Source organism: Pelodiscus sinensis, chromosome 13 (genome assembly GCF_049634645.1).
Source record: "Pelodiscus sinensis isolate JC-2024 chromosome 13, ASM4963464v1, whole genome shotgun sequence".
Lineage (NCBI taxonomy): Eukaryota > Metazoa > Chordata > Testudines > Trionychidae > Pelodiscus > Pelodiscus sinensis.
The window spans coordinates 23410480-23482568 of NC_134723.1; the positions used below are offsets into that span (position 1 = coordinate 23410480).

The window sequence follows — 72089 nt, forward strand, 5'->3', positions numbered from 1 at the left end:
GATGAAGTTACTCAAGATTTATAGGGACATAACTGAGATCAGAATCTTTACTTTTCTCTGTGAGATGTGATAAATAATGCAATAAGGAGAAGCCAGACATAACCAGAAGCATTTTTATGGGAGGAACATAAGAATTAATGAATCAGACTAGTGGTCCATCTAGTTCTGGCCCTGATATTGCCACTTTCAGAAGTTTCAGATGAAGGTGAATTAAACCAATTAGTGGAAAATTAAAGACTAACCTGTTCAGACAATAAGTTTCCTTCTAATCCTGTCAAGTGGTGCCTGGATTATGGCCTGAAGTACAAGGATTGAGATTTATATTTTTTTAAATTATCCTCTTGTATTAACATATTATATTTAACTATGGCTGCTCTCATTCCCCTATGAATGCTGGATCCTTGGTGATAGCAATGAGTTTCACAGGTTTACAGTGTGCTACCAAAAAAAAAAGTATTTCCTTGTTGGAAGTGCTGTGGTGTCAGCAAGGACAACCAGAGCACGTGGTGTGAGTTTGCTGTCCTTCGAGGGGGTAGGCAGTGGAGAAGAAAAGTGTGAGATGCAACTGTAGAGGGGAGCCACTCTAAGCACGCGTCTCAGCTAGCCTCAGGAAGCAGCTACAGGAAGTGACTGCTGTCCTCCCCGGAGTGCTTCCATGCTATTTTAAATACAATTCAGGCTCCAATCAGTGTAGATGCACTATTTCAATATAAATCTGCACTATTTTGATGGTGCCTTTTAGTGTGGATGAGCTATTTTGAAATAGTTATTTCAGGAGTTATTATTTTGAAATAATTTATTTCAAAATAAGCTCATAGTGTAGACATAGCCTAAGTGAGCCATTTTTGTATTATGTTCTATTCCAGGAGTAAAGTGTAATAAAAGTTATCTCATAAAATTTTAAAATCATCCCTTCTCCCTGATGGTGAAAAGAAAGTGCAATGAATATAAGCCCTTGAAACTTTTTACATAACTTGGTTTTATTTCATTATGTTTTGTAACATATCATGGATCTTTTGAAGCAGATGAAGAGGAGATCACCAGATGAAGAGGAGATCTGTTTTTATGACAAATTTAGCTATTAATTATTCTTGTTTTAATGTACACCTGTTCAGTTTTGGATCCTATTAGCAGAAATCATAAGGAAAGCTACATTTCTTTTCCATGCAGCAAGGTGAAACAGTAATCATTACACCTAAAGGGTTTTCTGCTGAAATTTTTACATAATGAGATATCACCCTGACAACAATATAAATGTGAAGACAAGATATGGCAAAATATTACCTCAAAAGCAATTCCTATATGTCTTTTATCTACGCCATAAAGCCAGCTAGAACTAATTAGTTAATGTTTATAAAGCACTTTAGATCTTTAGATAATGTGCAGTCTAGAGGTGTGAAGTATTATTCATTAATTACATAATTTTTAAGACACAACAAGCAGTTGAAATCTCAATAATTTTATTCAGATGCCAAATATTTCTACAGTATCAACTAAGGAATATTTCACTGCTGATTAGGAAAGAATCTCCCAATCCATTTTTCAGTGCCTGAAGATCTAGTCGAGCTGTTTGTTTTCATGTCTCCATCTGTGAGAACAAAATACAGCCCTACCTTTGACTTCAGTGGGCTTTTGATCAGGCCCATGATCATTTTGTCTTTTCGTGGGCACAACTGTGATTTAAATTTATTGCACCTTTGGATTTCCTAAAACCATCTTTCAGAAGGAGACAGAATGATGCCACAACAAATACATTTTCAATATTCTTTTCAGTTGGTCAATTGTCTTTTTACTGAGTGATATTCTTCAGATTGGCTGAGTATGGTCACATAATCAGATATAGGCCTTCAAATAAAGAAAGCATGAAAATAAATAGGAATATTTCCAAACACTAGTGCAGATACAAGGATTTCCTCCCTTTATCCTATAGGGGAGAAGATAGGGGAGAAAGGCTTTCAAAAAAGGAGACTCCCAGTGTATGGGAACTGGTGCAACGGAGGAGGTGAGGATCCTATAAAAAATAAGAGAAAAAATTTACTTGCATTAATCCAACGTAGAAGAAGCCTCAATTTTTAAGGCTTTGTAACTGATCCCACTGTCACACAGCTCTTTCAATTGAAACAAAGATATTTCAATAAAAGGTGTGTGTATAATAAACATTTGAAAGGGGGATTGGTCATTGATTCTGTCTTTAGAAGCCAAATCTGGTTTATTTTCTTCTAGTTTGGAAAAGAGAAGGCTACTCTGTAGACAGTCACACTTGGTTGGTTAGTCATTTTTTGATGTTTGGAGCACATACCCCTCTTCCAAATAATTTTAATTTTAACAGAATAAATGCGTGTCTTTTTGGCTTTACAGTACCTCCATTCCCTTTCTGCTTTTCTTTTGTCAGTATTTTGTTTGGGACAGGGAATTTATTTAAGCACATTAAAAATGTAGTCTAATTTTTTAGGGATGCGATGCACTTTTCTTTCCCATCGAGTTTACAATCTAAAGTAAAATGCAGACAAAAGGGAAGGTGTCATGGGGAGAGATGAAAAATAAAAACATACCTGGAAGAAAGAGCCACAGTTACTCAGCTTCTTATATCAGGCCACTTACAGAAAGTGTGTGCCTAAAGATGTGATTAGGAGCCAAGCTTTAGGCATTCAAGTTTGAGCATTCTGGCCATTAAGTTTAATTTAGCTGATTCCAATTTATCTTAAGACCCTCTTAAGATTGTGGGAGGATTTGAATGTGTATTTGGTGGTGGAAGAGACAAGGAAATTACATATCTGGTCTTGCAATAACTAATCCTTCAGATCAGATGACTAGCTCTTTTCCTAACTAACCTCCAATGGATGTCAACAGGGAGAGGAAGATGGTGGCCATTGTTCTATACAAGATCCTGCAGAAACTTGATGAACACCACTCTTCTGGATAGTGTGACCGTGGTGATCGGGCCTCTCTCTTTTGTTTAATCAACAGATGTAAACTGAGAATTGGACTCACGGAGACCATTGTAAAATATTATTCCCTGTAAAGATGGAGGATAGAGAAGGTGAATAATTTTGAGTCCTTGCTAAAAACAGAACTAAAACAATGACCCAACGTAGAACAAAACAAACAAAACCTGTAATAATCTTAGACTAACAGACAGTAAAACAAATAAAGCACCCAACGCACTTGGCTTGGGAAAACAATTCCATTCTAATTTATTTTTGACTCAATGAGTAAAATCCACCTGTTAAAAAGAGCAATCGATTAGCCTGATGAATGGAAGAGTCAAGAGAGGAAAACAGTGATGCTTTTAATTCTTGTGAGTATCTCCTGGCTTTGGCTCAGCCTGCTTTATATGCCTAGTTTATGCTAACACTATTAATCTTTGTGTCTATGACTAACTCCTGGCTTTTTATGTTAGTGACCTGATTTTGCACTAGCATGCTCCTCCCAGCTCGGTGAAGCTCCTCCTGTGACCCATTCCTCCTCCTAAATAAAGTTGAACATTTTGGCTGGGATCCGGGAGTGCTGCTGTGGAGGCTGGGGCGTGCGGCTATTTCAGCCTGGCAGGGGCTGCAGCGCGACCAGCCCACCCCGCTCGCCGCGGGAAAGTCCCTGCCGAGGAGAATGGCTAGCGAGCACCGTAGCAGACTTCACGCATAATCTGCCTGCAGCGGGGGGCTCTGTTTTGCCAGCCCCTGGCCACGCTCCCTCTCCAAAGTAGCTGCCGGGGCTGAGAAAGATGCGGCCGGGCAAGGTAAGCGAGGCGCGGTTGCGGTGGATCCCGGGGTACCCTTCGTGCGGAGCGGCGGGGTCCACAGTGACTGGTTCTGGTGGCTTCGGGACAAATTCGAACCCCTTAATTTTGCTGTTGGGCAACCGGGGCACGTGTGGCCTCCCCCGCGGAAACCCGGCTCACGAGCTGGGTTTGTGAGCAGCGGGGGAGCCCTGCACCATGCATGCTCCAGACGTGCCTTCAGTCCGAGGGGCAGGCGGCTGCATCGCCAAGGAAGTTGCAGTGTTGCGTTTTGCTTTAGTCAGCTACCGCAAGCCGTCGCCTACTTGCATCGAACCGGTTGGAGAGAAATTCAGCACCCGGACAGCTCCAGACCGGCACGGCACAGTCCTGAGACAAAGCACTGCCCATGATGGCAGAGCTACAGAGCAACCTTGTGTTCCTTGCACTTTGAGCGGTTTATTTGGACTCCCTTCGTGTGACCTAACTCTATAAAAACATGCATGATGCAGTCACACGCATACAACAGGCAGTCCCTCCCCCCCCACACACACAGCTCCTGGCCCCCTGACAGATAAACACCTCTTCCCCCTTCCACCTACACCTGCCATGCACATCCCCTTCTTTACATACACAGAAAAGCCACCCTTCCCCTCCCACACAGCACTCCTCTGGAGCCCCCTTCCATACATGTAACATGCACCCTTCAGCCACACAGATAGACACGGGTAACACATAGCCCACCCTTACACACAAACCATCCTGCGCATACCTATAGCATATAACCCTCCCTTCACACACCTACGCCCACATCTGTAACATGTAACACATGTCATGTCCATTGACCTGTAATGCATTTCAGAGAACTTCTCACTTCTCTGACTGTGCTCTTTTAAGTTAAAGACAAAGTCAACCCCACTAGAAAATCCAGAATGTTAAAAGGAAAGTCTGCCATCCTCTCCTTCACTGCATTGCTCTTCCGCCTTATCTCAGAGCTGTTATCTCAGAGTCCAGCTCCACGGCAACTCATTTCTTCCATCCCCAAAAGGAGATGACTTGTGTTTTAAAGTGCAGGTGGGGAAAACAAGACACTTAATGCTGTTCCTGCTTTATCACCTTTTATTGTTAGGGATCCAGACAACACCCAGCTCATTGATGAAAATGGGGGAAAGAGAAATTTGTTCTCCTTACAGACATCCATAGATACTCTGCATATCCATCCAAAATACCATGCATCACGCCCCCCACTCTGCACTTCTTAAATCCAACTTGCTATTTTTCCTGTACATCTTGGAAGGTACAATTCCCATAGTGCTGAATACATTACAATGTTATGCTGGATCTATTCATCTAGAACAGTCATACTGGCTGGAATGTGAAAGAGTCTGTCTTTTCTAAATGACTTAGATGAGCAATCAAATGTTCATAACATTACCTTCTGCTCTTTGGCAACTTGAAAAAAACATGAAACCAGTGTTTCAGTCTTGCCATTTCTCATCTTGTCATCTAAATTCTGTGGAAACATCCCATTCACAATTATATTTATCATAAGCAATGGTAAAGGAAAAAAAGGAAAGGAGGGGAGAGGAGAACGACTCATTCATTTATTTCCCTTTTACAATCAATGCATTAGCTCAAAACCAGACTCATCCTGCATCTGCAAAGAAAATCAGAAGTTAATGGAAAGGACAATGAAGGTTTCAAGATTTTAATTTATTTTGTGGGGATTCTACTTCCTGCTTTTAAAAACGCAGCTCCAAGCAGCTTTCGGGTTTTTAAACCATTCTGTGATTTATGGGTTGACTAAAACAATTCACTTGGATCTGGACTGATGAGCATTTGCTCTGACTCAGAGAGAGGTAAGATGGGGAATTGGGACAAGCTGATCTTTTAAAAAAGTGTACCACACATTTTAAGTATTTTAAGATAGATTTTAAGTATTGAATTTGCAGGCTCTGAGAGACATTAGGATCTGTTTGGAATTCAGAATTGTCTCCATAAAATTTAGACCATTTATAGATCTTCTAGGCTGCTCAGCAATTCCCCTTGATTTTGAAAGGTGAGAGAACTGGGGATCAGTATAGGGGAAACAGGCACAGAAGGAAAAGAATGTAGAACTAAAAGAAAAAAAAAGTTGTCCAAGAAAGGAAGAGCCTGCTTCTAGGAGGGAATTTTGGATCTGATTATGTCAGATTGTTTTGCTGACAGAAAAAAAACCAAATTGTGGCTTATCTACATGATCCTTCCATTGAGAGGAGATATATTGTATGTAGTTCTGAGACCCAATCAACACAATTTTAACAATGCAATGAAATCTACTTCCAAGTGCATACGTTAAAGGAACAGAATTGTTCAAATGCTCAGAGAATAATAATTAAAATACATGTTAGTTCTCCATATATTGGTTTCCTACCTTGTGTTTTAAAGAAATTAAATGCAGACACATAAAAGGAACACCACCCTGTAACAGTGGCTAAACCACTATGTTACAGCCCAGAAGGGCTGCAATAGGTAAGGGTTATTCAACACAACCACATCATTTAATCCTACAGGTTTACAACTGTACTGTAAAATATTGGCAAACAAGTTTCTCGGTGCTCAAGACTATCAGCCAGCCTTTCACTCCAACATACTCAAGTTAAAATGAGTATTGAACATGAATAACTAGAACAACACTGATTTGGGGGACATTAATCAATAAAAATATGCTGTGCCTGAAAGACAGTAATGCCTAAGAAGACATGAATATGTATTAAGTCATAACTGGGCACAGTCAACATGTTAGAGCACAACAGCTGAGAAGAATCCAGTAAGGTCAATGAGATATATATGAATTTCAAGGATAGGTGAACACAAAACAAAATAGGTCTGATGCTTCATCTTTCCTGTACTTTGAAATTTCCCAGTTTAAAACATCTTTTTAAATCTGAAAGGAATTCTTGTGAGTTTTGTATAAACAAAAAAAACCCACCCTCAGGGAATTTAGTCATCCTTAACATGCTATATTTTAACTAAGCTGAGCAGCAAATAAGGTGTATAAAAACATATATTAGAGACTTCTGCAATATACAGCCGGTCCCCGAATTACGACCACCTCCACTTACGACCATCCGAACTTACGACCAAAGCGGTCGTAAATGCAGATCCGAGTTACGAATGGTGATCCATGCTTATGAACAATGTGGCACCATGTAACTCTATGGGATCTGAGTTATGAACACTTCGAGTTATGGACCAAGCGTTGATCCGTAACTTGTTCGTAACTCGGGGAGCGGCTGTATAGGCAAAAGAGGCCACCTGCTGAATATTGCTGCACTAAATTTAAATAATTGGGAATTATGTGTGCCCAGCCTCTCAGAATTCAGCTCACTGAGCTATTAAGATCATTAGAATTGGAATTCCAAATGGATGTTAGAACTGGAAAGGTACAGGGAAGGGCAACAAAAATGATTACAAGTAAGGAACAGTTTCCATAGCAGGAGAGATTGAAAAGACTAGGGCTATTCAGCTTAGAAAAGAGACAAGTAAGTGGAAATAAGAGAGAGGTCATAAATAGTGTGGAAAAAAGTGACTAAGGAAGTGTTATTTAGCTTCATCTGGTAACACAAAAGCGTGGTCCTCCATTGAAATCAATAGATAGCAGATTTTAAATAAAAAGAAGCACTACTTCACACGATGCATAATTAGCCTGTGAAATTCATTGCTAAGGAATGTTATGAAGGCCAAAAGAATAACTAGGTTTAAGAAAGGGTTACATAAGTTTATGGAGGATAGGTCCATTTATGGCCATTATTCAAGATGGTCAGAGACGCAAACCCATGCTCCCAGTGTTCTTTAACATCCAACTGCCAGAAGCTGAGACTGGGCAACACAGGATGATTCCATCTAAGGATATGTCTAGACTACATGGCTCCGTCGACGGAACCATGTAAACTAGCTTACCTGGCATAGTCAAAGAAGCGAGGATTTAAATAATCCCTGCTTCATTCAAATAAACATGGCCACCGCGCTGTGCCGACAATCAGCTGATCCGGCACAGCGTGGCAGACTAGAAGCGGATCTGTCGCCTGGGGAAGCCTTTGCCAACCGATCCCTTATGCCTCATGAAACGAGGTTTACAGGATCAGTCGGCAAAGTCTTCCCCAGCCGACAGATCCGCGTCTAGACTGCCGTGCTGTGCCAGATCAGCTGATCGTCCGCACAGCGCGGCAGCCATGTTTATTTTAATGAAGCAGGGATTATTTAAATCCCCGCTTCTTTGACTATGCCGGGTAAACTAGTTTACATGGCTCCATTGACGGAGCCATGTAGTCTAGACATACCCTAAATTTCCCTGTTCTGTTTATCCAGAAGTGGCCATTGTCAAATACAGGTGGCCATTGTCAAATACTGTCAACTGGCAGGTGGAAAGCAGGGAGCTATGTTCTTAAGGGCAGTGTCAGTTTCAGCTCTGAAGCTGTTTCTGCTCTGAAGTGACTTACTTTTGTCAATTTAAGTCTGCTCCTCAAAGTTACCTGAACCTACTACAGTTTTCTCTCAGAAAAATAAGGGTCTCATTAGAGTTGGTGTCTAAGAACAGGACTGGGTCTTATGCTGAACTCATGAATCACACACAAATGCTGAAAAGAATATAAGTAACACTAAAGTCTGCAGCCTTGTTTTGCTGCAGAGAAGGCAACACCACAGAAAAAGAGAAAGGAAATTAACATTATCACTCCACAAACACAACTATTAAAATAGCTAGAAAAGCAAAGTCATATTTCAGAATATAGTTTAATGAAGCCAAAAAGGAGTCACCAGGCAGAAAACTTAAAAGTGGAGTTCTCTCTCTCATTAAGATAAATATAGGGTAAAGTATGCTGAGAGATTAGGCCTGGAATTTTATAGATTTAATTAAAGAATTTATTGACTTCCTTAAATCTTTATCTAAGCAACCTGTTATATCACAGGACATAATAGCAAAGGGTGATTTATGCAAAACGTTCCTTTTTTGAGGGAGGGTCGTGTGCATATATGTAAGAGTCTGGTGTAACACAGGTTGGGGCTTTATTTTGGGACACAAGATCAGGGAGGTTAAAATAAAAGTGGGTTGTATTTCTGGACTTCTCAGCTAAACTGATCAGGTGTTCATTCGTACAGCTAATAACGTCAAACATACCTTGATGAGGCTGCATCTCTGTGATATCCCCAAATTTACTTTTAAGTCCTGATCTTAAAAACCATGTAGCACCTCCTGTGATAAATGAACTACTGTTAGCTCCCTATGATGTTAGTGAGAGTTCAAGTTGCTCATAAGAAAATAAGAATGGCCATACTGGGTCAGACCAATGGTCCATCTAACCTAGTATCCTGTCTACTGATAGTGGCCAATACCAGATGCCCCAGAGGGAGGGAACACAATAGGTAATCCTCATCTGATCCATCTCCTGTCACCCATATCCAGACAAATAGAGGCTAGGGACACCATTCCTACTTCTCCTGACTAATAGCCATTGATGGACCTAATCTCCATGAATCTATGTTAGTCTTTAAAGTGCTACATAGTCCTGTATTTTGTTTCAGCTACACCAGACTAATATGTCTACATTTCTATCACTATTCTATGTGCCCATGTGCATTTTAGGATGCCTAACTACCTTTAAAAATCTGACCCTTGGTTCTATGCTGGAGATTATAAAAATTCCCTTGCAAAACCCAAATTCAGCTGCCAGTCAAAAACCTCAAACTCTTTACTTCTTGTAAGTCTTGATGTGCTCCTTATTTGCTCTCACTCTGGTTTTCATCTGCTGTTTTGCCTGGACATGTATTACTCACTGCCTTTCCAAATACATTCTGAAGAGAGGCAATATTTACATATCTGATTTATATCGGGATGGATATATTTCTATATTAAACAGATGAAAATACAGGAACACTATTCCACAATACAATAAAAACACAATATACCATTCAAAAGGCATCAGAGAAATTTACAAGACATCTGAAGAAAGAATGACACCCCATAATTAGATATACAAAAATCCCTAAATACATATTTAAGATGCTACAGCTGCTACAGGTAACACTATATTCTTTAAAAATGGAGTGTATGTTTCAACCTGGGACCAGATATCTTGCTTCTACTGAAACCAAATTGAATTTTGCATCTTATTTCATTGGAGTATTATTATAGCCCACTTCAATAGCCTTAGAAGTTGATGACACCACTTCTCACTTTTATTGGTGATTGTAAGACCCTCTAATTCCCTTTTATTCAACTGACACAATCTTAAATTCAGACAAGCAATATCTGGATCAATTACAAAAAATGCACAGTATATATAATAGACTCATTAACGTTTTTCAGACCTAACCTGAAAATTTTGGGTCCAATTGTTCCAATGCAGGTAAACTCAGAGGATTCATCCCTTCCTAATTTAACTGCAACAAAGACTGGCAAAAGGAAATACAAAAAAAATTAGGGAAGTCCTGTCTCCCATCCAGTTTTTAAAGGATTCTGTAAATAAATCAAATGCAAGTTGTTATTGTATTATAAAAAGCACAGTGATAAATAGAGTTGCCCATATTCTGTTCTTACATACAGGGCAGGCAATTCCTTCTGTGAAGTCACAAAGCTATTGATTGATTCACTGATTCATTTAACAAAGATATCTTGTTTCCACTTGTAAGTCATTTGATCATATTCAGAGAATCTGGATTAAATTTTGTCTGAGGCACTCTTTTATTTGGTGGGGGGAAGTAAAGAAGAGGAGGCCCAAGAATGCTTTTCCTACAAACTGTAATCAAACATTCCATCCTTCCTCCAACACTGGAAGAAAATTCAAAATCTATCTGCTGATTCCCTACTGGAGGATTCCATTTAGAAGTACAGGGATGTATATTTGTTTGATCAACTACAATGATTAGAGGACAACACACAAGAAAAGACAATCCCTGCAATAAGGATCTTACAATCCTATTCAGCTTCCCCAACTAAAATTGAGTAGTACCGTAGCTCAGAATAATAAGATGCTATTCAGTGTGAGCAAGTGTGGCAGGAAGGATCTGACTTTAAACTGTGATATATATCAATAGCATACTCTTATGTTTGTGATCAACAACCTAAGGCACTTTATATATCCTTCGTAGTAGACATTCTGTCACCTTAAAATTAACAGGTTTTATTTATCCCATTGTAATATGCACAATAGATTTATTAAATGTTAATGGAATTTAGGTGTACACATTACAGGGGTATTAGATTTCTAAGAAAGTATGTGCCAACAATGCTTAGGCAAGAGACACCAAAGACATTTCACTGCTACATGAAAACAACCAAACATCATAAGAAATAATTTGTTCCCCAGTATTCACAATGAACCAAACACATTTGCATTGTTATTGCGGAGCATCAACTTCAGGGAAGGACATTCTTGTTTCATGTGAGCTATTACTAAGAAATACTTTAGCTTCTAACATTAAAGATTCTTTTGTCATTCAGAAGATTCACTGATAACTCGTAAAAAACCCTCCGAAAACCATTTCACTTAGAAACAAATCTGCCTTGTTTTCCCAGCCCCCCATTTAAACAGTAAATAATTGCCAATCCTCACTTGAAAACTTTCACTGATTTCAATGCAGTCATCATTTTATCCTGAGTCTTTCCATCCTAAAAAGTTCAGGTGGTGAAAAAACAGCAAGGGCAGGCAAACTCTCCACACAGAAGTGTTTTTTCCCTTTCCTCTGGCACAAGTTTAGCAGTGTATATGATAAATACAGGAGAACTCTTCTAGATATTAAAGGTCCATGAGTGTTTCTGGTCCTACCATGGCTATGTGAATGAAACCAGGTATTAAAATAGGGCACAGATTCTACTGAATGGTTTTTAAATGGCAATTTTCCCCCAAGAGAGTCTAGTGACTCTTACATTTCAGTAGGTGGAATTGTTGACCTTACACTCACAATTTGATATATGTACTTTTATGTGTGTGGCTAATATGATTTAAAGGCAACCCTAAGGTCCTGATTAAATTTAAACATAGTACAAAGGGTCCCATCACCAGAAGTAGATGCTTGGATTTCTTTCTTCTCTTATAGACTAACAAAATACATTCACCATACAAGAAATGTATTAATCTTCCAAGGTTCTCCAACAGTTTTTGCAAAATACTGCAGGTGGTTGGAAATTTTAATGACTACCCTTCTGCTCAAAAGAACAAATCATAGGAACATAGATTAATTGCTATGTGGTGACTGGGATCTTTGAAGGTCACTACTTTTAAAGCACTCCATTTCACTTAAAAGACTAATAGGAATTACAGATTAACAACAGAGAATAGTTGCACTTTTTAAACATAGACTGAATAAGAAAAGGGATGAAACTGTGGAAATTGGAGAATGTTTTCAGGTTTTTATTTTAAAAAGAACTAAATGTGTTTAATACTAATAAGTGCAATATCATAAGCTAAAATAAAAGTTACCAGGGCTACTAATTCTCATGTTTTGTACATAAACAGATTGAACATCCTGGGGCAGTTCTGATTTTTCACATATTGTCCCAGTGTCTGCAGGGATCCCTAGAATATCTTGTGCTTTAATTTAATAAATCAAAAAACAACATAAGGTCTGGCAGCACGTTATAGACTAACAAAACATGTAGATGGTATCGTGAGCTTTTTGTGGGCACAGATAACATCTGAAGAAGTGGGCTGTACCCACGAAAGCTCATGATACCATCTACATGTTCTGTTAGTCTATAACATGCTACCAGACCTTTTGTTGTTTTTTAAGTTTATCCTATACAGACTAACTCGGCTACCCTCTGAAGCGTCAGTTAATAAATCAAAACATTCACAGGAACATAGGAATTACCAGAATGGATCAGACATGTGTGGTCCATCTGGTCTGGTATCTGACAATGTCCAATACCACATGTTTGAGAAGATAAAAGAAATCTTCCTATAGGTCAATGGTCATCAACCTGTTGATCGCGATCGATAGTCTCAAGAGTCGATCACCATGGCCAGGTGGTTACCCCTCTTTGTTCCAGCCCAGCTGGAGTGCAGGACAGCCTTGGCGGGCTGAATACCATGGCCAACTGGCCGCGTGGCTGCCCCTTGTTAACTTGCTGGCTGGGAGGGTTGGAAGAGGCACGTGCGTGTGTCCCTGGCTCTTGCCTCCTGCTCCGGGAGAGGACGGGGTTGGGTGGCTGGCACACGGGGCTGGGTGGTCTGGACTGCATCGCACTACTCCCCGCAGGCTGTGTATGGGGGCAGAGAGCCTTGTCCCCGGTGCCCCGCTGTGGCTAGCCAGGCTGGCGCCAGCCCTGCACAGCCCCGGGGTCTGCCTGCCCCGGTTCCAGAGCTGAAGGCTGGGCAAGGAAGAGACTCTGCCCCCCCCCCCCCCCGTGCCTCTCTGTGCCTCAGTACTGTTTCCAGGGGGCTGGGAATCCTAGTACTGCTGTCCTGCCAATGAGCATGCTGGAGGCACAGGAATGTGAGGGCAGGAGAGAGGATGAAGGAGGATGTGGGGACAGGGATTGCACTGAGGGGTATGGGGCGATGCAGGGGATCAGGCTGGGGGGGGATCATGGGGCTGAGCCGAGTGAGGCTGGATCACAAGGAAGATGTGAGCTTTACATTGCAGAAGATGCACTTTCCTTTACTCCCCACTTCTTTGCCTCCCTTCCCAACTAGCTATTTGGCTGCATTATCACCCTCTCACCTTCACTGCTTTACTCCTTCAACCCCCTGCTACCTCCAAGCTCCTTCTCATACCCTCACCCCACACCCTCTCTTGCCACCAAACTCCCTTCCAGACCCTGCCCTCCTCACCGCATCCTGCACTGCACCTTCCACCCAGATCCTGCATCCCTATCCCGCTCGCTGGAAGCCCTGTCCAAGCATATTGAGCCCCTCATTTTTGTTCCCATCCCAGAGCCTAAGGGGGTCCACAAAATCCACTACCTCTGGAACCATGGAAAAGTAAATCTGGCCTATGGGGAATGTGGAACCTCAGTCCTCCCTGACCCTTCTCCTCACTCTGTGGGGGCTAGAGTGCCAGAGAAGTGAGGTGTCTCAGTTGGGGCCACATCAGTGAGGGTTGAGGGTTTGGGGAGGAGTTTTTTTGCTTCTTACTTGTGTGGTTCCCAACTGATCTTCCTGTAAGTCAGTGATCCCCTGACTCAAAAAAGGTTTCCCACACCTGCCATAAAGAAAACATTGAAACCTGTTGTGTTGAACATAATATTTTATTTCGTTTAAAATGAAGTTTGATAAACTAACATGAGAAAGTTAAAACGATTAATCTGTTTAATAATTTAAATTAAAACATTCTCCTCAGCTGCAGCACTAGCAAAATGGCTTGGGTGTAATTATGTAATTATCGGTGAGTTAATTAGAAACAGCTAGTCCAGGGGAAGATTTAGAGAGGGTAGGGCCTCAAGGAAGGGATGAGGTCTCGGGGAAAAAATGGGGTAGAGCCTGGCTTGCCCTGACATTTAAAAAGTGATCTTGGGTGTAAAAAGGTTGGAGACCACTGCTATAGGCAGATGTGGGATAATATGGTATTTTATGAAGGTCTCTTCCAGCTCTCTAAGGCTATGTCCCCTCAACAGCATTATTTCAGAATAACTGATGTTATTCCAAAATAAAAAGCGAACTGGAGGACTTCTTATTCTGACTCCTGTAATCCTCATTTTACGAGGACTAAGTCAAGTCGAAGGAAGTGTTCTTCCTTTGACTTCCTGATGCACAGACAGTGCCAAAAGCCGAAATAAGCTATTTCAACTTAAGCTACACAATTGACATAGCTCAAGTTGCATAGCTTAATTAGACTTTTGCCCTGCTGTGTAGATGTGCCCTTATAGTTTGAGTTTGGCTTAACCTCTGAAACATGACATTTAATGTCCCTCACAACACTCTTTTTGAGCATTCACTTTTTATAAATCTGGATATTCTTGTTATTCATAAAAGTGTCCAATCATTTTTTGAATCTTGCTACATTCTTGGTGTCAACATGCCATGGCTAGGAGTTTCACAGTCTAATAAAACATTGTGTGAAAAGGTATTTTCTGAAGGTTTTTATAATTACTAGGTGTTTAGTCCTGAGGTAGATAGATTGCTATTCATTTTAACATGTCTAACTTTACATACAGAGACTATTAGTTTTGCTTCAAACAGAGTGCAGGGTCAATTCTTGTCATAACCTGTCAGATGGCAATGCTGCAATGTGTATCTGATAAGTCAAAGTTCTAGTCTAGTCAATGCGAAAGCCCTGCTCCAGCTGAGAAGGAAGGAATACCTGTGGTCTCTGTCTCTCATTTCCCTCCTCTCTATGGTTGCCGGAAGCATGGACGTGAGGGCAGCAACAAACCAAGATGTGCAGGGGGCAGATGCAAAGAAAAACTTTTCTTTGAGGTCCTCCACTGCTCCAGATAGCGCAGATTATTATTTGTTACTGTAGTGTCTCAAGGCCTTGATGTTGGGACCCCACTCTATAAAGCAGACATAAGCATATTAAAAGAGATATTCCCTGCCCCAATAAGCTTCCAAACTGATTAGACAAGACAGACAAAAGAAGCATTAACATGCTCATTCTACAGATGGGGAACTAACACACCTGTTGTTTTCTTATGTGATTTGCCTACAGGAAAACTGCCAGAGCTGGGAACTGAATACTGATGACACCTGATTTTGATTGTCAATTCAATTGCATTACAGATAAACAAATTTTAAAGCCAGAAGAGACCACTATAATTTTCTAATCTGACCCCTGAATAACGTAGGTCATCCAGCATCCCCTTAACCACAAGACATTTATTGCTTTTCAACCACAGAAAGGAAAAGAATTTAGAGGGCTTTTTTTTACTGTCCTAAAATATCTTGACATAAAAGCACCCTGGTTTTGAAAACATGACCACCTTAACTGATTATCAAATGGAGCTGGGAAAATTCCCCACTTATCTCCACAATATAGTACTGTATTGTAAAACTGGCCAGGTGATTTGTGGATTTTATATTTTCTTTTGCTGTATCAGGTAAAAGCCAGTCAAAAATGGGATCCCATATTACAGGGGCAGGGAACCTAATGCCCTGGGCTGGATGCAGCTCCTGCTTGCCTGGATCCAGCCCCTGAGGCTAGGGGTCCCCCCGAACATTAGGGAGCCTGTGCTGGTGCGCCAGGCTCCTCCCCATCTCCAACAGGGCTGCAGGAGAAAACACAAAAATCTACTAGCCTGCCTACCCCCTCCAGTGCTCTGATGTGCAAGGGAATGTGGAGAGTATCTTTCTCCTTCCCAGCCAGGAGCCACCTCAGTGGGGGTGTTTTGTTTTGGGGTTTTTTGCTTCTTATTTATGTGTGGCCCCTGATTGATTTTATTGTGGGTCAGCAGCCTTTGACCAAAAAAAGGTTCTCCCTCCCCTCCTATATTAGATGGATGATTGGTTAAGTAAGATGTAAGAGTGGGTGTTGGGCTTTCAGCAACACTGAAAATAGATCAGATAATTCCTAATTGTATTAAATCACTTCATCCCAGTTTCCTGCCTTAGACTGCTTGACAACAATGATGGTAGTGTAGTTAGATAGCAATACAATAAACATGTTGCTCTATACCTTCTGAGATATCCTTTTCCAACAGTGCAACCGGTAGATTTACTCATTAACGAAGTTGCATGTTCTCCACCTATCATTTTCTTATATGCAATAAAGTTTCCATCAGCTTTACCAACAAGTTTTTTATTGTTCTAAGCTACACTAAATGCTGGCCTTTAAACTTTCTTTAAAATAGACATTTATTTTTCACTCTCTGCACATATTGTTTCTAATTGGCAAGAACTGCTCATTTACATCTTCTAACATCAACAGAATACTAATCTATAGTAAACAGTCTTTATTACAGTCAAGAATGGCTTAGAAGTGCTGTTAATTAGGAAAACAGTCCTTCAATTCGCTGCCAGTCTGAGTGGGATGAGACACAGATTTCCATAAACTGGATCAGATGCAACTGTATCCTGCTGTATGAAGACTCAGGACAAATGCTTGTGATGCAACATCTCCAACACCTAATTTTGGCCTTGAAACATTTGGAAGTTGGGTAGAGGGGGGTTGGCACAATCTGCTATTTCAAATAAATAGCTCTGAAAATTTTAATTATTCTCCATTCCAAAAGAAAATGTTATGGGGCTAAATCCTACTATTCTGACTGAAGGGAGAAATAAATCAATTAAATGGCAGTTCTGCCAGAGTCAGGACAGCAGTGTATGGACCTTTCTGACTTAAAACTGAACTTCCAAATGATATGTGAAGCACACTGAGGTTCTGATCCTGCACTCTCTCCCATATCAATTGTCCTTCACTCAACCAGCCAGCCACTTTTGACTTCTATGGAACTGCTCTGCATAGTTAAATTTTTGCAAAAATTCAACTATATCAATATTAATTGCAAAGAGAAGTAGAACATTTCTTGTGATTTTAAGTTATATCACAAATATACAAAATCAGGTCTTTGAGATTCTAGCTTTTAGCTCATGCAACAGATGATGAGAGCAAAACTCTTACCTAATTCTATGTTATTCTTCACCTAGGTAATTTTTCCAGAACCCAGCTTTGCAATCAGTGAGGACATCTCTGAATTTCCAGTTTAAAAGGACAAAAAACAAAATCTCTTCGGACAAGGTGAATGCAACAATAAATATTAAAGAAGAGGGGGTGGGTAAGCCTTCATTAGAATTAAAGCTTTTTTTTCCTGTAACTGGTTTTGTTAGAAACTATGATGTTAGAAAAACCAAGCCTGCCTCTCAGCAAAAAGTCTGCCTGTGATTTTATTCTCTTTGGGGAACACTTCAGGGGAAAGAAAACACTCACTGTGAAGCAAATTCTTAAGATGTAAACTATGTTCATTGTAGTGCTTATTTTTCCTTTAAGCCTGAGGATGAGCCCTGCTACCAGAATGTTAGTGGAAAACTGATTCGATTTTCTCCAATTATCCATCTATGAAAACAAAAGTTCAAAACTGGCAGTGAGAGCAGCAGCATTCTCTTCTGACAGAGAAGGTGACAGTGAGCACCAATTTTTGATTTACACACTGTTTTGGATACATGTGACGTGCACTGTTAACTTTCTGACACATCCTGTTCTTTATAAGCTGCATGACCTCATAAACAAACAATACTTCTGAACCTCATCCATGCCTTGAGAAACTGAGAAAAAAAATTCTTATGGACAACGTGGGAATCCTAGTTCATGTTTCTTTAGAAATTTTGAGTGAGAGCAACCACTGAATCCCAATGAGGCCCAAGTTCAATGAAAGTGAAGTACCTGTGCTTCTGGCTTTGTCGGAATATGAAAACTTTGCTAAGCTGAATGCAACAGAAGTCACTGAAACTAAGCAGCTAGAAGGGTCCCTTTCATCCACTATTGCACTGATAATTGTGCTGATCATTATTTTCTCTTTAATAATGACATCACTAGTGACCTACTGTTTCCACAAGTGGCAACTGAAGGGCAAAAAACTGCAGAAAGCACAAGAGGAATATCAGCTAGACCATGAAAAGAGCATGTTCCAAAGCATGTCACAACTTATTTCATAAAACAAATCAATCCCACATGAAATATTTCAGCATTACCTGAAAGTGAAAAAACTATTGGAACCTAAATATTGAAATATCTACATAAATATATCCTTGGTTTACCTAATTTGTAAGAATTCTTAATGGTTTGGAAATTTCCAACAGCTTCAGTATAAGTAAAAAATATTCAATTGTTTTGTTTGTTCAAAGTAAAAACAAGTCAACCATGCATTTTAATTTTATTTACTAAAAACAGTAGTCAAGCCCTGCCTCCCTAAAGGAGTCAAAGAGCCAGAGTCTCCACCCATGCCAATTGACATAGCTGATGAGATTTGACAGAGCCATGCTGATATGCATCAGAAGATGATCTGGCCCCAAATTTCATAAGCTAATGGGTTTTTCTGAGTAAGGTCCACAGAATTTTACTCAAAAGAACACCCAAAGACTTCAAGAAGAATTCCATACAGATGGGGCTTGTAGGTTGAGGCCTATGTTTGCTAGCAGACTCTGTGTTGATAATTCTCTTTATTTTGTTTAGGGTCCAATGCGGCAAATTGCTGATTGCACTTTACTTCTATGGGAATTGAGGGCACTCAGCACCTCAGAGGCTGGGCTCAGATTTATTAAGAAGCATATAAACTGAACACACATTTTTTAAGGCTTGCAATTATTTTCAACCAGGCTTACTATGGTGTGTTTCTATTTTCGTAGCCTAAAATGTTATGTCATGCAAAAGATGCCGACTCTATTGTGGGTAACACATGTAAGTAATATTTTCTAACAAAGTGTTGGATGTAACATTGGTATAAGTAGCTGTTTTAAGATGTAGAAAAATATTTAAAAAATGCAAACAAAAATCCAGCTCAAATATATAGCTTGCTTGCAATTACCATTAGCCAGTGCTGTATGCATTTTTAAATAAGTTATAATACTGTGATAATACTGTACACTTGCTTCTGTAGGCAACAAAGTTCAATTTAAAAACTGGCAAGAAAATGTAAATGTTCTTAATAGTGGTAACAACTAAAACATGGATTTTCAAAAGCAGACTCTGTTATATGCTATGGGTCTATTTTACAATGTATTTATGGATCATACATACTATTCAATGTGAGAACAAATAGTACTATTTTATTACAAAATAAAGAAGTGCAATAAATGCCAATGTCCAGAAGGTAAATAATGATTTCACAGGCCCTCTGATATATTTTATTTGCAACTTGAAAGACATGTTCTGAAAAGAACAAGGCACCCAATACTCTACTGGGGGAAAATGGCAAAATAGAATCCCCCAAATCACTCCCTCACAAAGCAATGTTCTAAGCTGTGCTGTGGCACGGCCCCACAGCTGCTTAATGAGCCCCTCTCAGGGCCCCTTGCATGGAACTGCTTGGCGGAGGGAAGGGGGGGGGGCACTTTTCCCCTCAGGTACAGCAGCAGCTTCCTGCTGAGGACAGAGCAGCAAGAGACTCACTGGGACAGACTTGCTGCTCTGTCCTTAGCAAGAAGCTGCTGCTATAGCTGAGGGAGAAGTGCCCTTCCCCCAGCCAGTTAGCTGCATGAGCGGAGCCCTGAGCCCCCGGCTGGGCAAGGCTCAATAAGCAGCTATGAGGCCACACTACTGTGCAACTTAGAAAGAACCTTGCTCACAAGTCAACAATCCCATTTTCATCTCTGTATATGTAAAGACTTACGGTGTATCAGCCATGTGGGAGAAAGGGACAGTAGATGGAGGATAAAAATGCAGACCTAACATATACAGTATTGATTCATGCTTTTGTGGAAATAAAAAAACCCTCAAACATTTTTAATTTTTAAGGAAGTGCCACTTACTATAACACCTATGCTGTATGCAGCAGCAATTTGCACGTTTGTATATCCAGCTAAGTTTTTGTTCAATGGAGACAATAAAAGGTAATTTCTCTGTTACACCAGATAGTATTTAAGTTGTGACGAAGTCTCGGAGCACATTCTTATTTTAAACAATGTACATATTAGAACAACATTCAAACCCAGGGTATATAGGCTGGGGTAACTGAGCTGAAACCAGGAGAGCTAGCCCAGATTTGCAGTGGCATAGAATCTGGGCACTGCATCAATATGACGATTAATCCACATAGGAGAACAGCGTTCAATACTCCCGAAAAACTGTGTGTTTGAATGAATGGGGTCAGACTAACTTCATCAGCACTGATGATATTGGCTACAGTGAAAATTGTCTCAAGGAGGGAAAGGCAAAATTTGTATAATTTTGGCACCAATGAAGCTGTGTAGATTGTTCACCTGGGATGAATTTCTGACAAGGCTGGGTGCACTAGGGACCCTGTGGCAATTCCATACCTCACTCCCAGTGAATGTGGCCTGCACACAATGACAAACATCTCTGCTCTTGTTTAATTCAGTCTAGTTCTGTCACAAGTGAATATCATAACCATCTAAATGCATTGCAGTGCCCTATGGGAAAGTAATGGACACTTTGGCATATTTTCCCATGGTAAACATCCATATCACAGAGTCCACTCCTATAACTGGTGCTCCAAAGAAAGCTTAAGGAATGAATGGGCTTGTACCATCATCATCCCCTCAGATGAGATCTCTTCAGGGAGAGGTGGGACAGTTCAGGGGGACACAAAGGTCACTGCTGTATCAGTCTGGTGCTAGTTTCAGATAACAATTTTTCAGGTTATCAATTCAGCAGCATTCACGGTGAGGTTAGCAACAAATAAAGTGTAGCATCACAAAAGGCATTACCACTGAATATGTAAAATAAATCAGTGTATGTAACAAAACCAAATCACAGTGTGAACACAATGAAAACCAAAAAAGAAAAAACTCACTGACACTTAACAATGCACAGACTAACGTGTTTCAGTGTCACATCCACTTATATGACTTACCCCTCATCAGACTTGCTTCTTGTATATCCCAACGAACACAGACAAAGAAAGTAGGTAAATACATTTTTCTTCCTTAGTTTTAAAGATTTTTCTTCAGATCAAAACAAAAATCTCAGAAAAATAAATTGCTCTTAGGGAGTGTAAAAAAATAGAGCACTGATATAGGTGACCATGTCAAATTTTTTTTGTTACTAGTCTCAGTCCCTGCAGAAGTATGAAATAAGCAAGTTACAGATAAGCTCTCTCATGTTCTTCATACTTATCATCACCAACAGCTGCAACGAGGTAATAGAAAATAAGTGCTCAGATCCCAGAGTTACTGTTGATAAATATGAAAGAGAAGAACTCCAAAACTATGAGAAGTCCTGTGGCACCTTAGAGACTAACAGATTTATTAGAACATAAGGTTTCATGGGCAAAGACCCACTTTGTCAGATGCATGACGAAGTGGGTCTCTGCCCATGAAACCTTATGTTCCAATAAATCTGTTAGTCTATAAAATGCCACAGGCGTTCTCCTTGTTTATGCAGATTCAGAGTAACATGGCTACCCCTCTGATACTCAACTCCAAAACTATTTTCTCAGACTGCAGTCCTGAGTAATAGAAAAATACACACACCACAGTATGAGGGTTTAATTTTTATATAAATTTTCTAAACTACCTCTTTAAGGTGGGTGCAAATGGTGCATTGTTGGAAAATAAAATTGGGAAGTGCCTGATCCAAAGATCTTATAATCCAGTGTATTTACACAAATGGTCAACAACTAAGGGTATGTCTACACTCGCACCCTCTTTCGAGGGACGGATGCAAATGCAGCTGGGCGAAATTGCAAATGAAGCACATATTTGAATTTCCCATGCTTCATTTGCATAATCGCAGAGTGCCACTATTTTGAAGTACCCTATTTTGAAATAATAGACACGGTTATCGTATATATAGTAGCCCAATGTCTGAGACTCTAACACTGAAATGCTGGCTGTTCCCGCTGGGTGGTGCTGTTCCCTGAAATGCTGGCTGTTCCCTCTGGGCGGCCCGTGCTGCATGGGGAGTGAGGGGCCCAAACGTCATGGCCCCGCCCCACCCCTCGCCTTCCGCCGTGGCACTCGGCTGACTTCTGCACCGCTCAGCCAGGCTGCCGCATGGGAGCAAGAAGCGCAAGCGACCGTTTGGGCTCCGCAGTCCCCCGAGTGAGAAGCAGGAATGGGAGGAGAGCTGAGAGAGAGAGGGGGAGGCAGTAGGAGGAGAGGAGAGAGAGAGAGAGTGCGAGACCCCAGAGGCTCAGGAGAGAAGACTGACGCGGAGGAGAGACCTGAAAATCCCGTCTTATGACGGGGTAATTGGCTAGTTTTGAAAGAAATCCCTTCTTTTTAAATAACCCGGTTATTTGAAAAAAGGGGTTTCTTTCAAAATAACCACATTTACACAGCGTTTGTTATTTTGAAATAGGGTATTTCGAAATAGCAGCGGTCCGCGATTATGCAAATGAAGCGCAGGAAATTCAAATCCGTGCTTCATTTGCAATTTTTCTCAAATGCATTTGCATCCCTCTTTTGAAAGAGTGTAAGTGTAGACATACCCTAAGAGTTAAAAAGAAATGCTTCAAGATTTACAGTGAAAATTTAGACAACTAAAGCAAGGTTCAAATGCACTGTCAACACCTTAACATATATTTTGAGTCCTCTATCGGATATTCCCTGTTTTTAGTAGTGAAACAAAGCTGCACAGATGCATTCTTTTGAACTGTGTTATGCAAGGGGATTTTTTCAGTGAGTATTACGCCTGGCCTCATTTTTTGTGGAGGTGCTTTGCTACCACTAATCCAAAACAGAGCCCTAATGAGAACTTATGTTCTTATATTGAGTTGTAACTGGGGATCTTTTGCCAATGGAGTTAAAAAATGGTGAACAAAGAATAAGAGTCTGGAAAGGGTGTAGGAGGAGAGTCACAAAAATCTGGGGCAAAGAGAATGAACAGGATTATAAACATGGAAGACAGGAGTCTTATGGGGAATTTTAAGAGACTTAAAGATGGTGCAGTAACAAAAAAAAGTCAGTGGCATCTTGCTCATCATATAAGATAGCTATATAAATTGCAGTCATGATCTATAACTGAAAGTGACAGTAATGGGAGTCCTTAAGATGGGCTTCTATGCCTAGAGGGTTGCTAGAGGATAGAATAAGCTGCCAATGAAGGAATGAGAACAGCTAGTATTAAAGAATTTAATACTGCTCTAGAGATTCTCTGAGGGTCTAACCTATTCAGGCAAAACTAATGAAACCATTCATGGAGGTTATTCATATCACAAGATCAGGGATAATCTAAGTGAGCCTCTTATTTCTTCCATCCAAATTTATTTTCATGTTTTATATTGATGAGTGTGTTGTAAAACCATATGGCTAAACACACAACCCTGTGCACACTGATCTGATAACTACAATACATAATGTATGCAATAGAGGTGTTCTAATTAGATTAATCAACAAATCGAATAGTCGATGGGATTTACAACGACTATTCTATTAGTTTATAATGGCGCTTCCACTTTGAAATGTAGCAAGTGCCACAACGTTCCACCTTTGAAATGTACAAGAGCCCCAGCTCTGCTGGCCCCAGGCTCCATGCAACGCTTCTGCTTTGAAATGAGCAAGAGCTCCAGTGGGGCCTCTTGTACATTTCAAAGGTAGAACGCCGCTGCTGCCCCTCCTATCGATCTGGAGAAGGGGGGGAACCAGCTTTTAAGCCAGCTCCCCGCAGTACCCCCTCCACGTCCCTCCTCCTACTGCCTCCTTCTGATAGACACAGCTTGGGGTGGGGAAGTGACTAGTCAACTAGTGTGTCAACTATCCAATAAGCTTTTGCTTATCAAATAGTCAGCTAGTCAATTAGTTGCTTACATCCCTAATATATAACTACATACATGTAGTTTAAACAAATAGAAAAAATTAACCCCATCAATAGATTTTCCTTTTACCAAAAGGGAAAAAATGTAACACCAAAGTACCATTCTAATGTCTTAACAGGCTACTAAACTATTAGGCAGTAACCTCCTTCATAAGCGAATTTGATAGGCAAATGTCTTCCAACACCGTCAATTGCTGTAGAAGGTCCACACACTCTGAACCCAGAAAATATGGAGGTTTTGGAGGCCAGCAAGTCTGCAACTCATGCGGATCCTCTGGCTACACATCCCTTGTAAGAGTGATGCCATGTGTTAAAGTTGTTAGTGGAAGCCATGATAGTGACCATAATTATGGTCATAGCTCTGCTGCACACATGCCCCGTGCCCTGCCTAGAGTGAGCAGGATTTCATTGTTTCTGGCCTTCAGAGATGTCCTGTGCAAAGCCCTTTTACTTGGACTTCCTATGTGGAGCCAGACTTTCACCCAAAAATAACCTCAATGAGACAGTGACATTCTTGTTCAGCAATCAATAGAAAGTGACAGCAAATGCAATAGCATGTTGAGAAAGCAGTGAAAATATTATCTTAATTAACATTTTAGTCCAGTTTTATTCTATATTTTGTTTTCTTTTTCTTTCTGAACAACCATCCCTGACAGACTCCATGATTAATGTAATGCCATTTCTGGTGCTATTGGCATCCACAGGGTTAATGATTTATTTCAGTTCATAGTCTCATTATTTCAGTTCTATAAATGCCCAGTGTCATTTTATTCCTTCTACAGTTACTCTACAACCTTTTCTTTCTCTCCTCCACCTGGGGCTCTTGCTTTCAATTTAACAGGAGGCAGTAGGCAAAGATTGAACTGAAGCCCAATAATTACACCTCCCCGCCCAGAAAAACAGAACCATCTATTTTTTGTACAGATGGAAGAAACAGTGAGCTGCTCTGAAATCCCATAAGCAAACTCACAAAAACAACAGTTATTGCTTGTCAGAGTAATAATAAAAAAATGTCAGCTTCCATAATTTGAAAAATGTATTGGTTGGATTACACTGTATTGCAGCTTTTGTATTCGGGAAGAACACGGAGCAAGACTGTCAGCTGGAATCCTGTGCTCTGGATTTTTCTGGTTCCATCTGCAGGAATATTTACCCATCGCTCAGTTTATCACTAGCAAAACAGGTTGTGTCTTCATTAGTAGACATGAAGCACGTAAGTGTCACCAGCAGATTTTTGCTAGCTCTTACATTCTTTGATTAAGGCTCATCTTACCCAGACCCTACACTTTCCTACCATTCTCATTCAGTCTTTTCCATATGTTCCTCGGGTCCTCTGAAAGTTTGGGAAGAGTTGTGTGTATTTCTCCTATAAGTGTGAGTGAGTCCTGAAATAAAAGAAAACTGCAGTGAGGCATTATATTTTGGACTCCCACTACCTGTCACATACTCTAATGACGAGGACTAATTTAAGGGCCAAATCATCCCTTGTGCAGGGCTACCTATAGAAGGACCAGAAAATTTCATGAGTCATAGCTCACAATATCTGACATCTGAAATGGACAGGAGCACAGAGGGTAACTGCCTTTATTCAGCTCCAGCCTCCATAGGTGTGCATGTAGCAAACCATGCTGTCAGGGCCTCACTGCAATCCACTTCAGAAGGCTTTCCTAGCATAAAAGTAGGACTCTATGGAGCAGACTGCTGACTGGGTCAACATTATCTTGATCTAGAGGAAATTATTTTCAATTTGTTGAAGATGCTGCAAACCAGCCATCTCCTCCGGCATAATACCGAAGCAGAGTCTGAATTGCAGAATCTAGGGTTGAAAGTGCTTTGTAACACTGACAGATGGACAGAGCATGATGTAGAACCACTCTTCCTCCTCTTTCCTCCTCCTGAATCTATGGCCAGTTTTCACTAGGTCTGACTCCTCTCCATTGGATCAGACACTCAGGAGCCTTGATTAAGAATATGATGTAAACACTTCGATAGGTTAGAATAAAGAGCAGTAGGAAAACTGGCAACTACAAAACTGACTTCAGGTACAAGACAGGATGATATGAGAATCCTTAAAATAAGGGATGAAATGTCCATGTCAAGCAGGAAACTACTGTAAATGAAAGGCTTCTGCATTCCAAATCTATAATCCACAAAGTGCTGCCACCTTGAGCTCATTGAAGATGTAAGGAAAAATCAGACAAGGTTTCTATCTGAAACCCCATGAGAACACTTTTTATTTTCCTGAAATTCAAATGGCAGCCCCATAACAGTCCTGGTTAAGAAAGAGTAGCGCGAACAGCCTCTGTGACAGTAAAGGTGTCTCTGCATCCATGCAATGCAGCAGACCCTTTGTACTACAGAAAATCCTTTGACAAGACAGAAAATGGGATGGAAGCCTGTGTAGAAGTAACCAGCAAGCACTTATAACAATGATATACGGTAACTTACTTTGTTTTTGGCTAGCCAGTCAGAAAACAGGTCATGGGAAATCACTCCAGACATGCCCAAAATAAAAAACACACCTCTGGAAAATGCGGAGCCAGATTTTCAGCTAATATAAATCAGTCGCTCTATGGACATGATCAGCACAAGGGGCACCTCTATACTTACCAGATTGACACTCAGGAGGTTGATCTTCTGGCATTCAATTTAGCAGTTCTAGCAATCCCCTCTAAATCAAACAGTGAGGACAGCTTCCAACAGTGATCAGTACTCCTCCTTTTGCCAGGGGTAAGGGAATCCAATCGGAGCATTTGCTCTCATTGGCCTCCCGCTGTGTAGCTAGAATTGGGTACATTAAGCCGACCTTCCCAGTCTAGTGTAGACCTGGCCAACGTGAGGATCTAGCCTAGAGGTTGGCAATAATTTCTGAAGTGAGGCTACTTCACAAATTTTTGAAGTGGCCCTGGTACACCCCAGAATGGGTGGGGCCAGGAGACTGCACTCCCTCACCCATGGACCCTATTGGCTGAGGATGGAGGAGCGTGTGAAGTCTTTGCTTCCTGTCTGCTAGTGGCTAGAGAGAACCACAAGTTGTTTCGAATAGGTGGCAGTTCCTTCTAGTGCTGTGCACCCCTGGCTGGGGGGGAGGAGATTTTGCGCACTCCCTCCCCCCACGTCTTGGGGGCAGGGGAGCGGCAAGGCATCTGCAGACCGTATCAACCAGCTTGGTGGCACGCATCCGGCTCGCAGAGGCTGCCTTGCCCACCCATGATCTAGCCCCATGCAGATGACATGGGGTCACATTCCATCCTGACTCTCACTGCATGATCATAGATCAGGATGCAATTTGGTTCATGGTTTCCTCAAATGCAAGTGTGTGCAAATAGTACCAGAGTGTTTGTTTTAAACAACATTTTCTTACTTTGGCATAAATCTGTTGTTCTAATTTATCTTGGAGTAAAGCTTTTTCCACTAAAGTCTTTTTTTGTTTGAGAAAGTTAATCTTGGCCAGCTCTTCCCCCTTTTTCCTACAATCATGGCATTGTGATGGCTGGTGTACTTTAGCTTCTGTCACCTGTAAGATGAGAAATTGAGAAAATGAATGAGTAACATATATCCTAGCAAGACTGTCACTTGTATTAAAATAAATAAAAAGTACAGCTATACATATAGCTTCTGAAGAGAAAGATTTGTTTTTCTAGGGATTCATAAATTACTTCATAATCTTTTTCACAATATTGTCTTGGTGAACTGGTCTGAATGACTTTTGCACTAAACTACATTTATTTTCCCCCATGTGTTACCCTTTCTAGCTGCAGTAACTTTGTTTCATTTAAGGTTAATCTGATTTTTTTTTTCAGCCATCATATTGCTGCCTAGTAATATACCAGATTTTTCCTGTACTAGGCTAATTTCCCTTGAAATGTACATGCCGTCCCTTGCCTGAAATGTATGTGCCATCTTTTAAAAGATAATAAATATCTTCACCCTGAAGAGATATTGGTTCAATTATGTACATACGGTTCTGAAATAAAATCCAAAGTAAAATTATACAAGCAGTTTGCCTCAAGTGCTGAATAACAACATCTATTAGGGTATGTCTATACTTGCACCCTATTTCAAAATAGGGATGCAAATGAAGACATTCAGAACTGCAAATGAAGCCAGGATTTAAATATCCCGTGCTTCATTTGCATATTTGTGTTCTGGCGCTATTTCGAAATAACAGACGCTGTTAAGACACGGTTATTTCAAGAGAAAACCCTTCTCTTGAAATAACCCTTATTCCTCATACAATGAGGTTTACCAGTTATTTCGAGAGAAGGGTTTTCTCTCGAAATAACCGCGTCTTAACAGCGTCTGTTATTTCGAAGTAGCGCCAGAACATGAGTATGCAAATGAAGCATGGGATATTTAAATCCCGGCTTCATTTGCAATTTCGAATGTCTTCATTTGCATCCCTATTTTGAAACAGGGTGCAAGTGTAGACATACCCTTAAAGTTTGTGTTAGTTTATTTGCTTATTTATATAAGGATTTGAGTCTGATCTCACTTATACAGATGTAAATCTGTATTAACACTATGGAATTACACCAGAGTAAAAACAAAATAAGTGAAAGAAGAGTCAGGCTTATAGACTGCAACAAATTTATTAGTAGCTGTTTTTTTTATTGCATTTTAGTGTAACGTAAGGAAGTAAGAAGTTGTAATTTCAAAACTGTTAGAAAATGAATCTGTCGATATCTCATAAACACCAAAAAGAAAGAAACAAATTTAAAAAAAACCCCACTATTCCCTGCTCACTTGGCATAGGGTTAGCTGATAAAATGATTTTACATGGTGTATTACAGAAAATTAAAGTAAATGTATGTGATAGTAACTGAAGCAAAAATACATGACTGCAATTATTATTCACAAATCATTTTTGGTTATAACAGAATTATTGTCTGATGAAGACATATCGTACACAATTCAAACACTTTCCAACACCAAGATTTAGGGGTAAAAGCATCTGTAGGTGATGACTGTCACAGTATCATATTCAAGCACAAAGTTAGAATTCAAGGATCACTGGAGAATAAACAACAGTTTGATTACACACACACACACACACACACACGAAAGGAACATTGTTTGTCTCAGTGTGCCTGTCCTATGGGAAAAGAGCCCTGGACTGGCAGAAAAGAAAAGCCCTTCAAACTATTAAAATGACATGCACATTTTACCAAGCTCGTTGATGCAACCCAAATTGCATCAGGAATACTTTATATTTCAGGGAAGTGTTAAAAATTAAAATATGGCAAAAATGAAAGATCAAGCATTTAGGAGTTTCCATTAAAATGTCTAAACACTGCTTGGGTTTTGTGCAAAAGAATGACAAATAAGCACCAAGAATTTTCCATGTAATCTTAGGTTACAAATTATTTTGCTAATGTGTCCTTCACAGGGCTAATGTCATATCTATGTGCTAAAATATTTTAGCTTTGTCTCTGTGGATATTACCTTTGTTATCTAGGAACCCTGATGTCTGTTCTTCTGTCAAAAGATAAACCATGCGAGATGCCAAGTGACACAAAGGTGAAGAGCTATGAAGCAATATTTACTTTCTGTGACTGAAGTAGCAAGAGAGATTCTGACCTCTCTTGAGCGGAGTCAATGCAACTTTGCACATTAACCAATGGCATTATTGTAGTGGAGATGCCAAACCATCTCCTGGACAGTGAGCGCGTCTCTGATGCCTTTCCCCAGACTCCACACATCACTTCCAGAACAGCTTTGTACACAATGGGCAAGGATAGCCTGACAAGTGTCACGTACAACTCTACTCCCCAGTTAACCTTACGGTCACAGAGAACAATAATAACTGTTCACTCCTCCCTCTGTAAATTACTCATATCATATGTAACATCCCAATGAAATATTAAGCATTTTTTCAGTAGGCAACATTTTATATAATTTGTATTTACTAAACACATTCTGTAGCATGGGGTTTAATGAGAAAATTGGAAACATAAATCCTGCCGTTCTCACTAAGGCAAAACTCACAATGAAGTCAATGGGAATTTTGCATGAGTAAGAACAGCAGCATTTGGCCCGTATAGTTTTAATTTTAATTTAGCAGTCCTCCCAAAACAAATAGGCATGATAAATGTTTTGGTTACAGTACCTGTTTCATTGTGTCTCTGATATTTTTAAGATGGATTCTGTTCAATAGTTGATCAGGAATAGTACTGTTCAAGTCACCTGTCACTGGCTTCTCTGAAGTAATTCCATGCTGCAGTTCTTTATGTTTGCTGCTCTTTGGTTGTTTAGACTTCAACTGATGATGTATCTGGTTGATCTTAATTGTGCAAAAAGACTGCAAAGCATCCAATTCTTCATCTGATACCTCAGTAATTTCTGCTAACAGTGCATCATCAAAACAAAAAACTCAATTACTATTTCAAAGAGAAGACTTTTGAGTCCTCTAACTACTGTGACCTTTTATCATGTAATTTAAAAAACAACAGCCTTACAACATCAGGTATGAAGGTATTTGCATTCATAGTAGTAATGTATCATTTATACATAAATTTAGTATAATCCATTTAGAAAAATGCAAAGTATAAAAAACCTCTATGATGCACCCAAAAGGAAAGAGTCCTTAAAAGAGGGAAGAGGACAAAACTCACATGAAAAGAAAGTACTTGGTGTGCACACACAGAAGAGAAATGCAAATTTATTAAAGATAAAAAGTAAAAGTGGCAAATAAGGCAATATAGAAGTTACTTTTAGTTTAGATATTAAATACATTGATGGAGATCATATGATTGTCTAATTTGGAGTTAACCCTTTCTCAGAAGGAACTGCAATCTGTTAGCGCAAAATGCATTTACACTTTAAGTGAGAACACCAGCTCTGATGGCAAACTCTACACACATTTTTAGTTACAGCTGTATTAAGAACAACTGCTGGAAAATATCTAAAATATTTTACATGATCTGAAATTCATCCTCATACATTTAAGGAAAATGTTATTTCATTAGCAAACACTTTCCTCCCAAGTTTCAATGCTCAATTCAGAAATTCTTTATGTGTTTCTCTTTAAACATCAAATTTCACTCTCCAATTTCCTTCCTCTTTTCAGGTGCATTTAATAAATAAAAAAAGTGAGAGAGTAGAGTTGAGACAGAAGCATAATAAAGAGCCAACACCCACTGAAGTCACCAACTCATTCCATTGATGTCCATCGGCATTGGAGCCAGACCATAACGAACATATAAAACAAGTAAAAAAATGTCTTGTGGTTACTATTTGGATATTTCACTAGCAGCATTGCTTTGCTGTGTGATGGCTTCTTGAAGCCCTCATCTGTTACACTGTTTTTAAGTTTTTTATGGAGGATAGAGTGTTTCTGTACATCCACATTCTACATGCTTTCATATGATCGCCAAACAAAGCCCAAATGCATGTGTTTACATTCGTATTATTAAAAAACGTTAGGCTGTGCCTGCCAAACCTATGTGAGAGTATAAGTGTATCCCTCCTGTAGGCTGTTCCTCTTCCACTCCTTTGTAATATCTTGTCTAAAATTTGACTATAGTCTTTTAAAGGCTGACACCTGGTCTTCCTCAGCAACAAACACCAAGATTCCAGAGCTACATCCCTAGCACCAGTGCTCCAATTTTGTCTGTGCCTTAGGGCATCACCACAATACAAATATTAAAAATATAATAAGCTACAGTACAAAATTCATCTTAAATACCTTGTGATGAATTTAAAGTGAAGTCTACAAGATGCAGCTCTGGAATTTTGGAGGGAAACAGAACACCATTTCAAAAATCCAGCCTATCTTTATAAAAAGCAAGCAGATTTATATTTAAGATTAACTGAAGTTGAAATCAGTGAGCCTTGCTTTATGGACCATAAAGAAAGTGAATGAATTGTAAAAGCCACAGTTCAGAATCAATTGTAGCAAGGTAATTTATTCCTCCTTTAGACTTGGTGAATCAATTCCACTAATGACAAAGCAAGACATGGTATTACCTTGTATCCCACTTATATGAATAAGAATGAGCCACAATTAAAAGTAATACAACTAAATTGCCTTTTTCTTAGGCAAGATCATAGAGGTTTGATTGGAAACAATAATTGCAGCCATCAAGTCCTTTCCCCGCAAATGCAGTACATAGGCCATGTTACATAGTTGGACTGATCCTTTGAAGAGGCACTGAGTTTTAATTATACTAATCAACGGTGCACATGTACACGTGTACTGCACTCAGAATGAATAAAGCAAAAAAGAAGCTACCATTGCAAAAATCACTGCCTGGGTTATATTTATTTCACAGAGATACAGATCTACAACATACTGTGGGAGATCTCAAACCAAAGCCCACATGCAGCACTCAGGCCACAATTGACAGTTTGCAACCCAGCAGCTTAACTGAGAACTATGAAAGGGCCCAGAGAAGGATTAGCTCACAGAGGGCTCCACTCCAAACCTCCCAAATGGGGGAAACATCCAACCCTCTGATTGGCTAAAGAATACTATAAAAACCAAGAAATAAAAACAGGAAGTTGTCTACACACGAGGAATCTTTGGCTGGCTGTGATTATGGGTGCCTCCTGCTTACTTGTCTCATGGACTCTCCATTCCTGTTTTGCTCCTGTTTCCTGCAATCAATGTCAGACTATTTTTTTTAAAAAACTAACAGCTGGAGAATCTTGGACTCAGATTTTACTGAAACATGAGGCAGCAAATAAAAAGGAATGAGTTAAGTTTCTACACACTGTAAATTTGTAAAGCTAGTCTTCTATACCCTTGTACCCTGTTAATCTCTAGTCCTTCCAGACTCCTGCATATATGTACAGTATTTGTCTTTCTTTCACATGCTAAGATAGAGCATGCAGAGAGTGTTTTGTTTTAATACAGTTTTTTTCTCTGTCTTTTCTCTCCTTTCCCTTTTTGGGCTAGACATGCTTGAATACTCATTCTCCATTTGTGGTGACAGACGTAAATGTCACTGTGTATTTCTCTACAGACAATCTCTGATAGTGCTGATTACTGTTCCAGAAACACACTTAGCTGATGCTTGGTTTCCCAGAACCCTGCATGTTGGGTCATTCCCAAGCCCTTATTTCCAGGGACTTAAAGGAGGGCATCAAATTAGAACTGTATTTTACATACTTCGTAAGATCATAAAACATTGAACATGAGGGAATTCAAGCACAACAAACTAAATCACCCAGCCGCTCGCATTATAGTAGCATTGAACACACATCATGTAGATTAGCAAGTCACTATTTCTATTTTAAAGCTTGCTTTGTGGTTTATAGCTCACTGACCTACATGGTTTTTGTTTTCCACATGGAAGTGCATTTAGAGAGAAAACAGTGTGAATGCTATATAAGTGAAAATAATATAAAAGGAAATGATCAGTTGTCTACTGTTTGATTTATTTTGAACTTTACATTGTTCAAATCAGACTTGGATTTAATACTAGGACCATGGCAAGCATTTTGTTGGTATTTTGACCTACTTATTTCTGGTATTTTAAAAAGAGAACCTGTATGACGGGTAAAAGAAAATTATTTGTGAAAAGCACATTGATATGACGTTAGCCCTGTCACGGTGATCACACAATAGCAAAATACCTTGGATTTCCTACATGAGCCTCAAGCATCCTGCTCCCCTGTATAATTAACTAAAATAAATAAATAAAAATAAATAATAATATATGGCACAGATCCTTGAGCATTTACCCTGTCCTTACCAATGCAAAGGAGCAGCATGCTGGAGGCTCATGCTGGAATTCCACACCCCCTGCATGTTGCAAACTTGTAATCCACACTGCTGGAGGTTTTGGGAAAAGGACAACAGCCATTGGATTTTGACTATGTCTGTGTGTGATCCAAACGCTTCCTTCTCCAGTGCAGTCTGCTGCTGCACCACAGCTTGTATGAGGGAGGGGAGGTTTCCAGCCCCCAAAATTTCCTCCTGAATCCCCTCCTACAAGACTGTTTATTTGTGCTAGGCATCAGCACCCGAATATCTTTATATGACTAGTTCACTCTGAAATTCAAGGGCTTCAGCAGAGGCCTTGCAACCTGAGTCCTGACACCCAGGGCTGAAGTTCTCAGATTTTGGCTTTGATTTTGGACACGGGGCTCAGGCTCCCAGTCCCAGGGCCCACAAGTCAAAGCTACCCCGGAAACCCCATTTAAAGGAGTCACATTCTACTTTGTAGCCCCAACACAAAGTTTGAGAACTGCTGGCCTACAATTATGGGAAAAAAAATACCAGGCAGAAATATTGTACAAAACTATCCAGAAAATTAATATTCTCTTTCTATATATAAAAAGAGTTTTTCCTGCGCGTGACAGAATGACGTCATCAGCCTACTTGAAAGTGTAGTCTCAGTGTCTTGCTTACTTGCACTTCAACCAGAACCAACTGTGAAACTGAGATCTGTCTGTAGCATGTGTGTGAGCAATAGACAATTAACAGTTTTTTCTACACAGCTTCATTTGTTCACTTTTCTATATAATCAGTGCAAGATTAACAGGCTCTCTGGCTGTGAAAGTGGCCAGATAAAGGGGAGGTGGCAAGCATAGCAGGGACAGGGTGCAGCTCCCTATTAGATCATAAAAATGCTGTAAAGACAAATCTGTGTCTGACGTGTCTTAACCACAGGATACAGGTGGTGCATCAATGCTAGTAAGAATAAAGGGAACTTACGCAACCTATAGAAAATTGGGGTCCCTTAAGTTTCCACGGGACACAGACTAATAAGAGAAAAGAGGGCTGAAGCTTTCATGGACATGTGCCAAATGTAGGTATAGATAGAATCACATTATAAAAAGGGGGATGCCCAGAATGGGAAAATTGAGCTCCCTATGGGAGACACCAGCAGGAACCATTCCTCTACTAATGATCAAGGCATGAGAATTCCATCAGACCCTAACACTATAGGTAAGGCTATACTTGTAATTTGTGCATAGAGCCATTAGAACAGAAGCTCGCTAACTGGCATGTCCATGTGGTGCCTATGCGCAGGGGTGATTGGGGAAGCTCTTTGTGTTATTCTGCCCACCAGCTTTGCAGCTCCCTCTGGCCAGAAACTGTCAGAAAATTATATACCAGTCTAGTACTAGATGACCTCATCTTCAACTATGTATACAAACAATTAAGAGGTAATCAAGATAGTATCCATGTAAAAAATAAGAAGCTCAGCTGACTACGGATTATAGCATGTATTAACTCCAAGAGGAATAGACATTTGTAGAATACAGCATATGAAACTCTTTGTTTCTCCTTGACCCACCTTCCTTCACTTCTTTCCTTCACTGCACTGGCAATAAACATAATTATGGATCCAAAGGATTAAACCTGCCAGTCCCTAATCCTAAGGGGAAAACATCACAGTAGTGCCTCGGGATAGGTCATTTATTCCACAAGTATGTAATGGAATTCTGACCACCTCTTCTCCAAGGGCCCCAGCAAGTCTATACCAGTTCCCCCAGTCAAGCAGCCCTGAGCCCCTGGCTGGATGGGGCTCATTAAGCAGCTACAGGGCCATGCTACTGCACAGCTTAGAGTTGAGAGTACTAGAATTGAAATATCCTTAGGCATGTAGGAGTTTGGATAGTTTATTGTCCTTTTTCTTCTGAGGGAGGTGAAGTGAGCACTGTAGATGGCTTGTTGGGTTTTAGTAAAGTCCAGCCAAGAGGAAGTGTGTGTGGAAGCTTGGGGTTTTTTTGTTTTTTAAATGGGAGCCTCTAGTGTTGAGAGCTCCTCCATGGTTTTCTTTTGTTTGTTGTATAATATGCTGATTACGTGGTTCCTCAGTTTCTTTGAGAGTGTGTGGCATGATCTTTTGCTGTAGTTTGTGGGATATGTAGATTGTAGTGGGTTTTTCACCTTCAGTCCATTAGGTATGATGTTCATCTGTTTGCACTTGGAGAGGAAGATGATGTCTGTTTGGATCTGTGCGAGTTTCCTTGTATAGTTGGATTTCCACTCCATATGGCTGAATGCAATGCCGTGCATGTTCAAAAGTTTCAAGGGGTAGCTGTGTTGATCTATAATAGAAAAATCTTTTTAAAAAAAAACCAAATAGTCCTGCAGCACCTCAGAGACTAACAAAAAATGTAGATGGTATTATGAGCTTTCGTAGGCACAACCCACTTCTTGAGATGAATGGAGTTGTTTTTAAGTTTATTCAGTTGCAGACTAACATGGCTACCCCTCTGAAACTTTAGAGACATATTGATAGATAATGCTTGTGGTTTTGTGTGTATGCATATATATTGTTAGAATATAATAAAACATTTCCTGTCTATCATTGTATTCTGTTAATTCAGAGATTAAAAAACAGATATTAACTATCTTGATTTCTTTTTGAGGTATATAGCAAATCACCTGCAAATAGCAGAGCTAGGCAATTGCCTTATATTAATCCACATAGCTAATTACTTACCTGTGATGCTTAGTAAACAGAAGGCTACTTCAAAAGCCTATTGCTCACCCAAGGACTGCATGACTCATGAAGATGCCTAGAAAATGTATAAAGGGCTTTTGGAATCTGATTCTTTCAACTCTGATCTGCTTCATCTTCATCCAAGGGAAATTTGAGTCATAAGACTGAGGTTTCCACATCCATGTGGACGGCCCTGATATTGAATGTTTGGGCAATTAATTGATTCCAAAGAGGACTCTGCAGTTCTAAAGGTCACCATCTCTATTACAAAACTAACCTAAGGACTCTATTCGTGTCTGTATGTATAATGATCTTTAAACCCATACTTTTAAAAAAAAAAAATTTAGTTTAATTTATAAGAATTGGCTGTAAATATCTATTTGGGTAAGGTCTGAGATATTCATAAACCTCTTATGTAACATATATGTTTCTTTAAGATTGGTAGAACTTTTTTATATGTTGAACAAGATTTTCAATAATCCTCCTTACATTGACTTGGCTGTCTGGGTGAAAGCCCAAAGCTGGGTTGTTTAAAGGGAACTATGCTTTGGTGTCTGTGTAACAAATAAAGTACGGTATACATTGTTTTGTTGCTGGCTTGGTAAATGCACCCATTTGTGGGATTGCTTGCCCCATTCTTCACAGTTTGCCCTAATTGAGTAACCTCAGGTTTGGTTTCCAAACCAAGCCACATCATGGCCACCCATTGCAAGGTCTTTTCTAACCTCATGTGCCCAGACCTGAGCAGAGAGTGGGCAAGTCATAACAGGCCTAGTTGGAATCTCTAGAGAACCAGCAATTATCAGAGTTCCACTTAAATTTGGGGAGCCTTGATCAGCCAGTAAAGGTGGTCTTTTATGTACCTCACTCCCCTGGGGTAGCCATTGATGTATGCCTCCTCTTCTATGACTTCTTCCAAGACCTGCCTCAAGGTAAGGTCTTCCTCTGCTCCTTTAAGAAGTCCCCATCAACTGCCAAACATTCCTGTCCAGCGTTATTGAATGTCTTAGTTTTGTGGTGGAGCTTTGTGCTGGTGGGACTGCATGCTGGTGTTTCTGGCCAGTTGGGGGATCTTTATCTTCGTCTTTAGGTCCCTCTTGGCCCAGGAGCCCCCTCTTCAATGGCCGAGAGGTTTGGTCTTCCCATTCATGCAAGATTTCTCTGAACCATGACAGTCGTGTGCCAGGATGGCTGGATAAACCAGTGCTGGGGCTATGTAAACCCAGTATACTTCATTGTGACACCCTGCCTCAAGGCACACTCTGGCATTTGGGCAAGGTTATACAATTGCATGAATGCACTGCAGGTGGACAGGAGCCCCAACTGAATTTGGGGACTTCACCAGGATAGCCCAGACTTGCATCTGATTGCATCCTGAATTGACAGGGGCCATGATCAGGATGCTGTTCACCCATTTGGGGATTTGGAGTTTGGCTGGACTCCTTTTCTGGACCCAGTGGCCCGCCACCTACCCCAGCTCCTGGCTACAGTCCATAAAGCAATTACACAGAAAGTGCCCCTCTTGATCACAATCATAGCCTTGGCTTTTGGATATTCCCATGCTCAGGACAGGTCTCAGTATCCCAAGTCCGCCCAGCAGGGCCTCTTCCTCACAGGAGAGTGGTCATGTGGTTTGGCTCATGCTATGAACTAGCATGGTTAGCAGTGGCCTAGATTTGTTCTGGAGTCTCCCGATTTTAGGCTTATGCTGCCCTCAATTAGCAGCCCAACATGGGCACCCTTGAGTTCCCCAGTTTAGGGGTTCTGCTGTCCAGGCCCTTCAGTCGTCAGATAGTCTTCCATCATGGACATCGCTTCTGCAAGGTGTGCCAGGTGGTGCCATTGCATCCACGCTTTTCCCCTGTGGGGAGAATCTTGATGAACTCTATGTACTTGGTTAAAGCTGTTATGTTATACATCATAAAGAAGAAATACTGGTGCCTCCTGTAGTGCAGTAAAGGAACAAAAACATCACAGACTAGCAGTAGCTAATGTTAACCAACAGGGCCATTTGAAATTACATTTCATTAACACAAATGTAATTGAAACAAAATGTTTGAAAAAAAAAATTCCAACCAGCTTTATTGCTGGTTAAAAATGCATCACAATTTTGGAGGATTTTTTAAATCAAAATTGAAATGTTGTCAAATCTAAATTTAAAAACTTTAAGAAGCTCTGATGACTAATGTACCTGTGGGGTTTCTGATATCACTATTTCACAGACAAGTTATGCAAGCTGCAGAAATAAAAAAGGGTGTGTCTAAAACAAACTTAAAGGAGAAATAAAATAAAACTGATTTTTTTCATTTTTTTGGAAAAACTTGAAAACATGCATGCTAACAAAAATTCTGATTTAAAAAACAATTATTTTCATATAGATTTTGAATTCACCTTTCTGTATTTTGATGATAGATTTGCCTTGCTTAATGTTATCTTCTTTATTTTTGAGAAGGCTGATCCATTTTCCAGTCAACTGTTTTATTATAGTTGCAGAGTTTGACAACTCAGACTGATCACCTACAAAAATATGTTAGCTTAGAAAATGCATTGCTAAAAGAACAGAACAGAAGCGAGACAAAATAAAACCAATGAAGTCAAAGAATCCTCTATCTGGATGTTACTGAATTTAACTCTGTGAAAACGGAACATTACCTAGATGTAAGAAAAAAACCTCAAAGCCACAGGAGCAAATGAAGAAAATCAGTGGATTTTCAGCTTCAGAAATTACCCAATTACTATTACAGAAAAAAAAGAACATCTTAGATTGTTCTCTAAACACAACAGAAAAATATGGTGTTGGGTACATGAAGAGAAGCTTCCAAAGACTGACACATAGGGACAAACCTGCAGAATGCTGAGCAGCTTCCGCAAGTTACTGAGTCCCCTTAAATGCCATTGTTTTCAAAAGGAATTTGATGATGACTTCAGAGATACTCCACTTGAGAATTTGACTCATTAGGTCCTCATTCCACTACAAGGAAAAAAACGCTAAATAACCTTGCTCTTAGGTCTAGTCTACACTTATTACTAGTGTATTACCCTACAGACTTATTACTACATCACTTAGAGTGTGAAAAAATAACACCCCTAGATGACGTTATACTCATCTAACCCCTGGTATAGATGGCACTATATCGGCAAAAGAGCTCCCATCAACACAACTATTGCTTCTTGGGAAGGTGGATTAACTGTGCCAATGGGAGAGCTCTCGCCAGTCAGTGTAGAGTGTTTTCAATAAAGTGCTACAATGGCACAGCTGTGCTGATGCAGTGCTTTAAGAATAGACCAGCTCTAAAACTGGTATTCAGCACAGCTGATAACTGTCAAATTGTGCATATTTTCCCCCTCTAACAAATATTATTTACATTAAAAGGCTGCCTCACTCTTCACATATATTCCTTTAACTAGTCAGTTTCTTCCATATTTTACTTGTGTTCTGGCTGTAAAAAGAGCACTTAAAATAAAGCCTTCTGCAGAAAAAGGAATGGCTAATTAAAATGTATCCGCTATGAAAATAGAGATCTAGAAACAAGTTACTAAATTTAGTACATTAGACAATTCACTTAAAGTCAGTAATATCTGGTCCAACGCTAGTTGGAAGGAGGAGGAGAGATGGTGTCAGGCTGGCAGCTGGCTGTAAAACTGCCAAAGAAATCAAAGAAATGAGTCCTTAATATGCCTCATATGAACTAGGGTGTTTCCCAGCTGGAAGAACTAGAAAAGCTGACCCCAAACAGATGACATTAAGGCCATAAGAAGACATTTACATGTGTCATGAACAAGTCACCAAGACAAACATTATCATTACACTTCAGACAGGTAGCCAAGTTAGTCTTTGACTGGAAAAAATTAAAAACCAAGAAATAATCTTGCAGCACATTAAAGCCTGACAAAACATGTAGATGGGACCATGGGCTTTCATGAGTACAACCCACTTCATCAGATGAACGGAGTATTAAAAGTCCAGATTCAAAAATAAATAGGGAATGGGTGGGGAGGAAGGGGAAAGAATAGTGTATTACAATGTTCAAGTTACAAGAAGCTAACATTACGCAGATAGATATTTGACACATTTATCTATGAAACTAAATTATTCTCTTGGGTACACATGGTTTTCATGTAAGACACATGACTCCTAAGGCAGAAATTGGCCTATACTAAAGAGGTTGTATGCCTAAATAATTGTTATGATGGAGCCTTACCCGTAAAGTATCAGAGGGGTAGCCGTGTTAGTCTGAATCTGCAAAAGCGACGAGGAGTCCTGTGGCACCTTATAGACTAACTGAAGTGTAGGAGCATAAGCTTTCGTGGGCAAAGACCCACTTCGTCAGATGCATCTGACGAAGTGGGTCTTTGCCCACGAAAGCTTATGCTCCTACACTTCAGTTAGTCTATAAGGTGCCACAGGACTCCTCGTTGCTTTTACCCGTAAACAAGTGCTAGTTGCTTTTGCAGAGAGAAAGGACAAATGTATTGGTGGGTCAGGAAGGGAAGGAAATACTTTATGGGAACATCTACATTTAAAAAAAAAAAAAAAAAGCCAACAGCACCAAGTCTCAGAGCCTGATCAATGGATTCAAGTTTACCAGGCTAAAATTGTAGTCTGGATGTTCAGGGTCAGGCTGCAGTCTGGGCTCATAGATACACCCTTTCTACAGGGTTTCACAAGCCCCAGCTTGAATGTATTCACTGCAGTTTTTAGCGTTGCAGAGTCCTCAAGCCTTACTCAGCTGATCCAAGCCGGCCATGACTGTGCCTTCAATCTTTTACTGCAGTATGATGCACCTTAAGGAGCACTAAGATAAAAGGTGTATGTCAGCGAATGTTTTAAACTAACATTTTAAAATTCAAGTTCAAACAGGGTTAATATTTTAACATATGTTAGCCAGCTGAGGTAGGAGATTAGGTTATGACACAAGGAACTACCACAAGTTAAAACGCATCTTACTCTGTCTATATTAGGTTTTAAAACATGTTAGTTAAACCACTTTAGCTAACACATTTTAAAAATAAATATTTTATCGTAGAGTCGACAAGCTCTTTACACTAAAGGAAAGTTACAGATTTAAAAATAGCAGCTGATCAATGGCTTGAAGTGGCTACTGTTTCTCACAGACTAAATGGAGACTGCAGGAGGGAGGGAATACTACCAAAATGTCAAATACCCTATTAGGGTATTTGTTTTATTCTCCTTCCCTCCTTCACTTTTACCATTACTTGCTGCAGGTTTGTTAATATTGCAAAATATTTTTAGACTGATACAATGGATGAAGTAATGTATTTTATTGGACTAATATCACATGGTGGAAGAGATAAGCTTTTAAGCTACACACAGCTCTTCTCCAGGTTAGACCTGAAGAAAAGTTCTGTATAATTCAAAACCTTCTCTCTTCCACCAACAGAAATAAAAGATATTATCTCAACTACCCCATTTCTCTTATATCCTAGGACCAATGTGGTTAAAACACCATGAAAACAATGTATTTTCAGGTCTTTCTCCAATCTACTTTTAAATGTCCCTAGTGATGGAACTTCCACTATTCCATTGGGAAACTATTTTCCATACTTAAACAACCAATTTGGTTTATTATACCTCCTCATATACTCTCCATTACACGTTGATTCAACAAAGTTACAGATCTGGCTGAGGAAGCCAATGTTATGAGGTTTCTGTTGCTGTGCACAGCAAGAAAATCTGATGTAATTTTTATTTTTTTATTTTATTTTTGCTGATCTGAGCTCTTCTGTGTAATTTTAAAATTGGGTGGAGGACTGACTGAAATGCACAGAAATCTTGCATACCTTCATCATCCTGGCTTGCTGACTGCCACACACTTTCAGATATATCTGACACAGGAAGCTGCTCAGACTGCTCTGTGGAACAATAAGAATCAAACAGTTCACTCTCATATTGACTGCAGGCTTCCTCCTTCTCCTCCTCACTGAAGGACTCAAACGTATCCTCAGAATAGCCTGAAATGGTAGTGCTGCAACTCTGGCCTGATTCCATCTACTCCTCTTCAAAGCACTGAATATTCAACCCAGCTGGTCACCAAAGAAGAATACTAAAAATAATAATAAAAAGAAAAATCAATAACAGATGTGATAACACATGGCTCTTAGAAAGATTCAATTGGATTACTGGTCTGTAAATCAGCAGTGCAATTTACTCAGTCCATTTACAAATAGTTGTTACTGGTCAATCCCAAAGTATTAATCTGAAATAATTATTTCATTAATTTATAATATATCAAAATGTAAGTGATTTTAGTTTAACATAATTGCAGATGTACATTACCCTTTAACCTGCTACTGCACATAAGTACACTTTATTACTTCAGCCATAACATTATTAAATGTGGCTTATCCATGTAGTTGCTTACAAAAGATTAAATTATACACCTGAAGACAAAGCTAACACAACATAATTTAATTTCCAAAAATGTCCAGAACCAGACAATTTGTTAAATTGGCTATACTTCTTTTAAAAAAAAAAATACTTTTCACAGATATACCAAGGCTTGGGCCACATTATAAATTCCTTACGAAAAATTCACACTGAAGTCAATGGATATTTTTCCTGAGTAAAAACAGCCAGCCACATTTTATCAACCATACAATATAGGACAGCTATTTCTAAAGTAATGTACTACTGTCTATCCCTGACAGGGGTCTGTTTAATCTGCTCTTAAAAATCTCCCATCATCCTTTATGATGACTGGTTTTTATAGCAGAAGTATTAACAGCTTACCTTTCAAAATAGGACTTTAAAAAGATACTATGGTATTAAGAATTAATGTTAAGAATTTACACTGAATTATGGGTAATATTTTTTCATGTGACTATGAAAAAATTATCCAAAAAATTGAATGATGTTGCTGTGGATTTGTATGCCTCCCACTGGCCCCTCAGAAATGCAAAGCATTCTTAGACTACTCAGCTTCATGTTTTGAAAATTAGAAAGAAAACCTTAAAAACCATCAGCTGTTTGATAAACTCAAAAGAAAATAAACAATAAAACCCCCCCAAAAACCCAAACTGCGGGATGAAAACAATACTTACATATATAATTGGTCATTGATACATCTGAAGTATCAAATGTACTTACTTTATCTTCTTTCATTAGGATGTCTTAACCACCACTTCCTCCATTCTAAGCATGGAAATGCTCCATTCAATTTAGGTTGTGTTAGAGCACAGCAAACAGGGAATTAAAAACAGCCTGATCAGAGGTTTTTTTGTAGGCCTTCGTATGTCTTTATATGATAAAGTACTCACAGGTATTCTTCCTTCCCTCATCTTTAATTTTGGTTGTTTAATGAAATATTAATCTCACATTTCTTGAGCAATGAAAATTGCCATCCATTTTAGATCCAATTTGCATTTCTTGTTCATTCATGTAAAACAGATCAGTTCCAAACTTCAATGCCCAAGTTAAAAAAAAAAGAAGCAGCAAATTTCTACCTCTTTCCTTGGAGGGTAAGTCATTATTTTTCTTTATCTGAAGTTAAAGATTCTGAAGACATGCTAAAAATGATTTATTCTAAGAACAGTCTTTATACTAATAGCCACATTTAAAAACAAATTCACAACAGATAACTCTTGTAAAGACTAAGGCTCTAATCCTACAAATATGCAGGTGCTTACATTTTAAGGATGAGTTGTCCCACTGAGTATCCAAGATATATATTGGAGAAAAGATTTTCATGAATAAGAAAAGAGTATCTACAGTAATTATCCTAGTGGAAGAGGATAAAATAAGCAAGATTAAATTTTTAAAATGTATTCATGACCAATTATGCATATAAATGCTGTTTTCTTCTGACAGTTTGCTTTTGTGCAGACACCAGGACTATCAGGTGCTTATTATGTATTAGCATTGGTATTTACAGGATCAGGACCTACACTTAAAATTTACACTGCATGCAATTAAGTTGGTATAATAAAGCAAAACATATATACAAAACTAACAAAGTGATTCACAACTAATTAGAATGCTTCAGTTTGCAGCACATACTTAAAGTGAAATCCTGGATCCTTTAAAGCCAATAGGAGTTTGCCACTGACTTCAACTGAGAAAGTCATTTCATTTAACTTTGCATTTAGACACACATTTAACTGCCATCTTTGACCTCAATGGAAATTTTCCCTGCTTAAGGGCTGCCGAATCAGACTCTACGTAAGCAATAGCTCAGTCCTTTCCCCATTGGTATAATTATAAAACTAAAATGGTCTTAGCAAACCTTGCTGAATTTGCACCCTCCCAATGACAAAGGTTTGCAACACACCGATTTAATTTCCAAATTATGCGTTGCAGTCAATATTCTAAGAATATTCCTAAATTTAAGGTAATAACATTGATCTGTGGATAGGTCTGCATAGAAGGCCAGAACACAAAGGGCATTAGATGTTTAATCCCCTTAGCTGCTTTAGAAAATCCCACTTGGATATTTAAGCACCTACATACTTTTAAATATATGGTCTTGTGATGGGGTGGACAAAGCCCGACAGCCCTGTTTGAGGCCTTTCAGCACCCTGGCTAGCAGCAGGAGCAGTAGAGAGGTCCTCTGAGAAGACCAGAGTAGCAGCCCCTGCTGCAGCCATTCAGACTGCAACAGACAGATATAAAAGGAGCTGCTAGCCAGGCTCTATCAATTCCTTCCTGGAGCTTGACCTAGGCAGACCGAGGAACACCAGCACTCTGGACATATCTGAGCAGGAGCCAGGTCCTGCAGCTGAAGACTAGCCAAGAAGCCAAAGGGCTACCCTGCAGAACCCTGAACAGGTGGGATTGACGGGGGTGTGTGAGGCTGGGTTGCCTCATGCCCCCCCAGAAGTTCTTCATGCCCCCCAGTTTGGGAACCCATGCCCTAGAGAAAGGGCTGGATGGGACAGCATCCTGGGGAAGTGGCTCAGATGTGACAGCAACTAAGTATTTTGAAACTCAGCAGGTAACTGCTGCTTATCGGGTCCCTGGGCTGGGACATAGGAGTAGATGGGCCTTGGTCATCTCCCCCCCCCCCCCCCGCCCCCCGCCCCAACTCTCTTACAAACTGCACCTGGGGGCAGGGATAAAAGAAAAGGCCTGATCTTTGGCTACTTGCTGGATGCTACCTTGCCCACAGACAGGCAAGTAGAGACTATAAGATTCCCCTTAGCCACCATGGGGCGCTCTCCTGAAGGGTGGAACCCTTTCAGGTCTTTACAGGCAGATTTTCAAAGGTGAACTACATTTAACTTTGACAGAACCTTCCAGTAATCAGTACCTCTGAAAATGAAGCCCTAGTCTTTGGCCTGCCCATCTGTGAAACATCATATATGGATGTTGTGAGGCTCTGTTAAGGATAGTATGTAATTTATGAGACTTCAGCCACAGGAAGCATACAAGAAGGAACAGAAGAAATATAGCACAATGATGGATTGGCTGAATTGGAACTACTGTACCATGTCAGATGTAGCAAACATCACCTTGTGTTTATAATACAAAGTGTTAAGTTACCAAACAAATTTAACTGAGTATTAGCAGCAATCTTTCACACAAGACTGGAATATACTGGAAAGTCAAAATTTCACCTAAACAGACTTCAGGCGAAATCAGATGTACTCCTACTACAGCAGGTCTTATGTAGTGTCTCTATTGAGAGCCTGGAATGGGAGGAATTATGTAGGTGATATGGTTTGAAATGCTCTTTAGGAACTTCCTTGGCTAGCTACAGAAGTAGCAAAAAAGGTTCCTATAACATGAGCCCATGAGGAAAATTCTAGAGGTAAGCCGGGGGGGGGGGGGGGGGAGGGAAAAGGTTATCTTTTCTCTTTGTAGAGCGTAATACACACTCCAAATGAATTACCATATTCTCAAAGTAAAATCAGGGAAGAATTTTCTCTTCCTATATTAGTGTTTGAAATAAAGAAAAAATATATAGTTCCTGCATAAGGATTAATTTTTGTAAAACTATCAAAGTATGATTCTATAATTGATATTTCTCATTTGGAAATGGATTTCAATAAACCGCGTGCTCTGAACTAGAGCTAATAAGGAATTTTTGGGTGGTTTTTAACTGAAAAATAATCACTTGTAGAAACCAATGTTTTTTGCAAAGGAATGGACCGGCTTCAATGAAACACTCATCAGGAAAAGATTTTCAGGTCCAGGATGCAATTTAACCCCAGAACAGACAATTGCTCAGTGACTGGAGTATTCAGCTGGAATGTGGGTGACCCTAATTCAAATCTCTGTTCTACCTAATTTGAAGCAGAGACTTGACTCCAAGCAGAACAGGGATTTGAACCAGGATCTCCCCATGCCAGATGAAAGCAGTTCCTTAACCAGTGAGCTATTAACTAATGGGGGGAAAAGATGTTTCTTGCTCTTGTGTGTCACAAAAAGCTCCAAAGGTTTCAAGTTCTTTCCTATACAGAACAGGAAAATGGTTTTCCACTCAGCTCTCTTCTGGACATCTTTTAGTAACACTCTTCTGCTGACACCAGCAGCGAGACCACTTGCAATCTTAGCAGCATGTTTCCAAAGATGAACTACCATTAGCAGATTAACTTGTGCAGTCATAGACCTAGGCTATGTCTTTACTAGCACTTTGTTGGCATAATGTATGCCACTCAAGGATGTGAAAGAGCATCCCTCTGAGTGACACATGTTACACAGACAAAAGTACCTGTGTGGACAATGCTCCCTTGCAGTTCTCCTACCCACATAGCTATAGTCACTTGGTAGGGCAGGCTTAATTATGTCAATGGGAGAGGTCTCTCCTGTCTGCACAGAGCAGCTACTTGAGCAATTGTACAGTGGCACAGGAAAATACAAAACTTGTTAGAGGAAGGGAATCAAATTTACATCACTCATTGCAGTCTACTTCCTAAGAGTATAACAATTGGCATACCAGGTCAGACCAATGATCCACCTAGCCCAGTATCCTGTCTTCCAAGAATTGTCAGAGCCAGTGGCTTCACAGACTATAAGCAGCACAGGGAAATTTATTGAGAGGTCTACTCCACATCATCTAGTACCAGCTTCCTGCACTCAAAGCTTTAGGGACCCCCAGAGCATGGGGTTACATCTCTGACCATCTTGGTTAATAGCCACTGAACGTAATCTCTATGAATTGTATCATTCTTTTTTTAAACATACTTTTGCCCTTCATAACATCTTACCATACACTGTGTGAAGTACTTCCTTAATTTCATTGGGCTATACGTCATGCAAAGGGACAAAGAACATTCCTTTATTATATTCTCTACACGATTCATTTTTTAGACTTCTATCATATCCCTCCTTTACCTCTTTTCTAATGGTTCCTAACATTGTAAACTTTTTTTAATTGCTCTCCTTTTCTCTTTGGGACTCCAGTAGTGAATTATCTACTTTTAGAATACACCAATTTTATAGTAAAGAAAGGTTTTTTTTGTTTTTTTTTTTAAATCACATTTTTGTTAATCAGGCTTATATCACAGAAATAAGAGCAAAAGTTCAAAGATGTGAAAAACTGGCAACTCACTAGGCATTAAAATGTTCATGGTTTGTTTTGTTTTGTTTTGTTTTTTTACACAAGGGCAGAGGTACTATGTAATCAGTAATGGAGGCCATACCATAGTTTCTCCTTGTGTGACACTGATGACATCACACCTGGAATACTGTGTAAAGTCCTCAACACTCCAATAGGGCAAAAAAAAGAGGGTGACAAAGAACAGAGGAAGCTGCTTGGGATCAGAAGGACTGGGACTTGTGAAAATTTGGTAGCACAGCAGTCAAAAATGGGGACATTTTGCACTGGTTACGTTGGTGTACTATGTTACCATCAAGAATATAGCGGATTTAGGGGGTATCTGTCATTACATGCTGCAGGAATATTTAGTACCCAGTCTCAATGAGGGGTGAAGAACTGATTGGCTGGGAGATAATTACATTAGGCATTGTCAAATAGTTTGGCAGCTGATAGATGAAAATAGAGTTGGGTGCAAGTCATAAGGGGGTGTTTCCTAGATACCTACATTATCCGAAAAAAAAATATCAGAAACATTACCCATATATTTGTATGTAATAGCTACTACGTTGTCACTGAAATACTTAAGGATCTATAATTCTGATTATTTTAAATTCCAGCTGTAGTTCTTTTTGGGAATAAAAAGGCAGCTACTAAAAAGGGAAGAAAAAGATAACATGTATTATTCACTGACATTTTCATGCTCTGGGATCCCAGAGCAAACTCTAAAGTGATTGCTTTCCCCATGACTGAAAATGTAGCCAACTTTGGGGTGGAATATGGCAAGTCACAGCTAAATTATCCAGCATCTTAGGACATGAACTGATAAGTACTGTACTCAATTGAAATTGAAGGGGAAATGCAGGGAGCCAGAATTCAGTGTCCAAATTGGAAGCTGATCAGAAACACATTGGTATTCCAATTCCTCTGGTATGGGAATCTTTATATAGCATAGATGTTCCTTAAGAACTGGGGAAAAGCTAAAAAAAAAAAAAACCCAAAACACTTTGTTTTAAGAAAATACGCTGAAGTACAGCTAGACTGAAGACAGAAATTCTCAAGCTCAGGATCAACTTCAGAGCCCATGTAACCAACCAGTTTACATCTAGATGCATTAATGTGCAGGAGTGAGGAAGGAATCATAGTTGTGGCCAACTACCCCCATACAGTCTGTTGAAACGAGAGCAGCAGGATATAAATACTTTGCATTAATCAACTTGTGCACAAGCCAACTTGCTCACACCGCCTTGCATAGCAGGAACTCCAAAAGGAGGCAGAGAAGCACAATACCACAAGGAGCTGCCAACACAACTTCCTGCAAGCTGGAGTGCTGCCCTGCTCATTTCTCATTCAAGTGCTAAGCCAGGCCAGACTCGAGCCCATGAGAGAGGCAAAAGCCCAGCACTTACGGTGTCTAAGAGGCGCCCAGTGTTATTGGAAAGGCTCCTGCACTAATATCCCCCCTTCCACTAGCAGAGGAAGACTCCAAAAGGCGGGGAGGGTCTGCGTGACACCTTCCTCCCCCCGAGTCCGGGGAGACCACCCTAGAGGAGGGGCGTTAGTTGTCCCCTCATCGCCCCCACAGTGGGACAGCCGGTTGGGGGGCGAAACTGCGAGCTGGGCCCGCCCGGCCTCACCTCCTCCTCCTGCAGGCCGCTCCCGTTGCCAGGCAGCCCGCGCGGCCTCTCGCCCCGCCTCGCGTGCGGCGGCGGCGCCTCCCCTCCCCACAGCCCGAGCTCGGGTTCCGGGCAACGGAGCTGCCCCGGGTCCCGCCTGGCTCGGCTCCCGCTGATGCTGGGGGGGGGGCTCAACTCCGGGCCTGCCGGCCTGAGGAGCCCCGGCTGCCTCCCGTTGGTGGAGCTCAGCCCTGTCCGTTCGCCGGGGCTCCCCTCCGCTCCAGGGCGGTAGAAGCCCGGTGTCCGCGCTGGGGAGGGGACTAACCCTGAAACCCGCTGTCGCTTGCAGACCACGCGTAGCCCCGCTCAAACCCGGGGGGGGGGGGGATAAATACCGCCCCCCTGGCTGCATTGCCCAGAGAATTGGCCTTCTGCTGCCTTTTTTGCCGGGTTACGCGTTTCATGGCGTCTTAGCCAGTGTTCCCTGTAAGTTGTGTGCTTGGGCAGCCACCCCAGGAGAGATTCAGACACTGCCCAACTAATTAGCAAAGTACCCACAGCCAGGAGCATTTGTTGCTATTTGATGGTGCACATCACAAAATTTATCCCGCACCAGGGTGGAAAAAATTAGGGGGACACAGGTTTGTCTAGTATCAAGCACTTTTTAGCACCTGGGGTGGGTCCTGATCCTGAAGGCAGCTTGCACAAGACACAGATTAGACACTGCAGCTCAGCAGGGGCGGATATACAGCAGGGCAGCTGCCCCGGGCTACACTCTTCAAGAAGCACCACGCATGTGCCGTGGCAAAGGGGGACCCTGTGAAATTGTGCTGCCCTGGGCCCCGCAAAATGGTCATCTGCCCCTGCAGCTTAGGAGACACAGTGTAGCTAATGACCCAATAATTGGAGAAATGCGGTGGAGATGGATAGGCAATATTTTGGAGCAATGGTTCTCAGCTGTGGTCGGCAGCACACTAGCTGGCATATGTAGAGAGCTGGCAGCTCACATGGTGCTGGCCCTTGGCCTTCTCCTTTCCACTCAGTTTGCAAAATCAAAAATGTCTACATCTATATTAAGTACTTCCGTCATATGTTTCCATTTGTGTAATTGCTAAAGATGTGTCAGAGATTTTGTGTAATTGTGAATGGGAGGAAAAATAATCAATTGGTGGTGTCATTTGGGGGGGCTGTAGACACCACCACCTTGTTTCATACCTAAGGTCTGCTCACCTTAGCCCCACATGGACCTTTAACTGTAACACAGTTTGGCTACGTCTACATTGGCATGATCTTGCGCAAATACTCTTTAACGCAAGAGTTCTTGCATTAAAGTATTTGCGCAAGAAAGCATCTACACTGGCATGTGCTTTTGTGCAAGAGATGTGCTTTTGCGCAAGAACATCCGTGCCAGGATAGACGCTCTCTTGCGCAAGAAAGCTCTGATGGCCATTTTAGCCATTGGGCTTTATTGCGCAAGAAATTCATGTTGCCTGTCTACACTGGCCTCTTGCGCAAGAACAGTTGCCCAAGAGGGCTTATTTCTGAGTGGGAGCATCATAGTTCTTGCGCAAGAAGCACTGATTCCACACATTAGAATGTCAGTGTTCTTGCGCAAGAACTCCCCGCCAGTCTAGACAGGCAGCAGTCACTGTTGCGCAAAATCATGCCAATGTAGACACAGCCTTTGAGTTAAAAAACAGCAACTCATGGTGTTGGACATCATCAGGTGGTCGAGGGACATTTACCTGGAGTACATTGTTGGACAACCGGCAAAACCAGGAGGGAAGAGTTGGAATGCCAGTGAGAAGCAGTCAGGAAAGTAACAAATACTTTACTAATGGACTATATACTTTCTAATGGACAACCTACCCTAAATTCTTAACAATTCTCAGTCTTCACTCACTCATTTATCTACTTTCCACAACCACCTCTGCATAAGTAAGGAACATAGCAAAGCAATAGGATGCTAGATTCTAAACTGTTTTGTTAACTATATTCATCTAAATTTGGGTTATTGCTGATTATGTACTATATGCAGGGCTTGACAAATAATACAATCTACTCACCCGTGGTGAGTAGATTGTAACCCGGAAGAGCCGGGTTCTGGCGATCTGCACATGCGCAGATCGCCGGACAGCATGGCTGGCGAATGGGGCTCTCTGCAGTTTGGTGAGCCCTGACTATATGTTATCTTTGACTTTTAACAAACTTTGTATTTGTAGACAGTCTAAGCACTATACCCAGATATGCACACTAGGGATGTGAATGGGTGATGCTTATCGGGTAACGGCTAGGAGCAGCCCTCCACCCATGGGCTATGTTTACACTCGCGGCTTCTTGCGCAAGTATGGCCATTCTTGAGCAAGAATCCACAGAGCATCCACACTGCCCACCCGCTCTTGCACAAGGAAATTTACAGTACGGCGTGGTAAGAACGCTACGCTCTTTTTGAACAGGTGTAAGCCCTCTTGTACAGGAGCTCTTGCGCAAGAGAGCTGTGTGGATGCTCGGCAGGGATTTCTTGTGCAAGAAAGCCCTATGGCTAAAATGGCCATTGGAGCTTTCTTGCACAAGAGAGCATCCATACTGCCATGGGCACTCTTGTGCAAAAGCACTGCTCACACATGGCAGTGTGGACATTTTTTTGCACAAGAACCCTTGCACAAGATGTTCTTGCGCAAGAAGCCGCCAATGTAGACATAGCCATGAAGTGCAGTCCTTTCTTCCCCCCTCTCTTACTGCTTCCAGCACTGGGCCCAAAGCAGTCAGGCTGGAGCAGCCCAAGCCCGCCCCATTTAATCAGTTAACATTTAACCAACTAACTAATTAAACAGTATTTTATATCCCTAGTACAGACACTTTTTCTTCACTTGTGTATTATTTAAATTTTTAACATTAGTTTTAATAAAATTCTTATATAGATGTTGCGTTTAGAAGCTGAGAACAGAACAGCCTTTTGGACATAGAATTTGGTTTATAAACAGAGGTAGGGTGATTAAGAGAACAAAAAGTTTGTGATTAAAGTAAATTAAGGATCCTGAAAGCATTGGCAGGCACTCCAAGATAGGAATAAATGGTGAGATTGGAGAGAGGCAAGTAGTGGTGTCCTTCTGGTGTCTGTACTAGGACCAGTGCTACTTAGGAAAAGGACAGAAAATATCATATTGCCTCTTTATAAATCCATGTCATGCCCACATATTGAATATTGCATGTAGATCTGTGTGATGTTTTAGATGCTGCTTGTAATGATTAGAACTGGGAGCACTGGCTGTTGGGAGTCTGGAAGAACAGGAAACAGGAAGGAGGGAGGAGGAGAGGAGCTTAAGGCTAAGTGAGAGCTACAGAGGGGGCAGCAGCCAGTGCTCCCAGTTTTAATCATTACAAGCAGCATCTAAAACATCACACAGATCTACATGCAATATTCAATATGTGGGCATGACATGGATTTATAAAGAGGCAATATGATATTTTCTGTCCTTTTCCTAATAATTCCCAATATTTTGTTAGCTTCTTTCATTGAGCAGTTTTCATTGAACTATCCACAATCACTCCAAGATCTCTTATGAAGGGTTCAGCTAATTTGGAGCCCATCATTTTGTATATATAGTTGGGGCATTTTGCCATGCACATTACTTTGCATTTATCAACAAGGAATTTCATCTGCAATGTCTTCCCAATAACCCAGTTTTGTAAAGAGGTTTCACCTTTGGTAAATAAAGGCCTGTTGAAGTTTGTTAGTACCTGTACCTTGCTTGCATGATACACCAATCTGGTCGCCCTATCTCAAAAAAAGATATATTGGTTTTGAAAAAGAAACCGGGTAGGGCAACAGAACTGATCAGGGCTATGGAACACTTTCAGTATGAATAGAGATTAAAAAGACTAGGACTACATCTACACTGGCGCGTTCTCACGCAAAAACTCTTTTGCGGAAGAGTTCTTGTGCAAAAACTCTTCCAGAAGAGAGCATCTACACTGGCATGTGCTTTTGCGCAAGAGATGTGCTTTTGCGCAAGAGCATCCATGCCAGCGTAGATGCTCTCTTGCACAAGAAAGCTCTGATGGCCATTTTAACCATAGGGCTTTCTTGCGCAAGCAATTCATGTTGCCTGTCTACACTAGCCTCTTCTGGAAGAGCTCTTGCACAAAAGGGCTTCTTCCTAAGTGTGAGCATCAGAGTTCTTGTGCAAGAAGCCCTGATTTTATACATTAGAACGTCAGTTTACTTGCGCAAGAACACGTGGCCAGTGTAGACAGGCAGCAAGTTTTTGCACAAGAGCAGCTGCTTTCGCGCGAGATCACGCCAGTGTAGACACAGCCTTGGACTTTTCATCTAAAAAAAGAGATGACTAAGGAGCATATAACAGGTTTATAAAATCATGAATGGTGCAGAAAAAAAAGAATAAGGAAATGTTATTTGCTCCTTTATCTAACACAAGAACCAAGCTCACCCAATGAAATTAATAGGCTGCAGATTTAAAACAAACAAAAGAAAGTAATTCTTCATAGTCAATCTGTGGAACTCTTTGCTAGTGAGTGTTGGGAAGGCCAAAACTATAACAGAGCTCCATTAAGAACTAAATAAGTTAGTGGAGTATAGGTCCATCAATGGCTATTAGCCAGGGTGGGCAGGGATCCAACACCATGTTCTGCATGTCCCTCTCCTCTATTTGCCAGAAGCTGGGAATGTGTGGCAGGAGATCATAGAATCATAGAATCATAGAATAATAGGACTGGAAGGGACCTCGAGAGGTCATCGAGTCCAGCCCCCCGCCCTCAAGGCAGGATCAAGCTCCGTCTACACCATCCCTGACAGATGTCTATCTAACCTGTTCTTAAATATCTCCAGAGAGGGAGATTCCACCACCTCCCTTGGCAATTTATTCCAATATTTGACCACCCTGACAGTTAGGAATTTTTTCCTAATGTCCAATCTAAACCTCCCCTGCTGCACTTTAAGCCCATTACTCCTTGTCCTGTCCTCAGAAACCAAGAGGAACAAATTTTCGCCTTCCTCCTTGTGACACCCTTTTAGATATTTGAAAACCGCTATCATGTCCCCCCTTAATCTTCTTTTTTCCAAACTAAACAAGCCCAGTTCATGAAGCCTGGCTTCATAGGTCATGTTCTCTAAACCTTTAATCATTCTTGTCGCTCTTCTCTGTACCCTTTCCAATTTCTCCACATCTTTCTTGAAATGTGGCGCCCAGAACTGGACACAGTACTCCAGCTGAGGCCTAACTAGTGCAGAATAGAGCGGCAGAATGACTTCACGAGTTTGATGTCACTTGATGATTGCCTGTTCTGTTCGTTCCTCTGAAATACCTGGTATTAGCCGTATTGGAAGACAGAAAATGGGGCTAGCTGTGTCATTGGTCTGACTCAGTATGATGTTCTTATATAGATTTATCAGCTCCCACTGTAAGCCATTAATCTGAACTCCCCTCTTGGAGTTGACGGAGAATCCAGGAGCCCTGACAGTGTCTCTCTCTCTCAGCACAGTTAGTAACAAAGTAAGAATATACATTAAAATTTTAAACCAAAGCAGTGTCCCTTAAGTGACTTGCCACAAGATGTCAGAACATATTATTAGAGCTGAGTGGTTCTAATATTTATTTAATTTTCTCTTTTTATAAATAGGAATTAGATACAGGGCTCTGGTCAGCTAACTGAAAAGTTGTCTGCGAAAAACCAAAGAGTTTTCAAGCCTAAGTAGCCTCTGAAATCACAGTTAAAATTGTCCCCCTCAAAAAAAAAATCTGAAATAATGTAGAGTGACCACATGTCCCAATTTTAAAGGACAGTTCCAATATTTAGAGTAATGCTGGGCAAAATACAGCCCACAAACCAGATCCGGCCCATGGATGCTCAACAGCTGTGAGCCTAGGAGGAGAAGGGGAGAGTCTTCACGCATTACCTTCACCCCCAACACAATCCCATTGGCCAATTTCTGGCCAATGGGAACCACCTGTTTGAAGCACAGTCTACACACAAAGTACCCCCTCTTCCCCTCATGCTCATAGCTATTCATAGATGCACATGGCCCCTGCAGATGGGATGGGGCAGGGGCAGGGGCAGGCGCAGGGGCAGAGGCAGAGCAAGCGAGCCTGCCTGAGAAACCTGCTGAGCTACTTACTGGGAGTCACCCAGGTAAGTCTTCTGATCAGAGTCCAATTCTGGCACCTCAAACCCTCCCTCCAGCCCTCCTTCCCCCAGTCCTCTCACTCCTAACCCACATAACCCAAAAGCTCTACCCATCACCCTCCCAGGCCTTGCACCCCAATCCCCTGCCCTAGGTCACAAACGTCTCCTGCCCAAACCCCTGCTCCCCAGTCCCTTGCCTCAAGTCACAATGCTTTCTTCACCCAAACTCCTTCCCAGACCCCACACCCCCTCCTTCACTCCCAATCCCTTACTGCAAGCTCCCTTTTGCACCCGACCTCCATCCCAGACTCCAATAATATAATGGAAGAGTACGGCCCTTGACCACTTACCAAATTCTTGGTGTGCCCTCTTTCTCCATCCCTCCTCCCCCCCAGCAAAAATCATTGCCCAACCCTGATTTATGAACTGTTACCCTGCAACCCTGTCCCAGTTTTTCACCCTTGCTATTTAGTTATCCTATGGTTGCATGAGAGTGAAAGGAGAACATGCACATAATTGTGGTCCATTATGGGAAAAAGAAACATTATATTCAGAAAGGTCTGGCCCTATGGACTCACCAAGCTGTGCAGTCATGCAACTGCCTGTTAAGCCCTATGCAGGGACTTAAGGCTGCAATGGGGAGAAATGTCTCTCCTCAATCCCCGAGCTGCTGTAGCCCGAGGAGAGATGCTTCTACCTGCCAGTCCCAGTACAGAACTGCCCCAGACTTGCCACAGCTGGGGGAGAGGCACCCCTTCTCCAGCTCCAACCCATCCTAGCCTGGAGGGATGCCCCTCTGCAGCCAGGCATCATTGGAGCTGCTGCAGCCATGGAGAGGCACTTCTCACCTGTCCTAGTTTCTGCAATGAGAGAGGGCTAGGGGTAGTCCTTTCTCCACAAGGAACCCTGTGCCCCATCCAAACTTCTCACCCCCAGCCCCACACTAGAGTTTGTACCCCATCTGGAGTTCTCACTCTCCCCCACACCCTTTCTCTGAGCCCCCTCCTGCGTCCCTTGCCCCACCCAAGAGCCCAGAATCCCAGCCAGAGCCTGCATCCATCATCCCCACTACCACCCCACAGTCTGTACCTTCAGCCGAAGCCCTCACCCACTTACACTCCAACCTTCTGCCCTAGCACTTAGCTCCTTCACACACTCCAACCTCTCGGCCACACTCTTGTCACACGCTGCACATGTGTGAAATGACTTGTTATATGTGTTAACAATGAGAAGTCCTATGGCACCTTATAGACTAACAGATTTATTGGAGCATAAGCTTTCGTGGGCAAAGACCCACTTCGTCAGATGAATTGAAGTCTATAAGGTGCCACAGGACTTCTTGTTGTTTTTGCAGATTCAGACTAACATGGCTACCCCTCTGACCCTTGTTATATGTAGGCCCCTATGAAGTACATGAGCCATTTTGATCAACTTCATGGTCACAGTAGCAATAGGATACTTTTTTTTCTGAGCAACAGCTGGAAGCATCATTGTCTTCATAGCTTAGCAGCTAGAAAGCAGGACTGCTTGCCAGGAGTGCAGTTCTGAAGGCAGAGCTGCTGCCAGCAGCCGTGCACAAGTAAGGCTAGCAAGGTATGGTATTGCCACCCTTGCTTTTGCACTGGTGCCTGCAGAGCTGGGCCCTTAGTCAGCAGCCACCACTGTCTGGCCACCACAGCTCTGAAAACAGTAATACTGAGGTAAGGGTCACCTTGAGCATGGTATTGTTATTCTTACTTCTGCATGGCTCCTGTTGGGGTGATGTTTTCAGAGCTGAGTACCCAGCCAACATTATAACCATTGCTCTCCAGATATCCAGCTCTGAAGGCAGGGCAGAAGTAAGGGTGGTGACCCTCCTAAAATAATTTTGTGATCTCCTACAACTCCCTTTTGTGTCAGGACCCCCAATTTGAGAAATGCTTGTCTCCCCTGTAAAAGCTGTATAGTATAGGGCAGTGTTTCTCAACGTGGTCTGTGAAACCACTTTGAGAAACCTATTAACTGGCCATGCCTATTTGTTTACTTACCAGCACCGCAGCCACAGAACCTCGTGGCTCCTATTGGCTCCATTTTGCCTTTTGCAGCTAACAGGTGCTGCGGGATGCCAGGTGGGCTGGGCCACTGCTTGCCACAACTCTCTTGGGTGCAAACAGCAAAACAGAGCCAATAGGAGCTGCGAGGTTCTGTGGCCATGGCACCAGTAAGTAAACAAACCTGTGCAGCCACTTAACAGGTTTCTCAAAGTGGTTTCATGGACCACTTTGAAAAACACTGGTATAAGCTAAAAGCACACAAATGGCTAGATTTCATGGGAGGACACCAGATTTCATGGTCTGTGATGAGTTTTGCATGGCTGTGAATTTGGTAGGGCCCTACTTATGTGCACAAATATGGTGTTGATATATCATTTCCTAATTGATGCATATAACAAAAGTCATTCTATCCATGGACATAAAAAATTAGAGGAAACATTATATGAAGAAAATTTCTATATGAAGACATTTTGTACCACATACTAATACAGCTCTAACCCAAGGATTCGTCTGTTATTTGCTGTTACATATTGTATAACAATATATAACAGGAGTGGAGTGAAGTGAAGTGAACAACAGTAGCAAGATTCCATAATGAAAAAGAACACTATTTGGAATACTGTAAGATAAACTTCCTGTTTTCATGCTCTAAAACATAAATGATCACCAATTCAGGCCAACTTCTTCACAACTTCTTCCAGATCGCTACTTAATATATCAAATAAAACAGATCTTTATAGTTCACAATCAAACACTGCCCTCCCTCCACAGTACAACACTTTCTCATTAATTATTATCTGTTTTTTATAAAAATAGGGAATGACTTTAGGTTACTTAGTCAGAAATTTGAATTGATTTCTTAGAGGTGAAAGATTCTGATCCACCCAATACCTTTTAAAATCATAATTTTGATAATGAAAAAATATATTATTCTAACAGGTGACTTTGTCATTTATTCAGAGCAAATGTCGTTTTCACATTTGATGCATTTTATTTGGAATACAGGATACAATTTCTTTTCTTAAACAAGTCAGCTTATCATTTTAATGGCCCATTTAGTGCTTAGGAAGTTATATTTTGAACAACAAAATTCTTTGCACTGGTAATTTTTTCTAAAGGATTTGAAGGTGCTAATGGATGGCCCAACCCAGTTATGTCAGAGGATATTAAGATTTGCTACCAGTAATGTCCTGGAGTTGTTTCTATACAGAACCATAAATAGTGTTGTGTGAGAAGCACTGACAGGCTTTTACTACAGCTCATCTCTTCATCTTCTTACTATATATGTTAGAAATATGCATCTGTTTATCTGCCCGTCCATCTGTAAATCTGTTTGTTCAAGAACTCCTCCTATTCTGAAAGATCTAGGATCACCAAATTTGGTATGCAGCTTCCTCTATCATTACTTAAAGCAAGGTAAGGGCTTGGTTATGCCAGGATAAAGGGATGTGCCTGGAATCCGATTGTTTCTCATAAAATGGAAAGGGAGGGGTCTGGTCAGAGAATAACTATAGGGGGTAGCCAGGGTAGATGGGAACTGGAACAGCTATAACCCCATTGGGCCAGCAAAGGTGGAGAAAGGAACAGTTATATTTCAGAGTATGTATCTGTGTCTCTGTCCCTCAGCTGGGGAACAGGCACTCACCCTAGATGTTCCTGCTGTAGCTACAGTGACCATGGAGAGACACTTCTCCCCTGGCCCCAAGCCGTTGTTGTGAGAGAGGGTTGGGATTGTCCTCTCTCCCCGTGGCAGCCTGCATACTGAACCCCTTATCCCCAGCTTCACCCCAGTGCAAAATTTAAATGAAGAAAACAAAAGTTATTTGAGATATGGACCTGGGTAACACTGGCTAAATCTTCTAGTATATTATGTTTAAATTTAACAAATTGTGCAATGTCTTGGTACAGGCAAATGCTTTCTGATTTTGCCATCCATAAAGATTGCAATATCCCTTTAACCATAGACTTGCATATGAGTCCATAACTGACATGTATGTGCATTTCCCAGGAAACTTTAATCCATTTAATATGTGAACAGAACTAATTGGACTCTCATAATGAAATTCGTTATGGGGGTGGATTGGCCCTACCCCACATTTTGATGATGGGTAAAATTGATATAACTCTGGTGTTTTCACCCAGAATCTTTAAAACTCAAATCTTTTGAAATTTGAGAAATAAACATTTGGAGTTAAAATATCAATAATTTGTTTTCTTTGTCTGTTTAGACATTGAAAGTGCTTCCAAGTAGCACCCAGATTCCATTGGCAGGCTTGGATACACTTTTAGGATCACCGAGGGGAAAATACAGTTGCAATTGCCCTGAAATGTGATAGTCTTTTACACCACTGGGAGAACAAAATCAGCTGTCTGTCTTTACCTTATTATCTGTCTTCCTACTTTCATCATTTTGGGGTTTCTTCCTAAATAGAGTGCCTCATTGTCATGTAGATTTTTAACCTGTTGCCTTCATATGTATCTCTTTGCAAGAGTAACGTAAATTTTTCCCAGTACAAAATAGTTTGCAAATATCCCAGGTGCTTTTTTGGAAGACTTTTTGCATAACCAGGTATTATATGAACCTGGGTAACACCGGCTAAATCTTCTAGTATATTATGTTTAAATTTAACAAATTGTGCAATGTCTTGGTACAGGCAAATTTAATATAGTGCTTCTGTGGTTATATTTTGTTAGATGTGTTGAAATTAGTCTTTGAAATTAGTCAGAGTTTGAAAGAGAAGTGAATTGAGACCATAGGGTATGTCTACACTACAAAGTTAGTTCGAACTAACGGACGTTAGTTCGAACTAACTTTCATAGGCACTACACTAGCGCTCCGTTAGTTCGAATTTAATTCGAACTAACGGAGCGCTTAGTTCGAACTAGGTAATCCTCATTCCACGAGGATTAAGCCTAGTTCGAATTTAGTAGTTCAAATTAAGGGCTGTGTAGACCCTTAATTCAAACTAGTGGGAGGCTAGCCCTCCCCAGGTTTCCCTGGTGGCCACTCTGGCCAACACCAGGGAAACTCTACTGCCCCCCTCCCGGCCCCGGAGCCCTTAAAGGGGCATGGGCTGGCTACCGTGCCAGGTGCAAGCCTGCCAGCACCCAGCCAGCAGACCCTGCACCTGGCACGGATCGAGCCACCCACCCGATGCCCCCCAGCCCTCCCCCTCTTCCCGGGACCAGGCTGATGGCTCCCGGGAGCTTGCCCGGGACCGCAAGAGGCAGGCACCCGCCTGGGCTAGTGCGGACATCGTGGACCTCGTCCATGACCTCTGCACTAGGCACAGGAAAGTGGCCGGCTAGGGCAGGAGAGCTGCCAGCCTGGCCACCCAGGAGCAGGTGTGCATGAAAATCAAGGTGGTCCACTGAGACCCCCGACCCTGAGCCCTGAGCTTACAATGGCCGTACTAGGTCAAACCAAAGGTCCATCTAGCCCAGTAGCCTGTCTGCCGACAGCGGCCAACCCTAGGGACCCTGGAGGGGATGGACCGAAGACAGTGACCAAGCCATTTGTCTTGTGCCATCCCTCTCCAGCCTTCCACAAACCTTGGGCAGGGACACCACTCCTGCCCCCTGGCTAATAGCACTCCATGGACCCAACCTCCATGACTTGATCTCACGTCCCTTTAAACTCTGTTCTAGTTGTAGCCTTCACAGCCTCCTGCAGCAAGGAGTTCCACAGGTTGACTCTTTGCTTTGTGAAGAACAACTTTCTGTTACTAGTTTGAAGCCTGCTACCCATTCCTTTCCTTTGGTGTCCTCTAGTCCTTCTTTATGGGAACTAATGAAGAACTTTTCTGTATGCACCCTCTCCACCCAACTCCTGCTTTTAGAGACCTCTATCCTGTCCCCCCTCCGTCTCCTCTTTTCTAAGCTGAAAAGTCCCAGTCTCTGTAGCTTCTCTTCATATGGGACCTGTTCCCAACCCCTGATCATTTTAGTTGCCCTCCCCTCTCCCAGCCTCTCTCTTCCCCTCTCCCACCTCCTTTTCCCAGTCTCTCCCAGTTTTGTTCAATAAAGACAGATTCCATTTTTGAACACAATTGTCCTTTATTTTGTACATCAAGAAGAGGGGCTAGGGAAGGGTAAGTGGAAGGAGGTGAGGGAGAAATGGGGCACGAGCCCCCGATGGGGAGGACTGGGCTGACTCTGTGGGCTTCTGGGGGTGGAAGCTCTTCTGCAGCCCCCCAATTACCCCCTCTCCCCAGATGGCAGCCTGCGGCAAGTGCAGCCGGGTTGATGGCCGAGTGGTGTGATGTGCCCAGTGTGGGCAGTTCGGGCAATCCAAGCCAGGACTGCTTTGCAAGCAGGGCACCCCTGAGAACTGTCTGTCCTGGGTGGGGGTCGGGACCCTTTAAGCACAGCCTTCGGCTAGCCTGAGACAGCATCTCCACGCTCTAAGTCCTCCTCTGATGCCCTGCCGGCACTGCTTCCGGCCATCCTTAAGCCCTGTTCAGGGTCCACTTAATGTGGACATGCTAGTTCGAATTAGCAAAACGCTAATTCGAACTAGTTTTTTAGTCTGGATCCATTAGTTCGAATTAGCTTACTTCGAATTAACTAATTCGAACTATGTTTGTTCGAATTAACGTTGTAGTGTAGACGTACCCATATGTAGTAAATGCCTGAGCTTTCTTCATTTTTCTTATTTTCACTTGGGATTTTTCCATGGACTTTTCTGAAACACTCCCAGATTTCTGCTACAGGAAAAATAGAGGTGAGCACAGGCTTCACTGAGATCAATACTGAAAGTAGCTAATCAGCTTTCTTCAATAACACGTTGACTCCCTTTGGAATCTGTCAGACTCTGTTTCAAAATGATGAGTCATTTTGACAATTCAGTAAATGCCTTCTAGTAGAAAATGAAGCCTTTTCCTATATTGCGTCTAACCCATCACTCATCTCCCTACCATATAAACACAATATGTAACTGGCTCTTTAGCTAGGTTTTTATATCATCCTTATGGCCATGTTTCCTGAGTATCTTACCAATTCTAAAAGCATTAGCACAGATATCTGTTTCTCCCCGACCATCCCTCTGTTGATTGGATACTATCATTATTAGAGAAATCCAAGCTGAAGAAACAGATTTCAAAGACATTGAGAGTCATAGTTTTTCTAATCTCTGGTTTAAATGAAGAACTCAATCACAGACCAGCCTCTGAAAAGTCTTCTGTGAGCATGAGTCTCGTCCTGGTGGTTCAGCATTCCATTATTCCAGAGGAACAGACTAGCTACCACATACTTGTGAAGGAAGAGACAATCTTTCAGGCTTTGTCTACACTGGCACATTTTGTTGCCAAAAACTGCCTTTAGGTGACAAAACAGTGAAAATGTTTACAGTAGGTATGTTAGCATGTAGTCAGTTACACCATTATCCTGGGCTTATTGGTTAATCATAATGACTACACTCATGTCCTTCCTCCTTGTTGCCTCTGTATCAGAAGTAGCAAGAGGGGGAGGGAAGAGCCAATGCTCATGGGGAAACCTGCTTTTAAGCCGGCACTGTGCATGCCGGCTTCGGTGAAGCTCTCCCCACTACCTGCTACGAAGCAACAGCACAGCAAGCGGGGGGGGGGGGGGGGGAAGGAGGGGAATCCAGCTTAAAAGCCGGCGGAGTCACCTCTCCTTCCCACCCCCCGCCCCCCTCACGCTGCCTCTGATAGAGGCAGCAGAGTGGGGGGGGGGGGGGGTAAAGGGAGAAGGCTGAAGCCAGTATAAATGGGAAGCAGATTTATTAGAGGTGCTCGCACCTGCCTCCCCCCCATGTGTAAACATGTAAACTCTAAAATTTCTAGCAGTTACATGCTTGCACAAATAAACAATAGTTCACATCCCTAGTTGACACTGCAATACAACTTTTGTTGGGAGAAAAATACCCAGGTTTGGCAACAAAAACTTCCAGCTCTGCAAGAGACTTGTTTCTACTCCGCCTCCCCCATCTTTATTGTCAACAAAGACAGCGTGGACTCTGTTTTGTTGAGAACTGGCTTCTACCAGTATTCCTCAATGCCTGCCCTGATGTCTGTGCTCAGTGTTTTGTGATCTCTGCTGTCCTGCAGGCATACACCCCCTCCTCTTTCAAAGTTCTGAGAAGTGTCTGACAGCTGAGTGAGCTGCTCCATTTGGGAAACAGAGAACAAATCATTGGACTGCTTCTGTGCTTTCTTGCTAGGAACATAGCAGCACTCAGACTTATGAGGGAATCTCAAGAAATGCAGGGAAGTGCTCTGTCATCCTACAGCATTGCTTACCCACAATGCTTTGCTCTTACTGATCCACAGGATGCCATCAACGTGGCCATGAAATGTCAACAGTGAGAGACAGAAAAACTGGTTTGACCGATTTTTCATTTTTGGTGACTTTTTTGCATTTGTTAACAGATTTGCCCAATACTCTGGGGTATGCTCATTTATTAGGGTTACTCTTACGGGGTTGGGGGAGGTTAACAATTCTATCAGTGTGCTGTTTGTGCTTACTTGTGCTCTCATATGGAGCTGAATTCTCCCTGCTGCCAATTCCCCCTCCCATTGGAGTTCTCCTGCAGGAACTAGGTTCCTCAGGACGGGGGTCTTCCCACCTTAGCAACATACAGAGACATTCACACCCACTAACAGAGCACATCTGAGAGGTAATCAGCACTCACAAGCTGACCCCTCATATGTCCCTGGACTCAGCAGGCTGGGTTTAATAGCAATGCCACACTGTACCCTCGTGCCTTTGGGCTCAGTGAGCTGGATTTAACAGCACTTTAAGCTGCCATCCTCATAAGCCCACAGGTTCAGCACCTCCCTATCCCCACTTTCATACCACAATCTTTCGCTGGTAAACCACACGATGAACAAACCCCACATGATTTGGGGCACTACAGGGATCGTTAGCTTAGGTACAAGAAGCGTTGTTGCAGAGCGAATGGAGAAGCCAAAACAACACCCCTTGAGGAAGAGTGAGTGAAAGAGAGAGAAGCAACCAGCTTAACAATGAACGTTATTTATTTCTGGTGTGTGTGTGTGTGTGTGTACACACACACACACACACACAGGGCTTGCCGAGCAGCGGCGAGCCCCGCTCACCAGCCACGCTGTTCTGCACTCTGCACATGCACAGATTGTTCTGCGCATGTGCAGATCGCTCCGTGCCGGCGGGGAGCCATAACAGTTACAAAATTAAATTTAACAGTATAATATTAAATCTAAATTGAAACTGATTACAAATGTTAGGGCTAGCAAACCATATAACAGTTTACATAGGGCAGGGTCAGGAGGCTATGCTTAGAGAAGTAGTGGGGGGGAGGGAGGGAGAGGAGAAAGAGAGAGACCTCACCAGTCTGTGGAGCTTGTACTGACCGGGGTTCCCAGATGATGATGGTAGCTGGGGCTCCAGAGGGCAGGAGACGAGCAGAGCCCCCAGCAAGATCAGACAGCAGATGAAGAAGTCTCAGTGGAACTGATCAAGTTTAAATCCAGGTATCAGAACAGTTTTTCTTGGGCAAGGGTAGGAGTTTTTATAGGGACAGGACAATAGTTTAAGGAGAACACTGGATTTGTTTGTGTCAACAGAGGCGAGAGAATAGAGACTGATCACATCTGGTTATGGGTGATGTTCCTTGCAAGAGCTCACAATGCAACTAGGCAGTTTCAGTATTTTGGATGTGAATAGGATCCATTACTAGAATTGGTCTGATAATGACTAATTTGGGTGTAAGCAGGCCTGGGTTCATTAGCATCTGGAGCAGAGATTTCCCATCAGGCAGTGCTTCTCTGCTTTCGGTATCTCATAGTTCAGTGTGGTTCCTGTTTTGGAAGAGTTGTTCTCCATTCTGTATGCTAATGAAGATGTCTCTCAGTTCTATCTTCAATGCAAATGAGGCTGGGGTGTTTCCTTAATTCTATCACCCTTATCTGAAGGAGTTTAGGTGTGTCTTCCCCGACCTTTTCGATGCTTTATCTTTGATTCTAGCATAGGCCTGCGGGAGGTGGATGGTTTTCCATGAGTATCACTCCCTGGCTCCCCAAGAGCACATGGTTGACAGGTGGCCATGCCCTGGTTCCCCCAAAACACAGCTGGTGGGTAACAGCATATTGACAGCACTTTTTTTTGCCAAACCTTATCAGTGTAGACATAGCCTCAGGTAGCTTGGGATTGTCCCATCAGGGCTTTGAAAAGTGGTATCAAAACCTTGAATTTGGCATCTGCTTTGGGCCACAACCCAGATGGCTGTTTTCTTTGTGGGTGTACACATCAGTACATATACACACTCTGCATATACACACATGGGAATAGGCCATAAACTGATACATTTGTATTTTGGTGTGGTAGCCTAAAGTAAATATCCCAAGCATTTGATATTCTGACTGATAGTCTCTCTGTATGTCTGTCTAACTCTGTGCTCATTACTATAATATCTGTTCACTTATCCTTCCCTCTTGTGATGTGCACGGCAGTTCACTATAACCTGAACTGATGGTACCAGCTCCTTTTTTATAGCTAGCTGTTGTAATCAGATATCAGTGGGATGCCTTCAGCTCCTCTTTTGCATATACTAATGTCTGTTAATTGAATGGTACTGCAATCATCAAGCAGGTTTGCCATTCCCTCAGATGCATTTTAATTGTACATAAAATGAAGATAGTTGGGGAAAAATTAACTTTATGTGGGTTCCCATTAGCACCAGAAATTTCAAATTCATGTAGCTTGATGATAGACTATATCTCTCAATATACATAAAAAAGTTTTTCCTGCCAAATGACAGAATGTCCTGCTGGATGATAGAATGATGTCATTACATCGTCAGCATCATCAGCATCAACAGGCTCTCTCAGCAAAGTGAAAGTGGCCAGAGAGAGGGGAGTATGGGAGCATAGTGAGCAGAGGGTACAGCCCCTTAGTAGTATTAAAATATTTAATTTTTTACAGTTTAGGTGGAACTTTTTATTATGCATGCTGTCATGTATTATTCTGAGCAGATTGTACATAAAGTAATTGATGCATAGATATTGGGCCAGATTCTGCATTGATTCATCTAAGAATCTCAAAGAATATTTGAAACATTAATTAAAATTCTCTCAAAATGTGTTAGCTAGACATTGCACAGAGAGGGAATCTGGAGCACGGAAATTAAATGATTTACCCAAGTTCTCACTGACATGGAATTCAAGGCTGCGTCTAGACTAGCATGATTTTGCGCAAATACTTTTAACGGAAAAGTTTTTCCATTAAAAGTATTTGTGCAAGAGAGCGTCTATACTGGCATCTGCCTTTGCGCAGAAGATTTGCTTTTGCGCAAAAGCATCCGTGCCAGTGTAGACACTCTCTTGTGCAAGAAAGCTTTGATGGCCATTTTAGCCATCGGGCTTTCTTGCACAAGAAATTAACGTTGCTGTCTACACTGGCCCTCTTGCGCAAGAATACTTGCGCAAGAGGGCTTATCCCTGAGCAGGAACGTCAGAGTATTTGTGCACGAACCACTGATTTTGTACATTACAAAGTCAGTGTTCTTGTGCAAATACTCGCGGCCAGTGTAGACAGGCGGCAAGATTTTGTGCAAAAGCATTTGCTTTTGCGCAAAATCATGCCAGTCTAGATGCAGCCCTGCAGGAGTCTTGACTCTTCATCCCTTGCAATGACAAGACACAGATCTTTCTTAATTTCATTATATTCCTAATCTGATCATGAAAATACATTTCCATTTCTGATTTTCTTATTCCTTTCACATTAGATATAATGCCATGCAGGGTGAATCATCTCATGAGAGAGCTCTTGAGTACATAGCGGGGAAAAGCCCTTAATATATATATATATATATTTTATGCTATTTCCCACAGTGTAATACAGATGAATATTTCTGAAGAATACTTGCATGCCTTTCACTTTACCAGGTATCAGAACCACCTACAGGAGGATGGAGATAGATGGCAGAAATCTAATAGTTTGCAGACAGGTTAAATGATGAAATGCACAGGGGAGTTCCAATGTATGTGCATGAAAGGGAATTTTCAGCATAACTAAAGAGCTGTTCACAAATCCTGTCAAATGCAGTTAAGTGTTTTGTTATGTCAGCAGGAGAGATGCACCCTCTGCTTGAGCTTTATAGTCCTCTGTACATAACAGGGCGTGTAGTGCAGGTAGTATCTTAGTTCAGTTGTCTGAACTTGGGGCACCATGTACGTTTGGACAGAAGTGGGAAAACAGGGGCCACCTTCTTGAATACCCAACACTTTCTTGTTGCCTTTGACCCCATGTGGTCTTGAACCAAATCCTTTCAGTTCTCTACAGCAGTGTTTCTCAACCAGTGGTATGAGAACTCTTAGGGGTACTCTAGAGAAGTCTGGGGGGTACATCAACACAACTGAAATTTGGAGAAAACTGAATTTTTGTTTTAAGTTTTATAGCGCTTTATTATTTTTGTACTTTTTACACCCAAAAATTTCATCGTCTGCTTGGCTACAATTAAGTTGTTTAAACAAATATATTGCAATGGTAGAAAAAAAAGGTGTGTCTGAAAACTGTAGATACTGGGGTACTTATAATTTTTTGTGAGGAAAAGGGAGTACTTTATATAAAAAAGGTTGAAAAACACTGCTCTACAGTTCCTAATTCTGGGAAATTTGGCTCCAGCTTCATGTTCTGTGTCTGCATAGCCCATCACAAATGTTCCAAGACTACAGGCAATCCCCGGGTTACATGGATCCGACTTACATCGGATCCCTACTTACAAACGGGGTGAGGCAACCCCGCACTAGCTGCTTCCCCCCAGCAGACCAGGGAAACGCGGAGCGGCTTTTCTCAGCAGACACCTCAGCTTGAGAATAAAGGACTGAGGGAAGTGAGGTGTGGGAGAATAAAACTGAGCTCTGGAGAAATGTTTGGCTAGAGTTTCCCCTACAATATGTACCAGTTCCGACTTGCATACAAATTCAACTTAAGAACAAACCTACAGTCCCTATCTTGTACGTAACCCGGGGACTGCCTGTATTACCACAATTAAGCCTTTCTATAAATTCCTGTATTGGACAGTTGTTTCTTTATTGTGCCAACAGGCCAAATTCTCAGCAGAAGCTAAATGTGATGCTCTGTTTGTAGCCAGTTTCTGGATCTCACTGCAGGAATTTTCTCTTGGTGTGCAGTCATTTCTCCAAGGAAGTAGCCACTTCCATTCTTCTTTCTCAAAATTCCTATGAAGTCGTGCACTCTATGATCCATGAGCAAAATGCTGGTTCAGCAAGGAATGAGAGCCTATAGTTGTTTTAAGAACACAGGTCTCTTTTTGGTGAGAAATGTCAGGAGACCTAGGACTTGGATTGAGGTTCAGGGATTGTCCGTGTTAGAAAATGAGCATTCATAACAAAATTTTAAAAATAGGAAAATGTATTTTGAATGAAATTTGTTTTAACTCAATGAGCTCTCGTTTTCATCATTGCTTGTTTAAGCACCTTAAGTTCAAAGGCACAGACAATTTCACCTCTTCCTTCCCTTTTGGGGCCATAATGTACTGCTTTCTCATCCAGAGTTGTACCTTTTATGTGTGTTGATAGTAACATTTAAAATCAAATTTGTACATTTTGTGTGGAAGACACAAAGAACAATTTAAAATGGAAAAAGCATTTGTTTAAAATCTGGTGCTGTTGAAAGTGAAAATCAATTTTATTATTGTATTGTTATTTTGCACTCAAACATGTTCCTATGGAAAGAATGTTACATGGGCACCACATTTCAGGAAAGATGTGGACAAATTGGAGAAAGTTCAGAGAAGAGCAACAAAAATTGTTAAAGGTCTAGAAATGAGGGACAAGTGAAAGAGTTTGGTTAGTTTATTATGGAAAAGAGAACACTGAGAGGGGACATAACAGCTTCCAAGTACGTAAAATGTTGTTACAAGGAGGAGGGAGAAAAATTATTCTCCTTAGCCCCTCAGGATAGGACAAGAAAAAAATGGGATTAAACTGCAGCAAGGAAGGTTTAGGTTGGACATTAGGAAAAGTTTCCTAACTGTAAGAATGGTTAAGCTCTGGAATAAATTGCCTAGGGAACATAAGAACATAAGAACGGCCGTACTGGGTCAGACCAAAGGTCCATCTAGCCCAGTATCCTGTCTACCGACAGTGGCCAGCACCAGGTACCCCAGAGAGGGTGGACCGAAGACAATGATCAAGCGATTTGTCTCCTGCCATCCCTCTCCAGCCTCTGACAAACAGAGGCCAAGGACACCATTTTATCCCCTGGCTAATAGCCTTTTATGGACCTAACCTCCATGAATTTATCCAGCTTCTCTTTAAACTCTATTATAGTCCTAGCCTTCACCGCCTCCTCTGGCAAGGAGTTCCACAGGTTGACAACACGCTGTGTGAAGAAGAACTTTCTTTTATTAGTTTTAAACCTGCTACCCATTAATTTCATTTGGTGTCCTCTAGTTCTTCTATTATGGGAACTAATAAATAACTTTTCTTTATCAGCCCTCTCCACACCACTCATGATTTTATAGACCTCTATCATATCCCCCCTCAGTCTCCTCTTTTCTAAACTGAAAAGTCCCAGTCTCTTTAGCCTCTCCTCATATGGGACCCGTTCCAAACCCCTAATCATTTTAGTTGCCCTTTTCTGAACCCTTTCCAAGGCCAAAATATCTTTTTTGAGGTGAGGAGACCACATCTGTACACAGTATTCAAGATGTGGGCGTACCATAGTTTTATACAGGGGCAGTAAGATGTTCTGGGTCTTATTTTCTATCCCTTTCTTAATAATTCCTAGAATCCTATTTGCCTTTTTGACCGCCGCTGCACACTGTGTGGAAGTTTTCAGAGAACTGTCCACGATAACTCCAAGATCTCTTTCCTGATTTGTCGTAGCCAAATTAGCCCCCATCATACTGTGCGTATAGTTGGGGTTATTTTTCCCGATGTGCATTACTTTACACTTATCCACATTAAATTTCATTTGCCATTTTGTTGCCCAATCACTCAGTTTGGTGAGATCTTCTTGGAGTCCCTCACAGTCTGCTTCTGTCTTGACTATCCTAAACAGTTTGGTATCATCTGCAAACTTTACTACGTCACTGCTTACCCCTTTCTCCAGATCATTTATGAATAAGTTGAAAAGGATTGGTCCCAGGACTGACCCTTGGGGTACACCACTAGTTACCCCTCTCCAATCTGAAAATTTACCATTTATTCCTACCCTTTGTTTCCTGTCTTTTAGCCAGTTCTCAATCCAAGAAAGGACCTTCCCTCTTATCCCATGGCCATGTAATTTACACAAGAGCCTTTGGTGAGGGACCTTGTCAAAGGCTTTCTGAAAATCCAAGTATACTATATCTACTGGATCCCCCTTGTCCGCATGTTTGTTAACCCCTTCAAAGAACTCTAATAGATTAGTAAGACAGGATTTCCCTTTACAGAAACCATGTTGAATTTTGTCCAACAAATTATGATCTTCTACATGATTCACAATTTTATTCTTTACTATTGTTTCGACTAATTTGCCCGGTACTGAAGTTAGACTTACCGGTCTGTAATTGCCAGGATCGCCTCTAGAGCCCTTTTTAAATATTGGTGTCACGTTGGCTACCTTCCAGTCATTAGGTACGGAAGCCGATTTAAAGGATAGGTTACAAACCACAGATAATAGCTCAGCAATTTCCCATTTAAGTTCTTTTAGAACCCTTGGATGAATGCCATCCGATCCCGGAGATTTGTTAATATTAAGTTTTTCTATTTGTTCCAAAACCTCCTCTAATGACACTTCAATCCGGGACAGTTCCTCAGATTCATCACCCACAAAGGACGGTGCAGATTCAGGAATCTCCCCAACATCCTCAGCCGTGAAGACTGAAGCAAAGAAATCATTTAGTTTCTCCGCAATGGCTTTATCGTCCTTGATTGCTCCTTTTATAGCTCGATCATCTAGGGGACCCACAGGCTTTTTAGCAGGCTTCCTGCTTCTAATGTACTTAAAAAACATTTTGTTATTTCTTTTTGAGTTTTTGGCTAGCTGTTCCTCAAGGGAAGTTGTGGAATCTCCATCATTGGAGATTTTTAAGAGCAGGTTAGCCAAACACCTATCAGAGAGTCTAGATCAGGGCCAGGCAAAATATAGCCCACAGGCTTGATCTAGCCCTCCAAGCCACCTGATCTGGCTCACAGGCTAGCAGGGGCCTCAGGCTGGCTTCTTGCCTGCCCCGCCCCCTGTACACTGCTCAGAAAAGCCATCTGCAGGGCTCTGTTTGTCTTTGAACAGCTGCGACTCCGGGGGAAGTGGGAAAGAGGCTTTACGTGCTGCTCCCACCCCCAGCATAATCCCATTGGCCAGTTGCCAGCCAATGAGAGCTGCCTGTT

The 72089-nt window shown here is 41.4% G+C and overlaps 1 protein-coding gene across 8 annotated transcripts; it reads right to left on the reverse strand.

Annotated features, from left to right (window-relative positions):
* Nucleotides 1-22022: 22022 nt before the first annotated feature.
* On the reverse strand, nt 22023-50050 carry C13H8orf48 (chromosome 13 C8orf48 homolog). Of its 8 annotated transcripts, none has more exons than XM_075940839.1 (7): nt 49902-50027; nt 44113-44204; nt 42268-42530; nt 38857-38982; nt 30171-30406; nt 27426-27578; nt 22023-25446 (listed from the first exon to the last, which is right to left on the reverse strand). In XM_075940839.1, exons 3-7 carry the CDS (start codon nt 42473-42475, stop codon nt 25342-25344), a joined length of 828 nt encoding a protein of 275 aa, XP_075796954.1. In that variant the 5' UTR covers nt 42476-42530; nt 44113-44204; nt 49902-50027; the 3' UTR covers nt 22023-25341. The 8 variants fall into 8 exon arrangements, with proteins under 8 accessions (XP_075796954.1, XP_006136212.2, XP_006136210.2 ...); XM_006136150.4 differs by lacking the exon at nt 49902-50027 and adding an exon at nt 49598-49895 and having other exon boundaries at nt 30171-30403; XM_006136148.4 differs by lacking the exon at nt 49902-50027 and adding an exon at nt 49598-49895.
* Between the last annotated feature and the right edge of the window lie 22039 nt (nt 50051-72089).

Excerpts from the sequence above, each read along its gene's own strand:
- C13H8orf48 (XM_075940840.1), bottom strand. The coding sequence starts at position 42,475 with ATGGAATCAGGCCAGAGTTGCAGCACTACCATTTCAGGCTATTCTGAG. Across the intron at positions 38,983-42,267 it reads AGCAAGCCAGGATGATGAAG|GTGATCAGTCTGAGTTGTCA; the intron begins GTATGCAAGATT and ends ATATTTTTGTAG. Across the intron at positions 30,407-38,856 it reads TATCATCAAAATACAGAAAG|CAGAAATTACTGAGGTATCA; the intron begins GTGAATTCAAAA and ends ATGCACTGTTAG.